Raw genomic sequence first — 70,382 nt, forward strand, 5'->3', positions numbered from 1 at the left:
GGTCCAGCCACCACAGGCTTTACCTTTAAACCAGTGAGCATGCATGGCATGGTGAATATCCTTGGTCTCAGCCTTAAGGTCAGTTTTCTGAAGGGTAAGCATGTTAGTCATTTCAACCATACTGACTGTGAATCGAGGTCATACTTGCACCAAACCTGTTGAGTCCCCTTAGAATAAAGATGTTCCCTATGTTTGTAAATGTTGTAAGTGCTACATTCTGTATTGGCCAAGATTGAGGTCTTTCTGGATGCAGATAACCATATCCAAACCAAGAAGAACGCCACGATGCCCTTTGTTTTTGACATAGCTATCTGAATGTGTGCTGCTGGACATGTTTCCATTTGTTTTTTTTTTTTTTTAGGGTACTTTAAACTTAAAGCGGTTTAGGATGCTGGGTGCCTCACGAAGAGCATTTGAGCTGCCAAAGTGCTTCTGAGCTCCTAAAGCATTTTAAAGCTCAGTACTAAAGCGATTTAGTGCTGAACTAAACTTTACAACAGCTCAAAAAATAGGTGGCAACTGCAGAGATGGTATTTACCATACTGTATCAATCCATGAGTCACTGAGATGCTTTCTGCTCACCCATGAGAGCTCTGTGCTGAATGCTCAGGAAAACAAAGCTGCAGTTACAAACGTCATCCTAATCCCTATTCAGCTGGCTGCAGAGCAGGAAGGCGCAAAGCAACCACTAAAGGTCCGAGTGGTTGCCATGAAAGAAACAGGAGGTTTTTATCTTACTGTTCTATGAAATCAAGATAAAAAAAGAAAGTCAGTGTTAGCACTAATAAGGTTTCACCTGTCAGATGACTGATAAGCTGTACCGCTTGTTCTATTTAGGACCTGCTAGCATGATTCGGTCCTTTGTTCTGTTAACAGCTGGGGACACACTTTGCTCTAGGGAAGCTGTCCCAGTTTGGGGAAAAACGTACAAGTGTTATCAGACAATCCTTATCAGGCCTTCCTGGAGCTTCTACATATCTGCTGTTGTAGTGAAAACCCCTTCATTCTCCCCTGGTGCAACTTTGAAAGTGTGGAATTATGGAAAACCTGCTGGGAAAAGATCCATCTATTTTGATCCCAAACTGCAGCTCCATGTGGGATCAAATACAGCCCTCCTGTTTTGACATCAGTGGTGGTAACTGGTGTGAAACCATTAGCATCAGTATCCTGGAGGTGTTTTCTGTATAGCCCATGCAGCTCCTCATACAAATATGGATTTTGTGTGGTATGCTGCCTGTTGACACTCTGTCTCATAGTCTCTTTTCAGAGCTGAAGTGGGACTACCTGAGACTTTTCTCAAAATCTTTCTTTTAAAAATCGAGGTTTTTTCTTTCAAATGTTATAATACCCACTAAAAGTGGGATTCCCTACGCAGCGTATACAGCAGCACCATAGTGCACTTGATCCATATGTTTTGGTAGCTTGTTAGCCATTACTGATAATTATCTCATGAAGATACACCCAGACTTATAGAGCATCACTTTCAGGCAGCGTTCATGACAGCAGCAACTTATACTGAAAAAGCCTTGGAACAGTATGACTCAAAAGTTCATCTGCATCTTCTCCCACTGAAGCAGTCACTTACTGCTTCCACTGCCCCAGTGCTGGAGCCCTCGTGTGCCAAGAGGAGAGTTTTCACCTGAGTTGCTCCATGAAGTCATTCTATCTTGTCTTGTTTTCTGTTGTGCCAGTCAGCCCTATGTAAATTCTCTTGGATTTCTTCTCAAATGTATAAAAAACCTCTGGTATTTCTGGTAAAAGTCCTCAGATGCTGTTTCCACTGAAACGGTGCTGCTTTCCTAAGCTCTGTCAGGACGTCTGTGTGATGCACATCTTACGTAAATGACACACTTTGTATGTGTGTGTTAGCTGTATTAAATTACTTACCTCCCTGATTTTCCTGTTCAAGGAAGCACTGAGCTGATCAGGTAGGATACTTACCTGGCTTAACATCCTAATGGTAAAACTCCTGTTTGACCTTGTGTCAGGAGGAGATGCTGAACTATACTGGTTTATGTTACGCTGTTTGGATTGATGCCTTTTTGAGCTACCTAGCTGGGGCTGTGATTGACAGGTCAAAATCAAGGTATTTAATGGAGGTTCTTACTATTATCACAGTGATTAGCATATTAGAAACCAACTTCAGAAAAAAAAAAAAAAAAAAAGCTGTCTCTGGGAGAAGAGGGAACAAAAAGATCAGATGCAGGGAAAGTACGCTCCTGATACATATATTAGCTGGGATTTGAGAGCAGCTCAGAATCCTACAGCCAAGTTCATATAAATTCATACACACCAGCTGTCTGGCGTTGCATTCATATATGGCTCTTCTCTGATCCTATTGCACAAATCCTGGCTGTACAGCACATTACAGGGATGAAGACAAGTTAATCTCTACCTTTAGAGTCTTACCCTTAGCAAACCCTTCTTGACAGCAGGCAGAAGCACTCACCCAGTACTAATTCTGTCTCAGTTTATTAGACAAGACATGGCAAGACACGAACTTCATGAACCACAAGTGTTTGGAAATCTCATTATTTGGTGTGCAGATTCAAAATGTCTGTAGCAGGGCTGTGTGTCCATATCATAACAGCATCTTACGTCTAGTGTGGGTTTGTTGGAAGACTTATTTTGTAGTTAAATGCTTTAAGGTTTCATTAGCTAATAGTGGTTTTATCTACATCAAACACACGTAATTAGCATTTCTAAAGAACAGTTTTTGGTGTACCTTTGCAATGAATGGATCTGCAGACTTTTTGGGAGAAGCTGAGTATTTCTTCAAATTCAAGTAAATTTATGCCAGAGAAATCAGTTGAACATATAATATAAACATGTATGCAAGCTTTTGGGTGAAATATATGGAGCAACTCATGCGTAGTCTCATTTCTGTTCCCATTGAGTCCCTTCTTAGAGAAAGGTCCTGATTGCTTGAGAAATCAGATTTTGTTTGAAAAAAACAAGCCAAACAATATTGCTAATATTCTAGTGTTATTAACTATTGTATCAAGGGTTTTATTCTTAAACTATGCTAGGAGTCCTAAAGTTAGAGACTAGTTGTTCAGGAAACCACAATCAGTAAAATAAATGACTTCTGGAAATGAAGATGATGATACCAACATTATGGACTCGAGGACCATGAAACATGTCTTCTTAACTGGGTAAGGTACTCCTGGAGAGGCTGTAGGGCTAAATTCTAATCCTGGGTACGTGGGCACAGACTGTCCAGGGACTGAGATTAGAGTGTAATCCTAAAACTGGATTGAGAACCACACATTCCTTAAAGAAAGGAAAATAACTATATTTATACCTGGTGTTATCTGGTGAGTTTACTTGCGTGCCCTTACTGAAAACGAAGGTGTGGATTGTTCACCATTTTTGATCTAGCTAATAGTTAAGATTGCAGCAAGTCAGAGTTCTTTTAAACATGCTGCTTTGGGGTATGGATCAAGGCCTAGTATTAGTAAATTCAGTCCTTCAGGAGCTAAGTTGGGTTGGCACCTCGTTCTAGGAGTGGGGTGAAGGTAGACCCGTTCCTGTCTGCTACCAGGGCAGCTATCAGCTTCATGCTCTGATTGCACCCAAAAGTGGGGTTGCATCACAAAGGCACAACGGGAGCCCCTGTGGGTGATGCAGGTGAGTGGTGGTGGGAAAAGCAGCCCTCCTCCCCTTTGGGGCAGCAGTGGGGCTGTGTGGGTACAGGACAGGGAGCGCTGAGGTGGGGCTCTGTGCAGCTGGAACCCAGGGCCACGTCCTGCAGCACAGCCCTAATGGTGTGCGTCTGTGGTTGTGGCAGCACTCAAAGGCTCCATCTGAGGTTACACTGAGCAGAGGCTTTAACATCCCATCACTGTGTTTGTTAAAAACTGGAGCAACAATTAATGAAAATAGTGGTCGTGGCTGAGCAAACGTGGGTATGCATGTGTGTATGTGTGCAGTGTTGTTCACCTGCTCTTGTCTCCTAACCAGCCGTTCATGAGGAATGGTCTCTATTACAGGGCTTACGTACAAAGGGTTAAAAGCACGGTGCATTTCGTTTTCCTTGTGGATTTATTTCATAATTGACAATGAAAATAGCTTCTCATTGAAACAGTATGATTATTTTAGAGGATGGAAGATTGCAAAGTGTCGTTGAGTGGGATCAGTTAAAAGGAAGCCAGACTATGTTGTTTACTTCGTAATGGTTTGCTTTTAAAACATAAAGAAGGGATTTTTTTTTCCCATTATGTTTTATTCCTAGATATTTTTGAAGTAGAAGTCTTGGGAATGGAGAATTCTCATGATCAGAGAGCAAGGTGAGTATTTTCAAATGAGATCTGAATTTTTAGTGGGATTTTTGTCTTGCTTTGAACTAAGCTGAAATAGTAGTACAAACAACAACATTGCCAGTGCTGAGAGAAACCAGGCAGTAGAAGAGTGAGTTTTAGGATGGCTCTTTAAAACTGTTTATACTTAACAACTCTGATTTCCACTAAGAGTTTGACTCTCAAAAACATGTACTGAATCCTCTGTACCTTTTCTGTTCGGTTAGAATATGATATTGCACCTGTGTCCTTCAGACATCCCAACATCTCTGAGTAAATGGAGAAAACTGTGTATGAGAGCACTAAAGTAAAACAAGATGGTGCTTTTAAAATTAGTATGATTAATCTTTTCAGGCTAATTTTCTTCACTACAAAACAAAAGATGGTAAACTGGTGTTAAAAATGTTTGCAGATTACACAAGTCAGATGTAGGACACTAAAATCACATTTTCCACATTCATATGGAAAGTCAGAAGCTTTAGCAAACTTATTCCCCTTACAAGAGCAGTCTGACATTGCAGAGCTGATCATGTAAACAAACTCAGAAGTCAGCATCTTCAACAGACAGAATGTTCAGTTCCACAGCTTGCAGGATCAGACCAAGGCAAAGTTACCTGAGTCAGGATTGTCCCTACTGATCTTTTTCTATCACTGGAGCACGGGAGAGATGGGAAATCCACATATTCTGTAACTGAGGAGCTTGAAATTTTAGCTGAAAGGCAATATAATAGCGCCCAAGCTTTCCTCAGCCTGCAGTTAATTCCACCCACACTTCTGATAAGAAAAAGATATAAGGAACTCTTATCATATGATGATGCTATTTTTACAAAATACATCACTCAATATATTGGTGTTCCACAAAACTTACCACAGGTTTGCTACAACGACTGTGCACATGAGCAAAATTTAGATTAGACAAATGTAATGTAGGTGTATCAGACTAAACCACCCAACTGCATCCTCGTCATTATGACACTGATCAATGCAAATTGCACACTAATTTAGGCAATTCACTGCTCTAGGAAGTACCTGTGAAATACTGAGGTTTTTCTATTGCACTTTAAGAAGTATACGCTAGCACAACGAATCAGTTGTACTGAGTAACAGCCAGTTAGCTTCGAAGAGTATTTTAAGACAGTTAGAAAAGACAGCAAAGCATTGGTTTATGCAACAACTCATGTCCAGTTTTCTTAAAAACTACTGAGCATGCAGTGAGAAGCCCTCACAAAGTAAAAGCTTCCTTTTCTGAAATTGGTCTTTAAATGTTGCAGAATTATCAACCGTATGCTATAAGGCAAATACAGTTTCCACCTGGATATGCGTCTGACAGATGGCTGAGAAATTGGTACATAGCTCATCACAGACTTTACTTTTTGTATATCTCTCGTGACTACTCCATACTTTGCTCTTTGCAGTGCAGTGCTGCTCTTCAAATAAACAGCCTGCTTTGATCTGTGCAGTTTCCCTCCTGAGATGAGCCTTTGCTACCAAAACATGAAAATCATACACTTCTTGGTGCTGCTTAGCAAGATGTTGCATAGCTATTGGTATTATAAACTAGTGCTGTTTATTTCTATTTCATGTATACTTACATCTATTGGGAAGGCCTTCGTTTTGAGGAAAATGAAGTCACCGTGAACGTCCAAAAGTTTGTGCCTTCACCATACGTCTTCCTTTCAAGCTGCCTCAGTAATGTGATTGGCAGCTTTTAAACCACATCAAGATTAACATGTCAAAAACTGCCTTAACTAACGCTGAGTTTACTTTAAATACAAATTGAATTTATCTCGATTAGCCCTCATCCCTGCTTCTAAGCCCTACCCACTCTGACATCACAAGCCCTTCTCCAATACCATCCTCTAAACAGGCTGCAAAAACGTAATTACAAGAAGAGCAGCACGCTGATCTGATAAACCTATTTCACATTTAACCTGCTAAGCTGTTGTTAGCTTGTAAGATGCTTGTTGCATTCACTTAAAATCTTCCTGTTCCAGAAAGAAATATGCGAGAAGGTTAAGAAGTGCCTGGCTCTCTGCATTGTTGCCTGTTTGCACAGATTTCTAGGAACAGCATATTTCTGTCAGTTGGAGAGCAGTCAGCCCACAGCTGTGTTATCCCAGGGCTGTGTATCCGCTTGGACTGGGGAAAACTAGAAGATGGAAATCCTGTTAAGCATATTGTGAGGCTAACACAAGGATCAGATGGTTATACTGCTCAAGCCAGCAGTTTACTCTTTAATTCTCACCATCAGCGGGTTAACTCTCAGAATGAATGCCCAGTGTATCACAAAGTTTAAAACTGCAGGGAGAGGTAAATTTTTTCAGGTATCCATGTCAGCCCGTGGGACGTCAGAGTTGATGTTTGTTTTCCCCTTGCTCACGTTCCTGAAGCTCATCAAATGCTCACTGCAACAACAAATGCCCCATGTCCTTTCCCAGGTACCATCACAGCACCTAATCCTGGAGAAAGGTCTAACAGAAATTCCACTTGCAAGCAGACAAGGTATCTCAGTAGCATGCCAGCTACAAGATGATTCTCAGCTTGTGTTCAATCCACTCAGTCTGTGACTGCCTACAGAAGCTTGTCATTCCAAATGTGATGAGCCAAAGCAGCCTTGAAGAAAGCTCCTCTGCTGGGATGTTTTGGGATTGTCTGAGCGAGGCTGAAGCAAATGTAAGATATGGGTAAGATATGTAAGATAGTAAGATATGGGGTTGCCCAAGTACACTAAGAGCAAAGTATTGCATCAGCATGCGTTCTTCATCAGATGTTTCAGCCTGTGTGTATCGCATTTCAGGAAAACTATGAGAAGTTTAACACTAGGAGAGAGTACTTCGTGAGGTAGAAACAAAACCAGCAATATAACAGGTATACATATGTGTATTTGCTTCTATTTTATCCAATGAGGGAAGATTGGAAAGGGAGAATGATACTTCACGGGATTCCTGGCATCCGGTCTTTGATTTCTGGCACAGAAGCAGGGTTGCTGCTTGCTGTAGTGATGTGTGACAACCACAGTGCTTTGACAGTCCCTCTCTGGAAAGATCTAATTGTTCTTGGCTGGATTTCACAGGTGTTGGGGATGTGTTTCTGAATCAGACACGTATCCATATGTATCTCAGCAGTCTTGTTTTTGCTGGTCATCTTCTCCAATGGGAAAAATGGTGAAGCAGCAATGGAGAGTGAGAGAGAGGGACGCAGGAGGTGAGTGGACTGTATCAGCTTGTCCTAGACCGTGGTTTGTCAGTCAGCATCACTGTTAGCTCAGATGATTTAGCACAGTGTATTCCCACGTTATTTATTCCCTTTGCACCGCAGAATCTGAAGATGAGTGATTCAGTAGTTGAACAGTTCCCATGCAATATTTGGTGTTGGTCACCTGAGCTACACTAAGTATATACTAATGTGAAAGGTAGGGCTGGAGCTACACCTTCCCCTGTGCACTCTTGCCCAGATTTACTGCCAGGGTTATCTCTGTAGTCAACACAGCATCACTTTGCTGTAGAACATAAGGATTTGGAAGAGCACAACCAAAACCCAGCAGCGTGTATTCAGGTTCGATCTCCACAGAATGCAATGGGGTTTTCCTGAACTATCCAGACCCATTGTACCAGATGGTACCGTATGGAAGTAACACTGATCCTTTGACTCTGTTGATTTCTAATTAGGTTTCTAGTAATTAATATAGTTTGCAGGCCTTGCATGAACTCTGCAGATTACCCATTCATGTGAATGATTAACTGAAAGGGGATTAATCCTGGCATAAGTTCAACTAAAAATTATTTTCTAGCCCTGAAAATCTTCTCTGACAGGCTAGTAGATTTTAATAGGGAGTGAGACGTTGATATTTGTGTAGTTCCATTTCACAAAGAGAAATTCCATTTCACTCCTATGTGGAGCTGAGTGTTGGACTTTGTGATCCTTGTGGGTCCCTTCTGGGATGTTCTGTGATTCTGTGGTAGCATAAAAATACAGAGAAATGTCGCCCATGAAAAGTCTCACTGAGTTTAGGGAAACTGTTGTAAGGTTTCTCAGAGGAATGTGCTTTTCTGAACCCAAGGTTTTTGCTGGTTTAGCATGTTATCTGTGCCTTTTCAAACTTCTCCTGTGACCAGTCTATGGTTGGACCTAAATACCAAGAAGATCAGCTATAGTTTTCATAGCACATTGAAATCTGTTTTAAACAGCTGCTGTGTGTCTGGTATGTTAGACTGTCAAACACTCGTTTTACAGGAAATAATGTGGATTCTCACAGGTCCTTTGGACCAAACTTAGTCCTCAGGCATGCACACTGTGGGGAAGTCTGGAAGGCGTTTGGTCCAGAGAATTGTCAGTGCTGCAGTGTTTCTGAGTCTGTGAGCCCATAAGCAATGCCAATAAGCATTTTTCCATTCCCAGCAATTTCTTAGCCCATGCAAATGCCTGCTGCACCTAGGCAGCCTGCAGCAGATTGAGCCAAGCAATCTGAAAAGCTACTGCAGGCATTGACATTCATGCAGGAGGTGGGAATGGAAGCAGAGATGCATGCTAGGGAAAGGGGGAAGGAATAACATCATGTTGACTCAGTCTCCTCATACAGAAAGGAGAATGCTGGCTGCACCTAGGGATGAGCAAAGCTGAGAAAGGGAACATGGGTAGAAGTAAACAAGGGTGTCTACTGTGTGTTATAGAGCTCAGAATGTTGAACATCCTTAGCAGATAAATATCCAAAATTGTTATATTCTATATAAATGCTGGGCCAAGGGCCTCTTTGATACAACTGCAGTCATTGACTATAGCAAGTGTGCTTTATTATTTCATCCAGGTGCTTGGGGTGCTAATTTTACTTGATGGATAATAAGGGCCATCAAATACAGAGTTGCTACTTTGCTTGGGTTTCATTGAAAGATGCACTCCTAAAAGGAGAGGGAATCCCCAAAATGATACTCAGTGATTAAGTACATAGAATATAGGATTTCAGTGTTTGCAAATCCTTTTTTTCAAATGAACTTGTGGCACTAATCCTCTAATGGCATTATTTCTTTGGAATATATGCCGGATTAAGGAGTCACAATGAGGCAAAGTACAAAAATCCACATTAATCTCTCACCAGTGGATGCTGTGTGGGATGCAACTTTAACTGTGTTTTTCCAGACCTGGTCTGTTCCTATCCTTGCCCCAGGTCTACACAGAGGGAGGAACAGATATAAACAAATGTGACACTGAGCGCTCAGCAGATGGTCACAAGCCATTTAACTCGATGGAAAGGCGTGGGCATTTATTATCTTTAAATTGCAGAAGCTAAGCCTACCCTATGCTGTCTGTGGTGAACTGCAGGAAGTAGATGTACGGCTCTGTGAGGCAGGAGCAGGGCAATGTTCACCAGTGTGCAGGGAGAGAACAGCACCGCCCTGCCTACCAGCTAATGATTCGCACCATTCTGTATTGCACATGCAGGGCACAGCCTGGGCTACTGCAGAATGACATCCATGCATTCAGCCCTTGCTCTGGTCGTCCTGCTTTGCTTTAGGATAACCTTGCTGTCCCCTCATCCTGCATAGCTTGCTTTCTAGGAAGAAGAAATTAGGTCGCTGTGAAAATACAATTCCCTTCTCACCGGATTACAGGGATGCTGTCATGGTGCCATGAGGTATTTTTACTCTCATTCAATGGCCTAAAGTGGTGATAGAATTTCTGAATGGTCAATGCATCACTTAATGCACTGATGTCAGAGCACTGAAGCTAGCCAAGCCTAACCACTGTAATCAGTGCTTAACGTGCTTAAGGATTTCCCCAGTTCCAGGGATCGGAGATTATCAGATATTCCCGTTCCACCTTCCCATTGAAGCACGGTGGGCACGGAGCCCTGAGCCCAGCAGAGCCTGGCACATGGGCACAGATGCGGGTTGCCTTGTGGCTGTTTCATGCCTGGGCACTCTTATTAAGCATGACGTTGAAAGTGGATGAAAGCTGTCGAGTTCAATGCGTTCCTTACTGACAGGATTGCTTTGGGTTCTCAGATGTGTAACTGAGACACCCAGGTAGGGGTGTAGGACTCACATAAGTGCCCTTTCCCTGTGGATACAGAGCAAGGTGCTCTTTTCAGAGGTTGGGTCAGGACAGCCACCCCTGGGCTCAGGAGGCATTACAACCGGCTTGGAGATCCCTGCTGTTTGGGAACAGTTACGTGGTATTCATTCTTGCAGGTAAACACTGCCCATGACAGCAGTTTTTGTGCATTTTTTCCTTCTGAACATCTTTCTGTGTAGTATTTCTCATGGGTGGGAGGATTTCCCTGCTGTTCATTTGAAGTTTTCTTCTCCTGATCTTATGCTATTGACTCCCAGCAGCACACTGTGCCCCTCTCAGCCCTGTCTTAATCATCTGTACGTTGACACACTGAGTCAGGGCTGTCCTCAGCCAGTGTCTGCCCTGCTTGCACAGCAGTCGTTAGTTTTATTGACCATCTTTATAACTCCCCACCAAAAGCACTCCAGCTTGCATATGTCTGTAGTGTATACATAGCAGTGAGAGGTCCATGTATAAACGGTGTTGGAACAGGTACAGGTGAAAGTGAGCAGGAAACGATGAGGAAAACTGATCTGGCACATGAGGGGAGACAAGAAGTATTGGGTTGATGTAGGCTATGGGGGTGACAGCATCACAGATATGGGCCAGGAGCATCGAAGCTAGAAAATGTAACTCTCACTGTCATGGAAATCAGATTTACAAACACACAAATATGGGGTAGCTTGGTTTATGCACCTGATGTGCTCTGTGATGTCGTACTGTGCTATCATGCTGTTGCCTACAAGCAGACTGTGGTGGGTGGCACAGCAGGACCTCTCCTCTCCTGCATGCTGTGCCATCAAGTGCCCAGCAGTGAGCTACCCCTCTGTGTTCCCTTCCATCACCAAACTGCGACGCCCATTGACACCTGCCTTTGCTCAGCCTCCACCAACACTCCTCACAAGTATGGACAAAAGGGGTGGGAAAACAAAGAGCTTTTCTTCAGGTGCTGCTGTAACCCGACCTGCGAGGTGACTCAGCTGGCAGCAGCTGTGCGGGACGTGGGGCGGTCAGGGTGCAGCTCTCAGCCTGCACTGCCACTTCCTCCTTTCTGCATTGCCAGGTTGCTCAGCTGCGGCACCAGCAGAGAGCACGCAAGTGGATACTCAGCTCTCCCCCTGGAATAGCGAGGCTGGGGCAGCAGAGCAGCAGGAAGGACCCGCAGAGCTGTTGTGCAGAGCTGTCGCTGTCAGGCTGGCGAAGACGGGAACACTCAAAAGAAAAGCATCGGGAGTGTCCTGATAGGTACAAGTGAGGTTTTGTTCACGTGCCATGGCTCACTTCTGCCAGCCCTGAAAGTGCTGTAAAAGGTGAAACAAACCCACAGGTGTACCAATGGAAAAGACAGGTATGGCTTTTTGTCTGTTTCAAATAATGCAGTTTTACAGCAAGGAAAGCAACCAGGGTAACTAGCATTGCTTTACAGCTCAATAAATGTGCACTCACATCTCTGTGCACTGCTTTGTACAATTTTTGTACTTTACACATGAGCAATACAGCTGCAACAGGCTAACAGGAGCAAGATTTAAAAGAATGCATCAGCTTTTTTCAAGTGCTCTGCCCTTGAGCACTTGTATCATAGCAGGAGAAAAAGCCTACATGCGTATTGTCGATACTGGTGACGTTGTGTGTAACAGTTATTGAAGTGATCAAGGTTGTGTGCTCTGTTGGGGACGCTGGGTTGTGCAAAGAGTTCTGTGAGCAGATCTCTGCTGGAGAAAGGGGTCACAGCAGCTTCAAAGTCAGCAAATGATGATACAGCAAGTGTGGTATAAAGAAAGAAGGAAAGAATGCATATGAATTGTTACAAAGCCAAACTTCAATTTACCTGTCAATTAGTCATTGAGACTAAGGTCATCATAGCACTGAACTCTCCAAACAAGTTGACTGGGATCCTTATTTTTTCCAGCATTGGTGCACTCCCAGGAGTCCTTGTAGTCCCTATTGCACACCTCACCTTCCTGACAGCCAGACTAGCCTTTGGCATGGGTCACTTGGGTGCCAAACTTACCTGACATAGGAATCTTTAATTTGGCCATAGGGAATGCAGCAGCTTCAGCCCTGGGTCTCCCAGTAGCCAGGTGGGGTAGCCTTGAGAGCAGTCTGTGTTAACAAAGCAGCAGAAAGTGAATCTTGGACCATGTCACAGTGGGACCAGTGAGTCTGCTGTGTGGATACTGAGCATTACCAGGTCCTTCCAAAGGAGGAGATAAGAGCTCAGAGACTAGTTCACTAAACAGTGACACTGATATTGGCGTGGAGGGAATGGTAGGAAATGGTCAGTGCATCTGCTGTTATGAAAGAGGGTGTGCAAGAGTGTTGCTAAAGATAATTCCTTCTATGTCTGCTGATCTGCTGAAAGGAGACACACAGAGTTGCCAGAACAAGAGTGAGGAAGACATCCCAAAGAGTTCCCCATTTGACTTTGTTATAAAACAGTTCCAAGGGAAGAGATCCTCTTCTGGAAAAAGAAAAGAGCAGCCTTCAGCCATCCAGAAGTTCTTCAGTGGCTTTGACTTTGGGAAATCAGAAGGCAAGGAAAGACAAGAAGTTGAAGAAACAGAAATAAACAACTGTAGAGCTGATGATCAGAGTGAGAAGGAAAATCTCTCAGTAGAAGGTAATGCTGATACAATGAACAAATCCATGTGGATGCATTTTAATTTCATTTACTTTTCTTGCTGGACAGAAAGTTATATTTTACTGCCTGCAATATATCCTTTAGCCAGAATTTGCTTCTGACTGAAACACTATTGAGGATGTGCCCTCTAGCATGATAGGTGCTGAGCAAGGAGTGGGGTCTGTGCTGCCGAGGAGGCATAAAGCTTTTGTGTGACCTCCCTCTTGATCTCCAGTGTGAGAGGTCAGTGCTGGAGGCAGCTTATTAGTTGCAGAGCTTATTTGGTTTCAAAGCCAAGCTTTGAGCAGTAGCTTGGCTTCTTGTATTTAAGATTGGTCTCTGCCCACCCTGCTGCTAAAGCAATCTGAAGGCAGCCAGAGCAGATGTTTCCTACCCCTTGACACCTGTGAGGGGGAGGGCATGGAAATTGATTGTGAATGTTATTTTGTTCATACAAGAGCATTCTCTACACACCAGAGAAAATGAGGCTATTCTTACAAAGGTGTTGGAAGGTGAGGTTTAAAACCCCATTCTCTGATCTAAGAGTTCTGGGAAAACAAGGAGAGGACAGCTACTGTGAGTGGGATTACTGTTCTGTGTACCTTTTGGTGTTGGGTTTTTTTTTTTCCTTTTCATTTATGGACATTAGATGAAACTGCTGATTTATTAAAGGGTTTAGTGAATAATACAAATGAAACTTTCCTTGCTGTACAAACTACATGGAGGAAGAAGGTAAGAAAAGCAGGAAGCGCATTGCACAGACAATGTATGAAGTGAACACAGGCTGTCATAAAGCAGGAGACGATCACCACACAATTGCAGGGCCGCTCTGTTCTGACTGATTCAGTACAGGCTGTACTCCAGCCGTGTGGCACACGGGCACACAGAGGTGGTTAAATGACTTGTGTATCCAGAGCAGCTGCAGTCTGGAGTTTTGCAAGAATTTCACGTGCTTGAATGAGTAGGGCAAACATCCTGAGCCACTGGCATAAGGCAGCATGGAGGCATGAAAAAAAGATTCTTTTCACATTGAGCATCAGGAGCTTTGTACTGATCTGACCTATCTTATCATTCAGGTTGTTGGTCCATGCTGATCGAAATTAGAGGCTGGTTTACTGGCAGCTTTAGTTTATTTCCTAAAGTCTCCACCTGGCGCTCTGGGTTGGTTGCATTGGTAACCAGGGCTGTGTTTCTTTGTTACTCAGATGAATCTTCACAGCTGATTTCTGAAGCAGAGTCACCATCTGGTGAGCAGAGATTGAACCAGTTCATGCAGAAACTGGGAAAGAAACCCAACAGCAAGAACCTGGATCTCAATAATTGTGCATTAAGTGCAGCAGATGTAACAGAGCTGGGTAAATATGTATTTTATTCAGCTAGACACTTCGTGTATTTCTTTGATTCTGATTTGCCTATTCAGTTGTTCACTCCTTTCCTTTCCCTTTCTTTTATCTCAGGCTGTATTTAAGATTTCATTTGGTGGTCCCAGGTCCCTGAGGAACATTAATAAATAAATTGCATTAATTATGTAATATATAGAAATATTAAAACCATGCAAGACTGTGCAGCAGGAGAATACCTTCGTTCTCAGGCTGCAGATAAGAAAGCTGAGATACAGATTGCCATGATTTTCTAATGTTTTAGAAAGCATATCTGTATCAAGATGTATGGACATCCAGGGTTTGCACATGATGTACAAACAGTACTTTTTTTTTTTTCTTTTTTCCTCAGCTTCTTTACTGCCATTTCTCCCAGAGCTGGAAGAGATCTGCCTGTCCTGGAATGGTTGTGTTGGAGGGACTTTGAAAACCCTCACTGCTCAGTTCCATCATGTGAACCTGCTAAAAGTCCTTCGACTTAACAACTGCAGGCTGTCAGCTGAGGATGTCACCTGCTTAGGTACAAGCATTTATGTTTGCTTTCAGACAGCTTGGGTGTAATGTAATCCATCTTGTCTCTTCCTGCATCCTATCCCTGCTGCTTCCACCCTGGGCAATATCAAGTCCCACTGCAAAACACTGGGAAGACCTTGGGGTTGTGAGTGACCTTGTACATTTGAATAGCTGTACTGAGTTCATAGCTCAGGGCACAGAGCTTTTGTATTCAGAAGGCAACAGAATTCAGTCCCATTGGCAGAAGAACATGTTTTCCATCTGGATTAGGATTTTTTTTGCTGTCTTTAATATCTAATGGTAGACAGCAAAAGTGAAAAAAGTTTTCAGTGATCATAGGGTCAGTTTAGGACTTTGTGCTGCAGGACAGATGCAGTGCTTGTCACAGAATATTTGTTAGTCTTTGGAGGAGTCTTAAAACCAGCAGTGCTGTCTTAGAGCTTCATAACTTGTTTTTGTAAGTTTGGAATAAGCTTATTCCTCTGCTTACTTCTTTGCTTGGAGTGCTTGCAGCCCTGCTTTGTGCAGAGCATGGATTTAAAGGTTTTAAAGTTGGTGCTGTGCACACAGCTCCTAATGCTGAGTCACTTACCTCTGGGCCTGGAATTTACTGGTAGGGTGGGCCTGTGATACGTGTCTGAAAGAAGGGCAAACTCAACCAACTGCGCTGTTCTGTAAGGTCATTGCTCATTTTGCAAGTTCTAAAAACCGGTCTGAGTTAAAAGCTTTCTTTTTCCCTATCATTCGAATCCTTTTTTTCTTTTTTCAGGAAATGATCAGACGTAACACGTATGCTAGTAGCTCAAAAGTAGGTGATGCTATCTGTTGGGGAAAAAAAACATTTTTGTATTATAAATCTTTTGTGAAGTATTAGTTAAGAAAACATAGAGACATGAAAAATTATTATTTAAATACAATTAACGGTTTCCGGGTTAATTATGAGACTTTGGATCAAGTACTGTAAACTGCATTTGCATATTGGCTGATTAGATTATTTATTTCAAAATACACATCTGCCTCATCTCTCTGCAGAGGAGTTTAGGAAGTTGGAGTTTGCAGTGGGACATTAATGTTAAAAGCAGCACTAACACAGTTCCGATTGGCTGCTGTGTCAGGCCTGGAAAAGGCCAGTTTTTGAGAATACAATAAGAATCAGTGCTGTCTGCCTTGAAATCTTGGGAAGCTGGTTTGTTTCAAAGCGATGCTTCCCTTGATTCCTTATGAAGTGAGCTGAAAAATCCTGCTGGAAACAAACCCCTGAGAAATAGCTGTGAGAAAACTTCTTTCATCCCATCCCAGATGTCCTGTGGACACGGTATAGAAGACACTGGAAGTATGCCAAGTAAAAAAAGGCAGAACTGTACAGGACAGTAAATTCAGGCTTGTAACTTGCATTGATTTCCCTGTAGATGAGACTTTCTGGGCCATGGCACAGGTCTGCAGTGTTGGTCATGCAGTCTGATGAGTGTTTGGGAACCTGGATAAATACCAGGTCTGTGTGCACTGTGATGGTAACTTGTGTTCTGTTTTGCTCCTTGGACAAAGTGAGGATTTATACAGCGTGGCTGCACTGGAATGCCATACACCAATTTACCTATCAAATAACCCAAATTACAGTTTGAGAATCAAGTGGGTAACTTTTCTCTGTGTATTCAAGGCTGTATTTTTGTTTTCCACTGAAATAGATATCTAGAATGAATCATCTTGGACTTCTGTTACAGGAGAGGCATTTGAAATTGTTCCTCAGCTTGAAGAACTGGATTTATCATGGAACAGCAATATAGGTGGCAAACTATCACTGCTGACAAAAAAACTTCAGAAGGGATGCAAGATTAAACTCCTGAAAATTACAGATTGTAACCTGACGGCCAGAGATGGAGAATCCCTCGGTGTGTGCATCCACATAGCTGGACTGAAAGACTGGCTTCACAGAGATGCAACTCCGTTGAGTTAGATGATGGCTGGTTGGAGGTCCATCTTAGTAGAAAGCTATTCATTTCAAGCTTTGTGTTATAGCAGTATTTACCAGACAGTAAAAAAAGGCCTGAGGGATAGGAATTTGAATTGGCATCCAGTTGCCACCTCTCCCCTCTTTCTTCTTATCATATCTTAATCTTATGTGGTCTTTTGATCTGATGGAGTTTCTTAAGAGATTCTCTCCCTCAAGAGAAGTGCCTGTGCTCTGTTCTGATCTTTACTGTGGGAGATGGCTCCCATGCCACATGCAGTCCTATATCTTCTCATTAGAAATGTTTCTTTCTCTTTGTATTCCTGCTTTTTATTCTCCTGCATTTTTCTTACTGTCTTCTATTTTTTTTTTTTTTTTTTTTTTGCAGATTTCTTTTTCTATATGGGTTTTGACTGATTTTCTTGATTTCTATCTAATCAATGTTTTGCTGTATTTTTGGTAGAATAGGAACCTGGAAAGTTTAAATCACATGTATAGGCAGATCCAGCCTGCCTTTTCCTGTTTGTCATCATGCTGTTCTTTTCTAGGGCTCATCTGTATGTTCCAGACAATTACCAATTCTAGTTTTCTTTTTTTTCTTGCCAGCTGAAATACTAAATGTGCTCCCAAACCTTGAAGTATTAGATCTCTCTATCAACAAACACATTGGCTGCAGCATGAAGGTCATTGCTCAGGATCTGAGAAATGTACCAGGCCTCAAGGAGTTGAACTTGCACATGTGTGGATTAAAGCAGGACAGCCTCCAGGGCTTAGGTTAGACTTCAGACTCAGAAAGTCTTTCATTCTGCATAAACTGTACATCTGAAACCCATTTCAGAAAGGCAGCGCGGTAGACTTTTGCTGATGGTCTGTCAGTATCAATGGACAATGGTTATTTGCTGCTTGAGGATTGATAAAAGACTACAGAGACTTTATGCAGGAGTAGCATTTATCTTCCCCGAGTTCAAGCATGTGAAAGTCAGTGGGGAGAGTCACCTTCCACACCATTTATCTGAGACACATCTTAGGGTAGATTAATGGCTCTCTGGACGCGCTTCCTCCCTCTGCAGACAGAACATAGACAAGGGCACAGACAGTCTAGCTAACTTCTGAAGGCTTAATCCTACTTTCAGAGGGGAATCCGAACCTGCCATTATCACTTAATGACTGTCCGGTGAAGCCATACGAAATGGGCTTATTATCTGTGCCTCTCCCTCCTGGAGGTCTTATCCGTAAGACAAAACAACTGGCACTAATTAGCACTTCCAATAGCCTTTTCAGCAAAAAGCTGAGGATTGAATGGATCTGGGGATGAATTAACCTCACCTTCACCTGCTCTTTTAGAGAAGAATGGAGTAGCATGGGTGCAGAAGCTTTGCAGTGTTACTGTGTCTGCTGTGATTATATGCTGAAGCTTAGTCTAAAAGCTTTGCCTTCGATACTTTGTGCAGAATCTGACATTAAAGTAAATGAATGTTGAAGCTGTGACCCGTGCTATTGTAGTAGTCAGTGACCAGCCTGCTGTCGTTTCCTTTTCAGACACTGCTTTACAGCACCTTACAGCACTGAGAAAATTAGACATATCGTGTAACAAAGAGATTGGTGGTGGCTTTAAAGACTCAGCAGCTCATTTGGCCAGCTTGAAAAATCTCGAAGTCCTTGACCTCCACCAGTGCTGTGTAACAGAAGAAGACGTGACCGTTTTGTGTAAGGATGTCTTGAGGAAATGATTTAAGAATGTATGGTTTTCACTTCTGAAAATACTTCAAAGGCGTAAGAGATTCTGTGTAACACAGTCTAGCAGATCTCAGTTCATTTTTTGTGAGGCAGCTCTGCAAGTGCAGCTCAGGGGATAGCTTCCTTGATCGATGTGGAGTGGGGGTTTTTTTCTATATCAAAAGAAGTCCCACAGTGGCCGATCCCATGCGGAACTAAGGGCTTCAAACTGCCATGATTCAGACCCATGATGTGAAGGTAGGAACCACCCCCAAATCCTGTTGCTGAGGATTGGTAATTTGGGAAATGTCCAAGCAATCTCACTGCTGGTATTGGCATGGATCCGAGGCTTTTATGTGCATGCTAATACAACTGCCTAAAATTACCTCAGTGAGCTCAGAAGTGGAGAATGATGTTGGTCTCTAACTCCTAAGTACTATTACGAAGGAAAACACTTCTCCCATTCAATCAGTGGGACAGCTTATTTATTGTGTGCATTATCATAACTTTTTGATATTATTGATGAAAAGCTTTTACTTTTTAGAACAGCAGAAAATCACGGCTCAGAATCCATATTGTCTAAATCTTATTTGCCACTGTGAAGAAGGCGATTTGAAAAGCTGCTGATGAAGTACTGGGAATCATTATTATTAAAATCAATTGTTATTTTTAATATTTATTCTGCACATACTAAAATCAATAGAGAACAATCACATTAATACAGAGTGGTTGAGGTTAGCAGTGAAGACTTTTAGAATTAATCCTCCCTCTCGTTTAATATTCAATTCCCAACTTCACCTGGAAAATGCTGGCAGGAAATTGTGTCCTGACAACCTTCAACACAGTGTCTAATGATACCTAATTTCTTAAGCATTCCTGCAGAAAATGACAAGCAAGAATTACTCAAAGTATGTTTGAGTATCAAAACTTGGCCTTGACTTCTGGGTTGGTTTCTAAAGACAAGTAGTGATGTCAGTCAAATATACTGACATATACGACATTAGTTCTGTATCAGTGACTCAAACACTTCATGTCTTCAAAGCCCAGGTGATACCTTTACTCTCCAGTCTTCAAGAGCTGAATTTATCCTGGAATAAAAACATAGGAGTCTCATCTGATCCTCTTCTCGGCAGACTCAGATTTTTACCGAAGTTGAGATCTGTGGCCATCAGCAATTGTGGATTAGGCAAGGAGTCCTTTTCATCACTGGGTAGGAATGCTTTTTTAAAGTGTGTCTATTCTCAGGGTCTCCCTGTGGGATCAAACACTTCATTCTCTGTTGGCTGAACTCCAAAAACAATGGTTACATTACAGTGCAGGTCCTGAGCGGAAAAGTAATTGTCGCTTTCTCCTCTGGTTTTGCCTTACGATGAAGCCAGTGTTTCATGGGACCTGGTTGCAAGGGAAGGTCGTTGTATGTCTTCCCATTTCACCTGACTGAATGAAGTGCTTTTAGTCCTTTATCTGTTAGTGAGCTTTCGTGTACTTCTTATTATTGGAAGAGAAGGCAGCAGAACAAAACTCATATTATGCTGGAATTGCAGTTTTACTGTAAATCTGCATTTGCAGTTTATTAAGGTCAAGATTTAAGGGTTTGTTTTGCTCTCACTACAGATAAAGTAGAAACTTTCTGACTTACAGTGAAGTGTGGGGCAATGGAGGAGCTGTGAAAATGACTGCAGTAGTGGAAAAGATACTGCACAGCCAATGAAGAAAAGCCCAACTAACACAGGATATGTAAATGCAACCTCTTTTGCTTACTTATTGCAAATCTCAGTGGATTAGTGGCTGCACTGTTCGTTTGATAGGAGTTCCATATGGCACACAAAACCTACTACAGAGGGATCTGTTAGAATGCATTGTGCATTTGCTGTGTGTTTGATACCCTTTATTAGTGACACTAAACCCTGAGTGAAACTTGGCTGCCTTTAGCAGAAGCAGCATCAAGCTGAACTGATCTGCAGAAAGAGTGCCATGTTTATGTCATTCCAGTTATGGAAGAATGGCACATGGAAATCAGTGCTGTCAAAGATACACTGCGTTTCACCTTGAATGGTGAATTCACTGCCAAAAATTTCTGGGTTTAGGTGAATTCAAAATGTTTTTAAAGTGTGCCGTTGTATTAAATTGACTTCAGTGGAACAAGGTTAAGTCAATAATGCAAACAGAAAGGAAAGAAAGCTCTTCTGAGATTCCTTGAAGAGTCTGTAGACAGGCCCTTGTTGCACTGTTTAATGAACGCAGGAGAGACTTTTTTTTTTTTTTTGTCTGACTTTTATTAGGACAAAATAAGTCATTTTAAGCATAGATAGGCAGCCTGTCAGGAGCCTATTGGCAGGTGACTTGCTGGTGAGGTGTCTGTTGAGGCCACGCTGTTTTCTCTTAGTAAGCAGAAGTTGCTGGTCTTAATCTTTTCAGCTGAGGCTGCCCTTCACCTTCCTGAACTGGAGATATTAGACCTTTCTTGGAATAAGTGCGTTGGTGGAAACCTAAAGCTGCTTTTGGGAGCACTAAAGCTTGCAACGGAGATTCAAGTGTTAAGACTGAGCAGCTGTAACTTGGTGGCTGAAGATTTGGCGCTTCTAAGTACGTATAACATGGCATTTACAAGCAGTCAAGGAGCCAGTGCACACAGACCACAGTTCAGAAGGGACTTGTTCCATGTGCTGAGCACGTTTTTGGACAAATCAAGTGAAAAGATGGAAAATACAGCACTGTTTTTCCCGGAAAGTATTTTCATTTTGCTGAAAGCTCTGTGTCCCAAACATGCACAATGCAAAGACTGAAATGGATAAAAATGCAAAGAATCATCTTAGCAGTCTTATGTGTTTATACAAAAATGCAGCATATGGAAAAAATGTATGGTTCAACCCTGTTTTTTATATCACGTTTTTCAACCTGCCTCTGAGGAGTTCTGTTTTGCTCAGTTACTCTTTTCGGGTCAGTGATTGATGAGAAATGTACATGCTGACAGCCAGTAAGGCAGGCACTACCAGCTCTCAGTCCATTAGGTGTGTTTCTGGAGTCCAGCTGTGGTGGGAGAATTAAAATGGAAATATTTTAGCCCACTTCTCAGCAGCTGCTAAAAACGCTGGAAGATGGGAACCCAATGAAGGAATGAATTTCAGAACTGTTTCGAAAACCTGTTCATTTTAAAGGCATCCTTATGATTCTGTGGGCCTGACTCGTGGGTTTTGAGCGTCTGAGATTGGCAATAGCTGTGTGATTGCTATCAGGGCCCTGTAACCTGGAGGCTGGTGAGAAAAAGCCTGAATATTTTTGACTTTACAAACATCACCCTTGACAGGTGGCTCTTTTGTTGAATATCCATTAAGGATCTCAGCTACCTTTAGGGTATATTAGGCCCATTACCTTCCCACAGTGAGAGGTGGCCGTTGTAATCATGCAAACTCACCGAGTTTTGCTGTTCTCCTAAATCTCCCTATAAAGCCTTCCTGTCTATTTTAATTGGCACCTGTCATATCCTCCAACTGACTTCAAGGTCTTCGGGTTGCCGTACAGTTTTATGTTTGAGTTCCGCTGTTTGACTGCCTAAAGACTCTAAATAACATGGTATTAAAATACTCATCTTACTTACAAGCTTTTAAAGCAATTGCCAGGGTGTATTGATTATGTTTGTTATTTCTTGCAGCATTACTGTCACACGATGGCCACCTAGCCAGGTTACAGAAGCTGGATTTGAGTTACAATAACACCATCTCTGATGAAGGGTGGATGGCTTTCTGTCAAGGCTTAACAGTATTCAAAGAACTCTCAGAGCTGGATGTCAGTCTTCGTCCATCATCCTGCCGTGCCTGTGGGACGTGGTTCAGTGAGTTGTTAGCAGCACTGACAAAGCTGCCTGCATTGGCAGAGCTGGGGATGCAAAGATGGGTCCTTTCAGAATCGCAGCGTAAACAGCTGGAAGGCTTTAATCGAGACAACAAAAGAAACATTCGTTTTGACTGTTGATGGAGGTTGGAGGTTTCTGGAAAGCCTTTCACAAGCAACATATGAACTAAGTATTGTGTGTCTCTCACTTAGAAAACTGCTTGAAATAGTTCCAAATTTATATAAAAAACAGTTATTTAACTTCCTACACACGTAGATTATTCCCCTCGATAACATATTCTTTCAGATTCTCTGGACCATGCTTACTCTGCTATTGTGACACTACTGAATGTGCTTAAGCTTCCAGTTGTGAATACTGCAATGACTGATACCAAAGGAGCAATGACAATTTCAGATAGACACATGGCAGGTTTGCCAGTGCAAGGAAATGAGTGGAGTATGCACTAATGCAGATGGATGGGCAGTGTAATTACACATACAAGGAAGATGTTTCTGATGCAAAAATATCTGAAACTCTGTGTTTTAAAATTTTGTTCCCCCTTCCCCATACATTTTAATTTTTGTGAATGCATTAAAGCTACATAATTGTGAAAATTGGAAAGCATCCCAGCAGCTCAGGAGTATATGTCAGTCCAGTAAGAAGCAGCAGGAGTTGTTCTGCCTCTGCTATGGCTCTCAGTGCCATCTGATAGCATAGATGAATCCTGCATACAGAATCAGCATAAAATCAAGGTAAGAAACATTTGGTTGGTGTCTTTGCAAGCCTCAGACAAGGGAAATACTGCAGTGGGTTAGATCAGAAGGTCCTGCTATCTTAGCAACAATCTGAATCTTTCTGCATTCAAGACTAATCCGTTAGTTTTTAAAACACTTTGTGGCATAAGCTGTTCTTATTCTTATCCTAAATGTGGAGGAAATCTATCCAGGGGAGCAAAAGCTGTTATTAAAAGCTGCAGGGCAGCTTCTAGCTAGAAGCAGACCACCCTGCTTTGCACCCAAAATGTTAGAAAATGTACCTGCTTGGGCCACATAAGTGGCTCTTCTTTTTACACTTGATGATTTCTTATTTGGTGTTTTATTGGATTTGCTTGCACAGAACCATATTCTGGCATACTCGTTTATGTCATGGAACATCTTAACCCACATGTGAGCTCAAAGACTGCACTGGGATTATTCATCCGTAAGGTATTTTAGGAAGTAAAGATATTAGATCTGCCCACTGAGTGAGGAGTCTTAGAGAAATCCTGAGGGATAAAGTACTGCTCAATTAGCCCTGAGTTTGTCTTCACTCTGCAGCAATCTCCTGGATGTGAGGCACAAGAGAATCATCAGCTGGCACTTTCCTTGCTTGCCCAGATCCCTTCAGCACAGAACGATACTCAGCCTTCAATCTGGGTGACACCTCTAACACAACTTCTGACTGGCTCTGAGTTTATCAGTAGCAGCTAACCACGTTGTGCTGATGCCTCTCCATTGTTTAATCCATGATTTCACGAGGGTCTCCCCGGGCTTCCTGGTTTCAGTTTCAGTTCCACTGAAAAGTGCACTTGGATCCCACAAGCTCTGAGGAAAGCGAGATCAACCAGAGTGTCGTGGTCAGAGGTAGCAGTGAACTGCTGCAAAGTGGGATTGGTTATTTTGTGCAGATTTCCTCAACCCCTGAAGAGAAGCAAAGAGCCCCTGTTTCGTACAGAGCTAACAAAGGAGCCTTTCAAACTGTTATTCAAGGCAGGAGAGTTATTTTAATGTGGAAACACTATCACCTCTGTTTCACAGCAGCTCACCAACCTTCTCTTTCAATCACTTGTCTTAATGGGACTTTCCTTCTCCAATTTGCCTTTGCTCCATCTGGAGAAACGATCCTTTGTCTGTTCTATGGGAACCTCTGTGAATCACTCCTCTCTCACTTGAACCTCTCTAATTCAGACTGAGGTGCACTTCACTCTCTTGGGCTCCTCTTTCTCATTTCCAGGGCACAGTAAGGATGTACTGTTTGCAATTTCTTCACTTGCTTTTTTATATTCCCTTCCCAGTCCTTTGCCCACTCATGAATCTGTCATGCCTGTTCTGCCACAAAAGTCTTTTACTAAATCATTTTGATTATCCTGTCTGTCAGTCTTCCCAGAAGTGCCCCTTCCAACGTTTTCCTCCTCAGTAGCCTCTGCCGTCAAAGCAGCACCAGTTTCCTAGTGAGATGGAAAACCAAAAATGAGCAATCCCACCTTTCTGCACTTAATAGTCCGCAGTTCTCTCCTACCAAGAAGCTTATTAGTGACACTTCTGTGACAACAGACTCAAGAGCCAAACAGAGATAAGACCCTCACCCTGGATGCAGATGTGGCTCAGAAGAACATGACCTGGAGGTGGAGCTCTTGGGAGAGCCGAATCTCAGTGAGCCTGCCTTCACCTCCTTCCTCGGGGTGCCACCAGCTCCTCGTTCTCTGGTAGAGCTCAGGCATGGGCAGGGAGAGCAGGTCTGAAGTTCTGCCAGTTTAAGTAGAGAGACCTGCTCCCTTGTGCATTTTGACTCTGCACAGCAGCTTGCCTAGTTTAGCTCTGTGCTTTGGGAGCATTGTGACCGTGTTCTTACATGGCAGGATCCAGAGCCATTGTGAAATGCTGCATTTTGCACACTCGCAGTTTTCAAGTAAACCTGTTGTACACAGACATCTTACAAACTGTAAGCAAGCCGTCTCAGAGCTGGGCTGTAGCACTAGGATTTGACAGCTTGCAGTCATTCACAACACTGCAACTAGATTGTCAAAACATTAGGGAACATTTTTGCAGAAGATGGAGATACTTGGAGGTACTTTGAAGCAGCTCTTCACACTCCTGTAAGGCAGAAGTGTTGTGCAGATCGTGGCAGGTGTGGGTATGTTCTGACTGCTGGGAATCCTCCTCCATGTTTCCAAACAAGGTTTTGTTTATAAATGTAAAAGACAGTAAATAAGTGCCAGTATGTATAAGGCTACAGGTATGGTTTATAGTCTAGATATGGACAAACCTCACCAACTGGAAAACAACTTTCTAAGGATTACATGTAAAATACTTGGAATTCATAACAACAAACAGTTCATTGCACTAGATTCCTACAGATTAATTTCCAGTTAATCATGTGCCGCTGTGCTTCAAGATAACATCCATTCAGGATGAGAAATCCCAGACTGTTTCAGAATCTGCCTTATTCAGCTGAAGTACTGAAAGTTCAGAGACAACCCTAAAGAAATCACCAGTTTTCACTAGAATATCCACTGATGCGAATGCTTTAATGCTGTCTGTTTTGTACTCACTTCTCTCTTGCAGCTGACAGGGTTCTGTTCAGCTTACTGCACAAGAATCACTTTTTGGCTTTTGCTTCCTTTCCAGACTTCTGTTTTCCTTTTTCTTTTCCTTTCTTTTCCTTTTTTTTGTCTGCCATGCTTTTAAATGCCAAGAAAGGTCTGATCCCCTTCTTTGTAATCAGCCCATGCCAAATATTTCGGATCTGAGAGAGAACACAGTCTGGTTACCTTGAGGAAATGGATAAAAGCCAGGCATGTTATGGCCTCCAGAACAACTCTGCATTAGAGCATTGTTTGCAGCTTGTCCACTTGCCGCCTGACTTTTCTTTTATCGTGTGTTACTTCTTCAAGAGGAATTCCTTATCTGGGAGGAGACCAACGCTGTCATCCTCCAGATCCTCTGAGGAGTAAATGGCAGTGGCCTCACATTTTTAAATGCCACCACTAAGTTTGGAATAGTTTGTGAGAAACACATTAATTCATGAAGAAATAGCAGACACTACAGGAGAGGGAGATTTTTAGTTTCAGAAGAATCGAGGACTGTTTGCCTTTCCTTCCTTGCCTCGTTTTTTTCTGAGCTAATTCAGTTCATGTTCTATTAGTGATGCAGACTGATCTTTTGGGAAAACAAAACAAAACAACGACAGCAGAATGTGATAACAAAATATGTTTTGTTCTGTGTGTCTGCACGCTAGAACTTCAATTCTCTACAGTCAGAACACAGCAAGGTGCCAGTTAGATTCATCTTCAAGCAGTGCCCAGACTTGTTGGACCTACTTTGAGTTTAGCCACAGTGACTATGCCCCTGTCACTGGACAAAGCTGGTGGCTGATGTGTTGCAGAGTGCCCTGTAGGTTGTTCTAAAGTATCTCTGATCACTAAAAGCACTGCTTTGTGCATACATACGTACATCGTGGTTGCTTCAAAACACCTACCTTAGAAGCCTTGGCTTTTTTATGTCTTTTTTGCCATAAGTACTGCAGAATGGCAGATGTCCCCTGACTGCACACTTCAATGGGAGGGTCTGTCATAGGGTTCCCATCCACAAGGATCTCCTGCAGCTGCTTCAGGCTGTTCAAATCCTCAGGCAGCCTGGACAGCTGATTGTTCTGAAGGAGCAGTTTCTGCAAACCTGAGCACACAAAAGCAGACAGCTGCAATACGAAGGACAGGAATGATGCAAAGCACCCCTGCATTCTCCCTGTAGAACAGCATATGGAGGAGGCATAAACAATTCAGTCTGTACTTATTAGGAGTTTGAGTACTAAACATCCCATCAAGGGCGCTGGATAAAATTCAGAGTACCTCTCCCAAGTGTGGAGGGATGGGACTCGGTCTCTCCTAGCAAGGCACATCTTTATAGTTCAAGACTTCCAGTCTGGTGGCCAAATCTGCTATACTGTGCATGACAGCACTGTTGAGCTTGCCATACATAGAGATGTATTGGAGAACAGGGGAAGATAGAAAGACTGAACTGGAGGACAGAAAGCATGTTCCTCATCACTGCCCACCAGGTCTTCTCCGGCCGGTGGTGTGCTAGGAGCTGAGCCCCAGGAATCTCCCCAGTCCTCTGAGCTTGGGCACAGCATCTCCTTCACCCTCTCACCTCATGACTTCTCTCCTATTTGTCCCTTACTGATTGCTGGGCCAGCACCAAACAGTGTTCTGCCTTCTTTCTCTCCCTCCTTCCGGAAGAATTGGGTCCTTAGGGCTAACACCAAGATGATTTCTCACCTTGCATTTGGCCTAGAGACTCTGGGAGCTTCTTAAGGAGATTGTTGTGACAGTCGAGTATTCTCAAGTGGGTCAGTGAGCCAACAGCTGGGGGCAGGTGCTCCAGACAATTATTCTCTATATGCAGTTCTTTCAGATTCTGGAAAATATGTGTGCGTAATAACTTTTCATAATTAAAGGATTTTTCTTTATCTGGTTATATTATCAATGTACAGATAATATCAGCAAGTGGAGAAATTAGCTTTAAAAGCTGAGGCATCGTTGGGATAACCGCCTGATAGAAAGAGACAACCTAAGTTTTAAACACTGACTATTGATGTTCTTCCTGTTCTGTCAGACCTGGCCTGATGCTGCACCAGCCCTAAAAAAAATAAGGAGGACCTTCATTTCTGCATTTGGGAGCAGCTGAAGGGCCAAGCCACAGTATACACTCAGCCCCCACCTCCTCCTGTTGTCCCTACCTGCAGTTTGATGATATCTTCTGGCAGACTTGTCAGTTTAACTCCTTTGTTTTGTCCCAGATATAATTTCTCTAATGACTCCACGAGAAAGATTTCCATTGGAAAGTTGTTGAATTGATTTTTGGACAGGCTGAGGCATTTTAAATTTGTCAGTTCTTGTATTTCTGCTGGTATCTGGACACAATCATTAAAGATACATTATGTCAATTAAACAGTAATCGTAGGGATTTGTCTTTAGGGAAAAATCTCTAGGAAAAGCTATGGAGCTTCACTGTTATTGATGGATGAGCAGAGAATGTTCTACTCATTAATATAACATTATATCTCATAGTGTGGTGGAAAGGTGGGGGGAAAAATCATATTGTTTCCTCTGCTGGAAAGATTTCTTATGTGGTTTATTCTTAGCAGAAATGTTTGTCTGCTTCTTTGCTTCTGTTGTAAGCTCAGTGCAGGGGAGAGTCATTGAAATGAATCAAACCTGAAAGAGATTCTTCTGTGTGAATTACTGCTTATCTAAAGGGGACCTTCACAAAGAAAATCGCACAAGTGAAAATCTCCTGGGGGGGGGAGTAGAGTTGCATTACTTAATAAGGGAGGTATAAGCCCTCAAATGAGTATGTCATACTTTAAAGTACTTAACTGTTCATTATCAAGTAATTAGCAGATAGTAATGATTTTAAAGGCATTCACAGTATGTCATCTATTTTAATGTTGCCCTCTGCTCTGTTTCAGTTTTTGATGCATTGGTTCTACAGAAACGCAGCTCTTATTTTCCAGCTTACACAGAAAGATGATGAAATAAAGCAGCCAACTCTGACAGCAGTTCCTCCAGTCAGTATTCATCTGTATGATTCAGCGCAAAAGTAAGTGTCTCCATGCTCTTGCTTTTCCCTCTCTGTCTCAGCTGTCAGTGTCAGTGTTACCCAGGCTCAGTGCATGCCAGGAGTGCATCTTCACACTTGAGCAGAAGGCAGCTCTTGCTTGTAATGTAAGACTTTGCAAAAGGAAGGTCTCAGTGAAGTAAGAATGAAAAGATAGAAACAAATACCTCCTGTATTTGATTGTCATCCAGGTTCAATATCTCCAGGTTTTTCATGGAGCATATTCCTTTGGGAATTTCATCAAAGCAGTTTTCACTCAGGTCGAGTACCCTGACGCTGGTTAGGCTGGTGCAGGACAGGTGAACTCTGTGCAGCCCAGTGTTCCTCAGATAAACATGGGTAAGTGATGTCCAAGAGCCTGTCTGGGCTGGCAGCTCCTCCAGGCTGTTATCAGACAGGCTGAGTTCACTCTTTTCAGTGAGATTGTTCCAAACTGGGGGAAGCTTGTGCAGGGGATTATGAGACAGATCCAGCACCGCCAGCTTCTGGCAGTGTTGCAGCGTGGGAGGAATGGAAGACAAGTTATTAAAAGCTAAAAATAGCTTAACTAAGTTTGTCAGAGAGCCTATCTCTTCTGGGATGTGACTGATGAGATTTTGTTCCAGATCTATTATTTCTAAACTAACAATTTTACAAAGCTCGATGGGAAATTTTTCAAATCTATTGTTTTTGAGGTAAATTTCCTTGAGTTTTTTCAGGTTCACTGTTTCTTTTGGCAGACACTGTAGATGATTGTCAGAAAGCCCAAGAAGTTCAATGAGATAGAGGTATTTGCAGATCTGCACTGGGATTTCATGCAAGTTTATTTGGTAGAGCCTGAGCTGGTGAAGGGACTGCAAGTTGCTGATTACCTGCAGAGAACTGTAAGAGAGGGGGTTGTTACTTAAATCTAAGCTCAGAATACTTTTCAACATCCCCAGCTCTTCACATATTTCCCTTATGTGATTGTGGTCCAAGTAGAGAACCTTCATGTTCTTCAGGAGTTTTATTTCTTTCGGGATGTTTACTATCAGGTTCTTCTCCATGTGCAGCTCTTCCAGATGCTCTAGACTGAAGACCTCAGGTGGGATGATTTGCAGCTGCTTATTGGCTAAATCAATAAAAAAAATCCTATCTGTGGCGTGCCTGGGAATCAGACCTTCATTCTCTGGTACTTCATTCATTGGTTTTTCTTGTGCAGTGGTAACGTGATTATCCTCAAAGCCAATGGGGTCACCTTTAGGATGATGAGTGTCCTTTGCACTGAGCTCCATGCTCTGCTGAGACTCAGCCATCTGTAATTCTTACTTTTAAATTTCAGAAGAGAAAAAAAAAAATTAATAAAAATCAGCAGTACTCAAACACTAAATAAATAGTGAAAGAAGTTAAGACTGAGGGACAGGTCCTACCTACTGTCAGTTGTACCCCTGCAAAAGCTGCTTACATTCCTTGATGTCAACATCTGCAATACGTACAAGTGTGACTGTGACTTTGAATCCAGAACCCCAAAATGCCAAATCAGAGGGTGGCCTTTGTGAAGTCAGTGGGGCTGAACGAAACAACCTCCGTGGGTCTTCATTTACAAAGATTCTTAGGAAAGGGATCTTCTATAACAGGGAGATACCAGAACCTGATATTCAGTAGCCCTTTAATTGCAGAATGTGGACTGTAAAAGAGTGAGAGATGGAAAGGCCTGGCTGACCTCTGCTGTCTCTGGGAGTGAATGGTGGTAGCTTTGGGCTGACAATGAAGGGAGTGGGGGCTGCAGTCAGGAGGAAGCTGCCAACCCCTGGTACATCAGGGGTGACCAGAATGAGGGGAAAGAACCAAAGGTCAGTGAGGTGTGGGGAGAGCCATGCTAAGCTTTGTGGTCTCATTGAAGCTTTGTACAGCAGCGTTTCTTTTTTGTTCTTTCAGCGGTAAGGAGTGAGCATCCTGTGGGGCGATGGGAGCGTGCGATCCCAGCTCAGCCTTGGGTCATGTGGGAGTTAGGGGGAGGATCTGAGTGGAAAGTGCACTTCTGAAGCACACAACCCTGTAAACATACTGATTTGTGCCAAACCTCCTCGGAGGGTGTGGGCAGAGCACTCAGTAAACAGTGCAAGGATAAGTGAGGCTGGTGTTAGCATGGAAGTGTGATGCCCTGCCCAGCACCAGGCCTCCCCTCTGAGGTGGGCAGCAGAGTGGCTCCTGCTCCGTTGGGCACCCAGACCCTGCGTTGGACATCAGCTGTGTGGTAATGGGCTCAGCTCAGCGGTGTGGATGTATGTGGGGAGGGTGTGGAGGAGTAGGGCTCTCTGGCAGTCTCATGTTGGCTGGTAAGCTCAGACACGGCTGCCTCAGGCAGAGCAGGGCAGGAGGGCAGTTTGCTGGGGGTCTTGCAGCACTCTGTGAGGCTGGGATTCGTCCCGAAGCTTCTTGTTGGGGCTTTCTCAAATAGCAGCATCACACACAGAACCGACTTTCATCACAGACTGCAGGACGCTGCCCTTTTTACAAAAGGGAAAGAGACCTGTCTTTATGAACATTACTTCTAGTTGTTCATATTCTCTGTGATGCCACATCAGGGCCACGTTTTTTCCTTCTTTTTTCCATCTGTATGTCCATAATTCAGTTATTCTGATAACTGCAGGGACCCATTTTTACTGTTGCACACCCCCTGGCACAACAGAACTGGGTCCATGGCAACGTTGTTAGGCTGCCATGGTGATGCAGTAACTGTTTGCTTTGTTTTCAGGCACGTCATGTCTGTTCCTCCAGATCTTCATCAGCAGTATTTGCAGACTTGCCAAAACCTGAGCCAACCTGAAAATCACTTTGTTGCTCGTGTGCTTCAAGAAGCTGATAAAAGTGATAATATGTAAGAAAATAACGATCAGCATGTTTCAGATACTTCTGAACTCCTTAAACAAGATGGTAGGACAAGAATTGGAGCAGTGGGAAAGTTTGTGGAGTTTCAGGCTTGAACACAAATTGCACTTAACATTTACTGCAGAAGTTCTGGTTTGACTCATCCTGACATCATCTTGGCAAGTCTGTAACTGTATATCCCTCCTGGGCAGCTTTACAAGCAATAAAATCAAAAAAGTGAAAAATGGGAAGAATGGTAACTTTACATCCCTTAGAGAAGCCCAACTCACTATTCAGCCATCCTAACTCCCTTCCTGATTTCTCGCTCCCGTTTAAAAAGGCTCAGCTGCATCCAGTTAGCTTCCAGCTGATAGTGCTTTCCTGAACTGTCTGTGAGTCCTGGCAAGGTGCTGACCACAAAAATTGCTTCTCCTTTTGTGATCAGATAGACCTTTCTCTCAGGGATGCACCTGGGGTTGGAGTTGATTGCCTTTTGGAGAGAGAACACAGGAGAAGACAAGGTTGGGCAGTAGTTTGGGTTAGCTGTTCTGCCTTTGGGGCAGGATAGAACAGATAAAGGAAAGAAGGAATAGATGAGGTTACCCTGGGAAAGTCTTCTTTATTTTCATCTCTGCTTCTCTTGTCTTTCTGCTTCCTGCTCTCTGTGCGCTTGTGGTCGTGTAGCTGTGCAGTATCTTCAGAGTAACAAGATGGAGAGCTGACCACGTGCAGGCACACTGGGGAGGGTGAATAGGGATGCATCTCTTAACCTGAAGAAAGAATTCTTTTTACTAATATTTTCCTTCTTATGTGGTTTTGTGTTACAGCAGACGGACAAAAGGGATCACGTTAAAAATAGCTGGAAATAATCGCTTAGTGCCTGTGCAGAGAGTGACAGATGAAGATGTTCAGGTTCTTGCCTCTGTCTTACGCCGTGCTGTATTTGTCACCGGTAAGTATCTTTACATGTCTGATGTCAGTGCTCATATTGTGCTGGTTTATCACCGGGCAGCAAATATCACACACAAAAAAATAGAAGAAATATAAAAGAAAACACAAGCAATCTCCATTTCAGTGTAATTCATCTTTATTTCTTTTTGTTTACAGGTAAGTTAATTGTAGGTATGCACCTCTTGCATTATTCTCAATCTTTTTCAGGTTTGGATCTGAGATATAATGATTTGACTGATGTTGGAGTAAGGCACGTGGCAACGTTCCTCCAGGTGCCAAAATGTTTCTATTTCAGAAATGTGGTTTATTGGGCTATGGTAATGTTTCTGTGGTGTACTGGAGACCAAGACTGCATTGATTTGGCAGAATTCCATTAATTTGACTTTTGCATCCAAATCTCTCCTGTTAGGATCTCAGATTGTGGTCTTTGGGATGAATTTGAATTTCTGATGGTATAAGATATATTAGGATGTCTGAAGAAAGAGCAAGACAGTAAGCCAGGGGTTTTTAAGCTAACATTCAATTCAACGAAGGATGTAATGGTAGCATGGATTGTGCCAGGGCCTTTGTTTTATGTATTTTATCCCTTCTCAGCCCTTCTGTGAGTCTAAACTTACTAACTTTAATGCTGCCTTTTTACAATTGTAAGCACTGGCACGCAGATCAAAAACAGTGACTGTAAATTCAGTGTCTGTGCATTCACAAAATACCTGCAGGTCTGTATCTGAGCTTCACCTGCCTTGTTTGATCCCCTGGGCTCCTAAGTGGCTCTCATAGGACTGTGAGGATTTACTCATCTGATGTACTTTAGCATTCTTTATTTTCCATATCAGGGGCTGCCTATAATGTGGTGCAGGACAGACGTTGTAAGTGCATGTATAGCACGTCTCCTTTTTGAAAAGTGCAGGGTGCAATAGAAGCAATTCTCATTGCTTTCTGCTTTATTTCTTCTGAAGGAAAACTCAACTCTGCAATACCTTAACCTGATGTTTAACGATATTGGCACGAGTGGAGCTGAGCTGATAGCAAATGCTCTCCATGTGAGTATTCGTCTAGGAGATTTAGACAGTGGCATCTTGCTTGATGTTTTCTGCTTCTGATGAGCAGCACGAGCTGTCCTGCCAACATAAAGCTGGCTGAAAGAGCCCTCTGTCCTCTGCTGCTCAGCTCTTTGCTGTAACACAGCGACTGCTTGTTTTCCCAAGGCAGACTTCAGAAATCAGATTTCACACAAGAGAAAGTAGCCCTGTGCTGCCATTAGTACTTAATTATCACAACTGTGTGATAATTTCTGTGTGAAAAGCGTTGTTGTGCTGTAGGGTGTAGAACGTCATCAAGGTTTTCCTTAGGTTATGAGTTTTTAGAATTGGGTGTGAAATTTGCCTGTACCTTAATGTCAACAAATGTCTTGATTCTAGATGCCTGAGACGGGTTTTCAAAGCTTTGCCTCACAGCAGCATGAAAATGTCTGTTATTTTTAACATGGTTTCCCAAGGAAACGAGGCTAGCATGTAAGGTTTGTTTTGTCTGTGAAGTGAGACTCACGTGGGCTCTTCCTTCCTTCTTCGTGGTCTTTGAACTAATCTTCTAATCTCAACTAAATTTGAGAGGCCTGAAATGCTGAGACTGTATGATAGGACTGTGCATTGCCAGTTAATGCAGAAATACCTGCCTGGGTTGTTTTCAGCTGCTTAGTGCTATCTCTTGGGCACAGTTTTTCTGGAGGGACCTTTTGTCTTTGTGTGACAATGAGCAGGATCCACAGGAAAAAGGGCAGTGATATTTTTATTAAGAGAACTGAAAGAAAATGATTTTACCTTTTTTTTTTTTTTTTTTTTTCTTCTGATTTTGTTCCAGAGCAATGAAACTCTTCTGCATTTGAGATTGACTGGAAACAAAATAGGCAATAAGGGTGGAATGTACTTTGCTTCAATGCTACAAGTTAATTGCACCTTAGAGAAGTTAGATCTTGGAGACTGTGATGTGGTGAGTGAATCAGTAGAATCATCAGCAATGAAATAATTATTTCAGGAGTATCACAAAGGTGCTGCAGTGCTTGATTATGAGAAAATGTCATCTGTTGCCATTGGTTTTGCATTTTATGATGGCTGGAGGTAACACATTACATAATATTGTAGTGTGTGCTTGGAAAGGCATGTTGTACTTATACACGGAGGTCATAACCAGTGATACATTGCAGCCACTGCCCTTGGGAATTCAGGTGCTTGGCTTTCATGTGCTCCAGCATTGTTTCTTCTGTTCCCATTATTTATGTGTGTGTATATATATATATATATACACATATATTTTTAAGGGAATATATAAAATATATAGTAAATATATGTATATTTGTGTGTGCATGCAAATCCTGTCTGAGTGATGCTGCAGAAAGGTGGTGTTCTCCTTCTGAAGTGTGCAGTACTATGAAACTTGAAAGTTATCCTCCTCATAGTTCTGTTGCTCATGTTGGAGCTCAGCTCGTTGATGCCATAGGTGTGGCAGTGCTGAGTTGAGCAGAAAGGCCCCCAGCTCGGTTTTAGATAACTTGCTGCCTCCTGGAGTTGAGTGCTGGGAGTCCCCTGAACCTCAAGGGGAAACAGAGAATAGAAACTGGCACAAGGAATAAGTTTGAGTGTAACATAACAGCTGTGACTGTCACCTGGAGGCAGGGAGAGATTTGGGGGTCAGGTGAAGATGTTATTATATAATATTTGTTTTGTGGAATTACAGAACTTTCTCCCAAACTGGAAGGGGGAAAATACCTTCCAGAAACTGGGGAGGATGTTACCAGTACATAAACAAAGGAAGTGTTGCCTGAGTATAACTTATCTGGATGCTTCATCTCTGTATGATTGGTAGAGAGTTAACAGTTCTGTTTTAAAATGAAATGTCTTTGAATGTAGACAAGGCTAATCAGAAAAAAAACATAAACAGAAGTTAGTGAGCAAAATGAGGAAATAGAGAAATCCCAAACTGGCCTGTATTCTAGACTGACTGTTCTGTACCATGTTAATTCACATGTAGGATGCATTTACCTAGTGGAGAAGTGTTAGATGAGACTTGTACTGAAGATGCAGGGAACACTCTCAAGTTGATTTTTCTTCTCAAATCAGGAAAACCAACACAAGGATCAATGAAATGGACAAGTATCTCTTGGAGATCCATCATATTTGCTTTTCTTTTTTTTTTTTTTTTTTTCTGAGTTGCTGGGTTTTCTAGCTGTTTATAGTTCTTAGTCTCATTGCACTGCTGTTCTACAAGAAATTTGCATTGGTGCCAGCAGGCACTTGCTGGCTGCACTTGTATTTCTCCAAGGTACAGGAGGCAGAAGTAATACTGTTTCCAACCAGAGCCTGCCTAGTGGTTCTGATCTTCTGACAATCCATTCCAAGAAGTCATGGTAATACGAGAGCTTGACCTGTTCACCGGCCAGGTTTATCTACAAGACTTGTCTGTTTTCATTTGCAGGGTACACAGTGTCTAATAGCAATAGCATCAGTCCTGACTCAGAACAAAGCAGTCAAAGCAATAAACCTCAATCGTCCATTGCTGTACAGCCAGGAGGTAAGGTAATAGACTGCAGTGCCAGCTCAGGCAAAGAGAGGAGCGCAAGCAAAGTCACTACTGATAAGTTTATGGACGTCTGGGCTACTCTGGGTTTTCTTGAAGTGATAATTGGTTGTGGGAATACTTTATTTTCTTCCTGATCCCAAGTTTTATGCAGCCTCGGGCTGCCCTTGTTTAACTGGAAGGTTAATTTTGTTTTGTTTTATTTTTCTTGGTAGGTATGCATTTATGAAGCAGTGGGCAAAGGGAGATGGCTGGGTATTACTGGACCAAATATTCATTTTGCTGCCAGCGCTTGGAGAGTTTTGTGCATCATTCAGCAAAGTGAGGGACAAAAGCTGTTTAGCAGGAACTGAGGGAAGGACAAAAGACTGCTTTTTATCTGAGCAGAGCATGGGCGATTGCCAGAGGCTGCAGCCTAAAGAAAGGCACACTTAACAATATCCCTTATTCACAGTGCCATGGTTTTGTTTCACTGTGTGGACTTGTAGCTTGAATTTAACAAGTGAATGAACCTCATCAATGTAAAGCCTATGATGTGTTTTCTATCCAAAACAAAGACACAAGAGCTTCCAAAACAGTCGAGCACTGAAGAGAGATCAGTGAGGCAGTGTTTGCTGTAGGCAGCACCCTGGCACTGGTATGTACATGCACCAGAGCTTCTGCCTTGCAGGCATGCAGCTCCTGTGCCTCATTGCTCCTGCTGTTTCACCAGCGTCAGCAGTTTTCAGGTGCATGAGGTGCATTTTCCCAATTGCATGATAATACAATAAATTGTTGTGAAAGCCAGTAGATCTTCCCATATCCCAGAGATGTTTTCAACAGTTCAAACAGCTGATAGCTTCTTCTCTACTGAGACAGGGGTCTGATCTACCTATCTGCAGTTTTACAAGGCCATTTACATCACTGGTATTGAAAATAAGGGCCTAGGCTGTATCTGGGGGAAACTTTCTCTTTGCCATTGCTGTCATTTGCTGAGGCCAGTGGCTTATTCCCTTATTATTGACTCAAAGATCTCATGCAGTTATTTTGTAATAAACAAAACCTCAAAGTAGATGTACAGTTTCTTACAGTGACGGCACATTTCTCTTCTTAGCAATGTCTCTTTTCATAAAATAAGTGGCATGACAAAATACTTCTAATGTTGGTGAAAGCTGATCCAACCACAGTTTTGTTAAAGCAATGACTGGGAAGGAAATAAGATAAGTCATTCAAGCATTGATGCTCCTGATATTTACAGGGATGTACAGTACTGCAAATCTGCAAATACTTCTGTTATTTTTCACTTTTTTTGGTTGTAATAATGCATCACTGCCTGGCTATTTCCAATACAAAGCTGTAACATACAAATAGACCACCACTGACAACCAGGGTTAGCTGTTGTACATGTCTTTTACTGAAGCAAGACTTCATCTTATCCTAAAGTATAGTTTAATAAAAATGAGTGTTTACTTCTAGGAAGAGACCACAGTCCACATAGCTTTGATGCTGAAAAATAATTCTTCTCTTGTGGAGCTACATCTGTGCAAGCACGAAATTAAAAGCTTTGGTGTAGAGCGACTGTGTGAGGCGTTGTATGAAAACTGCAGCCTGAGATACCTTGATCTTAGCTGGTAAGAGTTAGTACAGGACCTAACCCTGACTGACATTAGATGCTCATTTTCTTAGTATCTCTTTTATAAATATATATATGCATATCTCTTTCAGTAATAAAGTAACTCGTGAGGATGTGAAATTTTTGGGAGAAGTACTGAAACAGAACCAAACTCTGGAAATCCTAGATCTTAATTCAAACCGAATAGAAGATGATGGAGCTATCTACTTGAGTGAAGCTTTGGCTTTGTACAACAGGACTCTTAAGGCGTTAGTATTTCAGTAACTTCCTCAGGGATTGCAGACAAAAAACACTCCAAATATAAGAAACTCAGACTCTGCCGTGGCTGAACTGATGTGAAAATTGTGCTTTGACATTAGCAGTCAAAGCAGAAAACGCACAAAGTTCCAAACTTCTTGGTTCAGCTGAGGAAAGAAAAAATGAGTGACAGTATGGAATTCATTTGCCTAGCCATAGGTGTGGGAGGGTGAGAGGGAAAGGGTGAGGATGAAAGTTAAATTGGTTCTGCAATGGTTCTAAGCGTCTTACCTGGGACTCAGTCATTTTTACATTCATTTCGAGGAGCGGGAGAGAGGCTATTAGATCTTCATTGTTCTTTATCCACCTTTAAAGCACAGGTCCCTGTGTTGCACAAGCATAAACAAACTAGGATCTGTACATCTTCAGAATTTTAAGCCAAGCAGATTCCATAGAAGGCTAAGGCTCTATATTTGTTGATTCTGATCTTCAACACTTAAGAAAATCCTCTGTTTAAGTTAGCTTCCGGGTGAACCCGAAAGAGCTGTAATCTGCCCATCAGTGTGCATTCTGTAGCACGCATTAAGCCGTGCGCCAGCAGGAGGTATAAAGCTGATCAAAGGTGTTACCTGAAGCCATGAGTGTTAAGTAGCAGACTGAGGAGGTGGTGGCTGCTCGGTGCCTCTGAAAGCCTTCCAGGCTCACCAATATAAAAATAACTGCCGCACAATAAAGATCAAAGCTTAACCTGGCCAGGCGCCAAGGCCTGGGCTTCAGAGCAGACAGAAGATGAGATGTGGCCACCACACAGTAAGCCACTGACACTGAACAACTGAATGGGGAGCAACCTTGGCTGTGTGAGTCATGGCAGTGCCTTGGGACACAGTACAGTTCCAGAGTCCAACCTGCCTGTAGCAACCTGACAAATATTTTTAATAGGAATTTTAATAGGCTTGATACAAATATCTTATTACATTATGACAAATAGAAGATTTCATTATACATACAGTTATATAAAGTCTAACTGAGTAAAACTCCGAGTTTTAGCTAAGATATGGGAATGCAGTGGCTTAGCATGCTTGCGTAACTATTTTCTGTTTATTAGGTTGTCAGTAGTGAGCAACAATATAAGTGGCAAAGGGCTGGCAGCTCTCTCACAAGCAATGAAAATAAATGTGGAACTCTCCTACATTTATATTTGGGGGAACAACTTTGATGAAGCCGCCTGTACGGTGAGTACTGGACTGAAGTGACCAAGTGCGTGCCCACCGTGTTTTATCTTCTAGGCCTTTCCTTACAATCAAAGTGAAATATTGTATGTCAGCTTCTTGTTTCGTTTATTTCAGGCATTTTCAGAATTAATTCAGGCAGGCCGCTTGAAACCTGGTTGCACAGATGTGGAACCGTACGAAGTGGACGGGCACGTTCACCTTGCAGAGCTCTCCCATGGCCTTAAAAAGCATTACTACTGGACACCAAGCTATGGGGAGGTGAAGAACGCTGCTGCTAATGCCAGTCTGGCAATTGCAGCTGTTTCAGAATATTTCTAAGGTAGGATCTTGGTGTGCTCACATAGTTTATCTGTCTTCTAGTACAACAGATATCAAACACGCTGCTGGTTGTTTCTTCAGTGTCTTTACCCTACGAGTCTAGAAATACTTTAAAATAGCATTAGAGATGAAATATCAAACCAATAAGTGTAAAATTTGTTTTTAAATAGTGGCCAATCTATTAAAAGCCTATTAATATGAAAGCATGTTTGTTTTGCTAGAGTCATTACTATTGTGCACGCGTGTGCTTTGCTGTGCCATGGTTGGGTAGAGCTCCCTGGTTGCCAGGTGACAGATGAATGCATGTAAGTGATGTGCTGAGATGAGAACAACTTCCACTATGGCGTGACACACTACAAGTGACAGCAGGTATTCTTAGCAGCAATGCAGAATATAGCAGTCACTGACAAGAGGTGGTGTGAAGACTCTGAACATCAGCAGTGCATGAACTGAGCTTCCAGCAGCTGCACTGCTCAGCTCTATTTAGGAGCCCTTCTCAGGTCAGCAGTTACCAAGTGCTTATTTAAAGAGGATGCAGGGAGTGCATCAGAGCAGCAGCAGAGCCCATGGATCAGGTACTGTGACCATGGTGTCCTCTTCCTCTGGGCTGCTGCAGTGAAACAGCTGCTGCTGCCCTTCCTGCAGCCAGGTTTCCCCACAGCAATTTCTACTGTCTCTCTGTGGGCTGAAGTGCAGCTAGGCAGACCGTGTTGATTAAAACAAACAGAAAGCTCAAACTTCCATTTAGGACTGCTGCTGAGCAGCAGATTTGCTTGAGAGCAAATCAGATATGTGGTAGAACAAGATTCCTGTTAGAGTTAGGAGTCTGAGTAAGTCCATGTGTCACTACTAGGCTCTATATGCCATTACTGAGGAAAAAGAGAAAGCAAGCTTTTGTTGTTTATCCAAAAATATTTTATATTTTGTTAAACAAGTTTGATGAATTTAAGCAGTTAGCTGCAGTAATGCAGGAACTTGAAGAGCAAACTCTTTACTTTTATCAGAACAGTATTTTGATTCACTTGCAGTATGTGGTTGTTATAAGGATAAATGGAATCTACTTTTGAAAATGCTATCATAAATCTTCAGCTGCCAGAACTCAAAGCACCTTTCAGAAAGGCAGCGTTTAGACCCCAGTGTAAAGGGAAGGAAAATGGCTGATCCAGCAGGCCAGAGGTACAGTGCAGGTCCACGAAGCCCTGCTGAGTGCTCTGGCCTTTATACCACCTTCTGTCAGTTGAACTATTCAGTAAAAATAAGGTAGGTAAAATACAAATTTGGAGTTGAGTGACTATCATCTTTAGCAGAAACAGTGAACTTTCAAAGCAGTCTAAGTAAACAAACAAAAAACCAAACCTCCAATCCTCAAACCTTACCAGCAGGAAAATAAAAGTACTAACATAAGAGTGTTTATATTAAACTGCATCTAGAAACAAAGTGTTTAATTTGGGTTGAACTGATCCAAAATATCTTTTATCAGACAAATCAGGTGTTTCTTACTGCCAAGGAAGTGTGGTAGACCTTGTTGTATGCAGTGTCCTGCAGTGTGTGCTGTGCTGTGCAAAGGGCAACCTTCCTGACAGGGTGCTGTGGTGGTTATGTTAGACTGCTTCCCTCCTCCTTTTGTTGTTACCCCTTGCAGTTCTAAACAGCAGACACGAGGTGAGGGAAAAGTACAAAACAAGTTTATTAAAGTCTAACATAAAACACTTCAGGCTAAATATGTACAACTCCCTGCCCAGGAGATTATAAAATCGAGAGTTGAGCTATATACAAATAACAGAGGAAAGGCTGTATATACATGAAAGATACTTCAAAAATAATTTAAACCAAAAATCAGTCATTAACCTTAACTCTGCTGCAAGGCTTATCGACATCCTCTCTGAAATCACAGCCCTGAAATCCTAGATGAGGGATTTGTCTGTAGTTGACAACTTTTCTTAAGCCATATGTTTCAAGAAAACTTTCATGCTCTGTGCCTACAGATAGGCACCAATTCAGATAAATGCCACACAAGGAGTTATTCTAACATAAGTATTTGAAACGGCCGATTCAGACATTTATAGTTGCAAATAATCTGTTCAGGTAGAACTGAAATGCTACTGAGACAATGATGTTTCTCGGATAAATTAAGTCATTTTCTGTAAATTACCAATGATGGACTGAAATTCTCTTTCATTTTGCAGGTAGGTCTCAAGAATGAGAAGAATCCCTACAAAAATTCCATGTTTCCCCCATTCATCTCTGAAGGAAGTTACCAATATCGTTAAACACCACGTACCTCCAAAATGAACTCCTTAAGCCTAAGAATGAATGTGCAGCTGACTTCCATGCATCTATTGGCACAAGGTACCGTACAGAGCTGCTTCTTCAGGCCCTGGAGCACCCAGCCTGAACACTCCTACAAATCCAATATATATATCTCTTTCTATATATATTTAAAATCTATATTCTATTAAATGAATACCGTTGATAGAGATCATACCTCAGCAGCTGAGATATCTGCACAAAAGATGAGGGTAAGAATCGAGGTTCTCAGATGAGGACTGAAGAGTGCAGTTCACTAAATTATTGCTCTAAGTCAAAATTACAGCCTGTGTATTCTACTAAGAAAGGCTAAAAGTGTTGTTTTGTAAAAAATAATGATTATCTTCTTGTCTATAAAGAAAACTAAATGACTACGAAAGAAAGTGGTACTGTTATAAGCATCTAAACAAATCCTGTATAAATCTAAGTACTGTTTTAAAAAGTCTGAAAATCTAAGAATACAGCAATAAGCTATTATTGTAGAAATATAAAAACAGTCCAAACAAACACTGTTATGGAATGCATTTTCTAAGTAGGAATGTAGTTACTTCTTCCTAGAGCAAAACAGCTCTTGTCCTTTATTCTGAATTTTACATTAATCCTCAGATAACAATAGTGTATCATTAGTTTATCTTCCAGAGTTGGTTAAACATGAAATTTATCGAGCATACGGTGCTGCACTTTGTCAGTACTCATGGCTAAATCCATGTCTATGCCAAGACTCTTCCTCTGTTTTCAGAAAGTGAAAGTAAAGAGGAATCTTAGAGCAAGGTACAGCGTTCACTTTGTTAAATGGAATCAGGATTCTGCTCTTTGTGGTTCTTGAATGCTAGTTGGCTACAGAATCATTCAGCTCCTAATCAACAACAGCAACTTGGAAGAAGAAAAAGCCATGGGAGAAGCAGTAGTAGGGAACTGCCAAACAAAATCTGAGAACTTCATCTATTGCCCTGTGCCAGCCTTATGAAGGGCATCAGCTGTACGTAAATGGTGCAGGATGGATAAGCAAAGAAATTAAATGTCAAGAAGTATGGCAGTAATGAGCAAACAAAGTGAAAAATGCCTGCATTCAACTGTTCCTGGGCCACTCCATGCTGCCTGTGGTAGATTTTATCATTAAATTGGCCATATCTTATGACTTAAAACATGATCAAGCAGCAGAGTTCTAACCATGCCCCATACCAAGATGACCAACACAAAGAAATGAAAGATCTGTTACTTCACAAGTACAAATGTGGAGGAAAAAAATCTGTAGTCATGCTCAGGAGTCAAGGGACCATCTGCAGAACATTTAAATGAAATCCTCCAAGAACTTTTTCACAAGGCTGTTTAATTAAGGGGCAGATTAATTTTTACTCCATGTAGAACACAGTTAGTTAAGAGGTATCTCCTATGCCCTTCTATTTATCAATGTCTGGACACAAGGCATCAGTGGGAATAAAATGCTAGCACCAAAGAAATAACCAACAAGTGATATCTTTAAATGTATTTGTGGCACAGTCATAAGACTGCTTCCTTACTGTTTGATGATTACTTAGGTAACACTTCTATCATGTTAATGGCACAAACTGGCAAAATGGAGCATAAAAAAAGGTACTCCTACTCTTAACCAGTGTCTTTAATGATCCTACAGAGAACCTAAAAATGCTTTGTTAAAAAAAAATATAAATTGCTAATAGTAAAATATACCTTTGCAAGAGTCTTGCTAGATACCAATTACAGTTACTGTGGATATGCAACACGAAAGGTAAATGAATACATAAATACTTCAGTTGAAACAAATCCCTGCTTGGGAGAATGTTAATCTGCCCTGTTGTATTCTTCCTCAATGCCCCCTCAATAGCAGTCATGCAGTACTTTCACAGTGAAGGGCTGCATTTGTTTCTTCTTTTGTACCTACTGACCAGCACCACAAGAAGCACAGAAATGATCATTATGAAGCTATGGATCACACATCACAGTTCAGTCAATGCATCTTTTCACCTCATCTACAACACCCATGTTCTAGCTCTTCTGGTGAGCAAATGCTGCTTGTGCCAAATTCGGGACATTTCAGACATATGAAAAAAAAGTCTTGGACAAGTTACAACACTAGATTCACTTCAAAAACGAGTGACTTCTTGGAAAGAATACACAGTAGTACCTATGCCATTAGAACTCTCTGGGTTATCATGCTAAAGAAACTCTCCTTTACTTGCCCCATCAGGGACATGAACACAAAGCTTTCTTTCCCTCTGGTCAGACTTCAGCTGAAGATGGACTGCTTCTCACAGACAGCAGTAATTCTTTGAGAGGACCTTGACTGAGCACTGGCCTACCTGCCATCACATACCATTACAGGACCTCAGGATGCTCTTTAGCACATTCAGATTATGACTTTCCCCTTAAAAACAAACAAACAGCATGTTGCCTAGGACCACATCCTAGCAGCTTTTGAAGATCCCCAAGCAAGGGGACTCCAGCAACCTCTCCTGGCTACCTGCTCCAGTGCTCAGGTGATGCTGTCACACACCAGATGGACAGGAACATAACAGGAGATTTCCAAAATGCATTAGAGTATTTAACAGAGAATACTTAAGGCAGGCATTGCTAGAAAACATGTAACTCCTGGAAGTGTTAATTGCAAACAGAAGGTTGATTGTAGATCAGCACAATTCAACAGTGACCAAAAAAAAAAAAAAAGACAGCATAGTACAATGGAAACAGCTTACAACTGCCTTTACAGAAAGAAAAAAAAAACAAGAAAAATTCAAGAAGTGACTGCTTGATTGATTACGTTCATCTTTACCAAAGGTATGTGAGTTCACTGCTGGATTTCTTTGCTGGCTCTACAGTGTCAGTATAATTGCTGCAAGAAAATGAACTGAGGTTCTGAATATCCAGTCACAGCAGATCTCAGTAATGTTTCTGATGATGGGGACTGACTGCCTGCCACAGGAAGAAGCATCTGATGGTCTTCAGTACCAATGGGAAGAGGAAGCGGCAAAGACATCTCAGAGGGTTTCACATCTACAGACTCTGATAAAGGACTCTTCTGACTCTGAAGGGATTCTTGATCATTGAAAGAATTATCGAGTGTATTGCAATCAGGGGGAGTTTCAGATCCTGGCAAAAAAAAAAAAAAAAATTCCCAATCATTTATTTTCCCCAGCAATTAGCATATGGAAAAAGTTAGCAAATGATGCAGGAATTGTTATTAGCAAGAGCTAAGGAGGACTTGTTTCCAGAGAGCATGAGCAACTGCTATTAGAAGTCTTGCTACAGATGGCAAAACTCTACAAGAGAAAGACAGCTGAAGTGTCCTTACGTGGAGGAATAAAAATGGACGAATGCCTGTTGATGACAAGTCAGTAGTTGATGCTGCTTCTGAACCTTTCTTTACACAAGGAACTTACCTGTGTGAACTTTTGTTTTGTGCTTCTTAAGGTTTTTTATATCTGTGTAAGAATTTCCACACAGTTCACAAATGAATGGTCTTTCTCCTGAAAAAAAGTTTGACAGAATAATGTTAAAAGTGAAAGAAGGCACAGTTGCTGACACAGGATAATGGATCTCTAAGTTGTATTTTAAAAATGCATCATCATAACTGCAAGCTGTTTTGTCTGTGCCATTATTCAGAATAAGATTGTTTCCAGAACAGTAGATTAAAACAAAAAAAGCCTCAATGCTTGAGGTAAAGCCCTTACATCAACACTTATGCTGTTACATGCAGACATGTGTCTGAAATAGGCAATTAAAAAAGTCACAGACGTTTTCTTTAAATTATTTTCATGCTGAAATACATACATTAAGAAACTACTACTTTTAAGTGCAGCACAGTATGGTGTATTTTATAGGCAAAAGGGAAGAAGTAGAATCTTATTTATTGTGCAGGAAGCAGCCTGTCTGGAAACTGACCTGTATGGGACCGAAAATGTTTATTGAGTTCTCCAGAGGAAATAAAACTCTTTCCACAGATGCCACAGATATATGGCTTCTCTCCTAAAGTAAACACAAGGAGTTTGTTATTTCAACATATAAACCAGAATATACAGTATAAAGAACAAATTAAAATGAAACAGATAATATCCAAAGGGAGAAAGAGCTCCCTAAACCAGAGTCAAAGAGAAAGAACACGAGAAAAGAACTGGTTGAGAACACCAGAGGTGACCCCCAGCTCCTCCCAATGCTGACTTCCTCCTCGTTACCCATCCCCAACCCCTCTGCAGCAGCCATCTCCTGCCAGGCCTGGTTGGGTATCTCCATGCAAGGTCTCCCCTCACCTGTGTGTTTTCGGGAATGGGTGATGAGAGAACTTGAGACAGCAAAGGCTTTTCCACAGGTGTCACACACGTAAGGCTTCTCCCCGGTGTGGCGACGCACGTGGTAGGTGAGCGTGCTGGCCTGAGCAAAGCGCTGACCGCAGCGATCACACACGTAGGGCTTCTCACCACTGTGCTTCCTGGGAACAAACAGACATCAGTGGTCTGCTGGCACAAAGGGAAGTCACCCTCACTGTTCAGTGATTTTCCTCAAGTTTCTTCTGCTTTCTCCTCACAGTGGTGTTCTGTGAACTAAAACACCTCATCAATTGGGAGCTGATTTTGAGTCCGCAGTTTCTCACTGAGGGGGATTCACTGGGAATGAGGGCATCAATGATTCCTTCTTCATTCCTTCTTCCTCCTTACTTCATAGAATGGCTTGGGTTGAAAAGGACCACAATGCTCATCCAGTTCCAACCCCCTGCTACGTGCAGGTCACTAACCAGCAGCCCAGGCTGCCCAGAGCCACATCCAGCCTGGCCTTGAATGCCTGCAGGGATGGGGCATCCACAGCCTCCTTGGGCAACCTGTTCCAGTGCCTCGCCACCCTCTGGCTGAAAAACTTCCTCCTAAAGACAGAACAATGACCTCCTAACAAGGAAACATAATTTGTACTCCTGCCAAAAATGCAAAAGCTCCATTCAGGCTGCAGTCAGCAGAGAGACCCACTTTGTACCACGTCCTATCAAGATCCTCTTTCCTCTACGAGTACTACAGACAATTAAAAACAAAACAAAACAGCCACCATTGCCATAAGGATACCAGTACATACACTGTAACGTTCACAAATTCATAAAATGTGTAAATCAAAACCCTAATGAGTGACTACACAGATACACAATTTATTACACAGGGTGAAGCAAGACCCAAGATAAAACATGCAGAAATGACCAAGTTATGTGAACACGTGACTCCTGCTAACACCAGAGTTAATCACTCTGTTTAAATAAATGTATGGATAAACACCTTCAGGATCTCACTTCTGCCTACCTGGCATGAATCTTCAGATTGCTTGAAGTTGCAAACTGCAGATTGCACACATCACATTTGTATGGTTTCTCTTCTCCGTGATGCATCCGACTGTGGAACACCAACTGGCACTTCTGAGCAAAGCCTTTGTCACACAGCTCACATTTGTATGGCTTCTCTCCTAGCAAAGAACAAAACCTTTGTACTGTCTGCATTTACGTAAGAAAGCTTTCCAATCCATTACCTGACCAAAGCTCAAGTGTCTGTTCTAACTCTTCTCACAAATAACATCTTGTAACATCCTGTACCCGTCTACGTGCCAGGAAAACAGCAGATAACACACTGTTTATGAACATACTAACATTTAAGAAGAATAGGTAATAGTTAATACTTCTTAATAAAGCCACTTCCTCCACATTATTTTGAGAGAGCTATTGCTACATTTTCAGGCTTTTTTGCTGGTTATATATCTATTCACTATTCTGAGTATTTGAGATGAACAACCTCTAAATCATGTGCTTTTTCTTGCCTGTAAAAGAGCAAGCAGCCTTCAGTGATCTCAGAAATTCTTCAGTGTTCTCTCTAGTGTTCATGAATGTCTCATGAGTGTTTGCTGTAGAATGCCACATGCACTTCTTCAACTGCTTGGGATTTCTGACTGATCAGTACAGTCTCACCAAATGGACTGTGTGACTCAGACTCAGACAACAGCATAAAAGAGGCTGCCCCAGCAGTGCACAATCAAACTAAGAACAATTATTAAGCATATTGTTCACATAAAAACTTCAAAAAAATCGAAGTTCTAGCATCTAACCTGCAATCTAGCAACCAGCACAGTGAGATCCCCTGCTTATACATGCAAAAATTCCAATAGCAGCACCTCAAAAGAGCAGCTAACATTCCTGCCAGAACACTGTCCTGGAATACTGCACCCAAGCTTCATCTTGCATATCAGTCTTTGGTTTGCCAATAGCTGATAATATATGAAATCCTCTCTCTTGGTTACTGAATGAGCACAGTGTTCTTCTGCAGCTGTACCTCAACAACTCCTACTTCACCTCTTCTGCATCTTCTCTGCTTGCTGGAAAGCAGCTCCACTGCTGACCTCTGCTCACCGTTTTCCAAAAAAGAGCAAAAGTAAACAATTGTAATCTCTTTCACTGTTACCTCTGAGTTCTGAATGCCAGCTATAAAAGGAAGAAAACTATGCAAACAGTGTCCCTCTGCTGCTCACTGGGTTAAGTACAGCAGCAAAAGCCAAAGCAGAACAGCTCTGCTGGATCAGACTAAAGAAAGAACTAAACCAGTATTAAGTCTTCCTTCTCTAGGGAATAACTTAGAAAAAAACAAGCAAGGTTCTTTTTCCACCTTTGTAATCAAACATATGTCAGAATTCAAAAACAGCAAGAGAAATTCTGGTATCCGGTACCGTGAGCTTTTCATGCTCTACAGACAATAGTTTCTGGTGCTCAATTCCATGTAATCACTTTACAGAGCTAAGGGCAGCCAGCCCTTCTGCATCTTTCCAGGAATCAAGATGCTCAGACTAAGAGACAAAGTCTCTTTCAGATTTTCAGAGTGGGAACTGTGATTTTGTATTGAAAAACTGAAACGCAAATATCTTTCTAGTGCTGTATCCACATGCTGCTATTGCACAACTCAGGAAGACAAAGCCCACAGCTTACCTGTGTGAGTTCTTACATGTGTTTTCAGCTGATTGCACTGCGTGAACGCCTTCCCACAAAGCTGGCACACATAAGGTTTCACTCCTTTGTGTATCCTCATGTGGCGACGGAGGCTGCTGGCTTCTGAGAAGACTTTTCCACACGTGTTGCACACTGGTTTTGCTTTGGAGTACTTCTGGTCAAGCTCTTCTGAACTTTCCAGCTGGTAAGCGTTCTTTTCACTGGCTATGTTAGACATGCAGTGCTCCTTCAGTGCACAGCTTTGCTGAGGCTTTCCCTGTTTTTGTTTTGCTGCAATAGTCTGAACTAAAATATCCTGTGCTGCCAATGTTTCGTTTTCCACCACGGCTGCCAGCTGCAGTTCAGAGCTATCACTGCCCTGGGCAGCCTGCTCTGTTATCTGTGCTGCCAGCTTATTTGCATCCAAAAACATTTCAATGGATGTGTTCTCAGTCACATCGTTCTGGTATTGTATTGATTTATTCTGCACGCTTTTTGGGGAGCTGAAATTCTTTTTTCGCTTTTTGGTTTGAGCAGACTTCTTTTCTAAAGCCGATTTCTTTGCTTGAGGTTGAACCAACTCTGCAGGAGGAATATCTGGCTTCTCCCGATCATTGTAATCTCGCAGGGTCAGGAGGCAGGCCTGCTGGTTCATTTCAATGTTTCCAGTGATGCTGGATGTCTCTGTAGAAGAGGGATTAGCAATAAACGCAAAGTCTTCCATCTTTATTTTGCATTTGGTGACCACTTCTTCTACTTTGAGATAGTCAGCAGCCTGGTGAATTTCCTTAACATTCCAGCTGCAAGAAAACCAGACTTTGGTGACGATATTCTGGACAAAGCAAAAACTCCTTCTGTACCAATTCTGTTAAATGCAAACAGCAGAGCTAAGAAAAGCTACGCTGCTAGACAAAACAAGACAGCTGGCTTAGCATCTTGCATTATATTAGCACTGAGCTCTAAGTGAACCCTCCTGGTTTCACTCATGCACTCATCACAACAGAACTGCAGAAGCTGTGGCAGCCACCTGAGGGTCACAATACAAAATGATGGGGACACGCTGTCAGACCTTGCTGTCATCGTTTATCAAATAATTCTCCTGGGTGAGAACAGAGCTTTCACATCCTACTTCCTCCACAGACCTCAACTGCTCAGAACGAATCCAGAAACTCTCCTGCTGTAGCCCCACCAAGAATGCTGCACACTTCATAATTTGCAAGCCATAAATTGCCAACCTGAAGACGTAGCTGCGTACATTGCTTTGCTAGTGTTAATAGTTGCAGCTAATCTTAAAAGCAAACACCCCGCACCTGTGCACTCAGTTTTCAGGTATCAATAACAAGGAAGATGTATTAAAGTGCTCTTAGAACCAAGTGTTGCAAAAGGAGTTACACTTCTGGGCTACACACTTGGATGCGGTCACACTTGAGAGATACTTTCCTTCCCTGTGAGAGCAGTACGCTACAAGGAATCCTCACTGCACACAAAGTAACACAACATGCACAAAATCAGCCAACGGAAAAAGCTTTTCCTGCACCTGGCTGCTTTGCCAAAAGGAACTTTACTTTGGAACAACAGACCTTGTAAACTCTACCAAACAAAAACTCCACCAAACACCTCTTTAATCAGCACTGACACTCATCTGCTCCTCAGGCTTCAGTCTCCTCCACTCACTGCAAAATTGGGCTCCTACAACCCGATGTCAGAAGGAACACAGCCGTCCCTCTGTCCTGCCGTACCCACATGACGTTTCATCCTTCTGGAGCCAGACAGACTCAAATTGACTGAAACTATCAGCAAAATATCGGGGAACGTTTCAGTTGTGGCTCTCACGTGCTGTTGTAAAGCATGCAAACAGCCCACCTCCAGTTGTCAGTGTGCATCTCGTCCGCTGTTATTTGTTCCTACTGAACGCATTACAAGAACACGAAGCCCAGCGCTGCCCTAACAGCGCACTTCCCGATCGCCTTCCCCCTTTGGCAGCACGTATTACCTGTCAAGGTTTAAGTTTCCCGTATAAATGAATTCCAGGAGCTTTTGGAATCCATCAGCCTTCACTTGAGTCTGATCCAGAACGACGGTGCTGTCGGTCGCGTCCCTGTAGAAGGCGCCGAAAAACTCGCTGAAGGAGGCGAGCACGTTGCGGTGCGCCTTGAACTGGCACTCTCCGATGACCACAGTGCAATCGCAGAGGAAGCCGGCCTCGCGCTGCTTGTTCAGCCGCTCCAAGAGGTGCTCGCAGTGGTGGGAGTACTGCATGGCGAGAGCGAGCCGCGGCCTGCCCGTCCTGCCAGAGGAAAGCGACGGGTTTACCTGCGGGATTCCGCTTCCACCCCCTAACGGGGCGAATTAACGACTGCAAAGGGCTCGGCGTTCACGATGGCCGCGGCGCAGCGCTGATGCGGCGCCTCCGACGCGCGGCACGGTCCCGCACCCGCGGGAGTGCTGACCGCGGGGTCGATCCGCCGCCAGAGCCCAGGAGCCGCGGCAGCGGAGCCGTGCGAGCCCCCCCACGCCCAGCCCCGCGACGGGCCTCCCGCCCGCGGCGCCGTCCCGGCCCCGGCCGTCCGAGCGCCGTCCGCCCACCCCGATCCCGCGGTTCCGCTGCGGGCGCGGAGCGGCGTCCCACGCACCTGCGGAGAAGCGGCGGAGCGGCGCCCCCGCCTCAGGCCGCCATGTTGCGGTGACGCCACGCGCGCCGCTTCCGCCCAGGGACTTCCGGTGCGCCGCTCAGCCTGGATATCGCCGAGCGGGGGCGGCGGGGAGGAGCGGGGCCGGCGGGGCCGGGCAGCGAGGAACCAAGCGGGAGGTCGGGAGGCGCGGATCGCAGCTTCTGTTGCGCCGAAGGGCGTGCCGCGACGCGCAGTCCCCGCGGCCTCTCGCGGTTGTGGCGGGCGCGCGGCTGTGGGTGCGGTAGCGCTAAGAACCCGCAGCGTTTCTCCTGTCGCCTCTTTTAGTAAAAACGGTGGCGTTAAGAGAACAGCGCGGAGCAGCGGCTGCGGCCCGCAACCGCAGCGGCAGCACGCAATCGCTTTCCAGGAGCAAAATCGCCGCTCACGACCGATGTTTCCGCCCGGTTTCGAACCGGGGACCTTTCGCGTGTTAGGCGAACGTGATAACCACTACACTACGGAAACGCCGCTTGCGTTTTCTTTTCCCAGCTGCTCTCCTGAACGTTCTGCCGCGCCGCCCAAGATCGCTCGCACTGCCGGACGGAGCTCCGCAGCTCCGGGTCCGTACACGGCAGCGGTACCATGGGTGTGCATTTCAATGGGCTGAAGAGATTTGCTGTTCCTTCTGTTTGATACACAAAGTGCGCGGATCGTCACATTCTGGGAGCGGTGGGGGCTGTATGGATGACGTCCGTGACAACGGCCCGTCGGCCCGAGGAGTTATGTCTGCTCCAGCATAAGCCTTTCTGGAGGGCCCGGCTCCTCGCCAGGCTGACGCCGGGAGGTGGCCGTGTGTCCCAGGTGAGCTCGGTGCTGCCCCGAAGGGAAGGTCTCAAGTTTGGCTCCGGAGCGTCTCACATCCCCGAGTCATGGTAGCAAAGGATTGGGACTGGGCCGCACGTGGTGCACAGAACGCATTTCTGTACTAAACGCGCTCTAACGTGTATTTAGCTTTACGCTTCACGGAGAAGCTGAGATTACAGCTACCTGGATGATGGCGTCCGGGGCAAATCCGCAGCTCAAATCATAACTTTTGACAAGGTTATTTCCTCCTCACCCCAAGCACACATCTCTTTGTGCAGGCAGATACGAGACGTGTTTTAACGACGTTCTTCGCGAAATCCGGGGCCGTAAAGCTCAGCCCCGGATCGGACCCCGCAGCCCCCGGCCCACAGGAAGAGGCGGGGCGCGTGCGGGGGCGCGTGCGGGGGGCGCGGCCAGGCCCGGCCCGGCGGCACGCGGTGCGGCGGGAGACGAATGAGCGCGGAGTTCCAAACTCCCGCCGCCGTCCCCTCTCCGCCCACTCCGCTCCTCGCGGCCAATGGCGGGGCGGCAGCGTGCAGCCCCGCCAATGGGCGCCCGGCGGGCGTGGGCGGAGGAGGCTACAAGAGCCCCACGCGGGGTTCCCCCGGCACGCGTGGCGGGTGGAAGGCTCCGCTGTGCCTAACCCTAATCGGGGGAATTGATGGTGGCTGTCGCCGCGCTCCCTCCGCCCGCCCGCTGTTTTACTCGCTGACTTTCAGCGGGCGAGGGGAGCCGCCCCAGGGGGAGGCGGGCGGCGGGAGGGGGCCGGGGCGCCGCGGCGGTGGGGGCGAAGGGGGGGAAGGGAAGAGAATGGGCCGAAAGAGGCTCCGCGACCAAAAAAAAAAACCAAAAAACGTCAGCGAGGGGTCCGCTCGCCCCGATCCGCCCTGGGGTCCCCGCTCGCGTGGCCGCGGTCGGCCGGCACCCGCCATTGCCGCCGCGAAGAGTTCGCCTCTGTCAGCCTCGGCGGCGCGCGGGAGGTGCGGCGCGCGGCCCCGCGCCCCCAGCAGAGCAAACGGGAGCGGCGCCCCCGGGGAAACCCCCGCGCTCCCCCGCGCCGTGGGGCGCGCGGACGGCGTCGCTCCGACACGCGCGGCCCCGCGCGAGCGGCCGTTGGGGCCGTTGGGCGCCGCGAGGAGACTCGCGGGGCCGCCCCGCGCCGAGGTGGGCGGGAGGTCGGGCAGGGTCCGCGCGCAGGTGCGGCCCACCGGGCGTCAGCCGTGCGGCTGCGGGCCCGGGCCGCTCTTTCGTCACCTCGGGAGGCGGGCGGCCCCGCGTCGTCACGGGGAGACGGGCGGTGTCGCGCCTCGGGGCGAGAAGCGCAGAGGTGAACACGAGGGAACGCACGAGGGAGCACGCGGGCGCGCGGCGGGGGACATTCGGTGAAGGCGTGGAACGAGCGGACCGTGAGGGGGCCGCTCGGGGAGGCCGACCCGCTCCGTACGCTGAGCCGTGCCCGGCCGCGTGGGGACGGGACGGCACAAAAGGCGGCACAGACAAAAGGCGGCCCTGCGGATGGCGCTGGGAGCGGCGCGATGCCTCCGCCCGCCACGTGCGTGCGGCCGCTGCCATCTGCTGGGCTCGGCTTCGCTTTTATCCCGTTCCGCACGAAGGATCGGTGAACTTGGGTGCTTAATTATGTTTTAATTGGGCGGCGGAAAGCCACGGCTCACGTGGAGATGGAGAAGCCCGATATGCTCGGAGATGTGCCGGTCCGGCGGGTCGAGGCACTTAAATCCATAGGGCTGGAAGCGTAGCAGCAGCTGAGCGATATCGGGCTGCGCTCCTTCTGCTTGCACAGTAACGGCAGCAGAAACGTTGTTCCCGAGCAGCTCTCAGCACCGGATACTTTGTTTGAGGCTGCTATCCGGCAGCGCGAGGCCGAGTGCCGGCCGCCATTTTCCAAACGTTGCTCCTCTGATCGGCCCGTAAAAACGCTTTACCAGAACGGATCTCCTGCAGCATTTCCAACACTTCGTCCCCGTTGCTTCTGAAAGAGGTGATGAGCTTCCACTACCATCCTATGTGAAAAAGTGAAGGTGTGTTCTGCGTATTTGTGTACCGCAGAATATTCAGAAACTCAAAACTTGGTTTACTTTATTACTGTTTGACTCTGGTAATGAGGAAAACTTCGTGCAACAAACAGTTTTGCTGTGAAGGCCGCCACAAATGTAACTGAATCTGCCCCCTGCTGCTGCTGAGCCAGGAACTGAGCCCAGATTTGAACTCCATGGTCCTTATGGGTCCCTTCAACTCAAGGTAGTCTACGGCTCTGTGAAAGGAAACACATCTGATGGCTCTCCTATGAGCAGAACTCATCCAACAGCAAAAGCAACTCCTGGAGGTGCAGAGCCGTTCCAGTGCTTGGACCACGTGGCGTTCAGCAAATGTTCTTCCCTGCAAAATGTGAGTGATCCTACTAATATATCCCTATTTATATAGATAGATTTTTGTCTGTTTATTTGTTTGCTTTTAAATCTAATGGTTTGCTTGAAGCTTGAGTTGAGTTTACCAGTGCTCTCTGAGAGACAATGCAACGTGGAAAGGTGATGATGTCCAGGAGGAGTGCTTGTGCTCACTGCGAGCGTGCTTTATTGCAGCTCAGGCTCTGTGCTGCCATTTGATGACCTGGGCACTGGGGTTGTCCTGGCTTACCTGTTTTTGGGTGTCACTGTCTGGAACTTAGCACAGAGAAGTCAGGTTGTTCTCTAAGGAAGACACAGATGGGGAACTTTTGAAGGATGTCTTACTCACGTCTACTTAAGGCATTCAGATGACTTTTGTGTTATCAGGTTGGTTACGTGCTAAATGCTTTGGCCAAAGGTGACAAAGCGATTTCTGTCATGCTAGTGTTAAGAAATGGTGTCACCATACTGAAATGTGCATAGAGCTGCATTCCTGCTGCGTGGCTGTGTCTACTGTGTGCTTTTTCAAAATGCCCAAGAGGGCTTTTGTTCTTTGTGGCTTTGGGAAATTGCTCCCTTTCTGTCCAGAACCTAAAAGCAGTAGCTTGGTGTGGGTTAAATCCCTGAGGAAGGGATGAGGTGCCACAGTACAATAGTATAGATTATGATGACAGTGTGTGCAGAGCTGTTAAGAAGAGTACAGTGGAGTTAACACTGAGCTGCAGCACCGAGGCTAACACAACAGTTCAAGCTGACCTTGCTTAAGAGACAACAAAAACTGTCTTAAGGAGAAATAACAATTATCAAAGAGTAAAGAATGGTTTAATTCAAAGGCTGTTTAACTTCTGACAAGTCTGGCAAACATTAATAGAACCTCCCCTAATTCTGTTTGTCGCTTGCCTCAACAAGGAGCACTGTCAGCATGCGGTTGGATGCTGCTTTAGGAATGCTTATCAATGAGGAGCACAGGTCTGCCATCTTAAAGAAACACAATGGCACCGTGAAGTAATGCCATCTAATCTTTTCTGTGCTGAGAACGTGGACCAAAGAAGGGTTAAGCACAGAATCAATTTCTGTGCTTTTCTTTACACTGTTCATAGCATTTTCAGCACAACACGCCAGAACTGGGAAGTTGGTTTTTCCAAAAGAAGCTTCCTAGAATGCAGTGATGTGGGTTTTGGTGTGTGCTGGGTGGCACTGACTGCCTGATGGCTGCAGCTGGGCTGTCTGCCTGCAGGGGCTTTGCAGAGTGTGGCTCTTGCACTGAAAGGTGTAATTCTCAGTTCTCACAGGTGTGATAATAACTTGGCTCTAGCAGGATCTTAACATTAAGCTTTTCTTTACATGATTTAGCTCTAGCCAGAGTGACTGGGGAAGCTGTACAGAGTCAGACTTGTGCGAAACAGAGAGTGAAGTTGGGATGTGTGTATCATTCCCAATATATCAGACCTAAAATGAGAATGGCTTAGGAGTCTCTGTTTAACTTTTTGTCTCTGTTTGATTGAATACCATGTTTGGAAGCTTTCAGTAGAGAAAGCTGCTATCCTGTGGCTTGATGAAGATCGTTTTGCTTTTCGTCAATGCTGTGAAGGTCTGCTAGCTTTGCTCTTGCTGCTGATAATATCTTTTCCCAACAGTAGATGGCAATAGCCATTCATTTGTGAAACGAGCTGAGCAGGGCACTATGGAATTTAACGGGTAAGTTGGATCATTCCTGGTTAAGGATCCTAAGCAGAACTATATAGAAAAACTTCCTTGTTTTCAAGTACAGGTGAACTGCCGTCAAATAGCAACCTGTGCAATCTAATGAGCTTAATGCTGATGAAAATGTTGTGAAATCCACTTCAAAGTGAAACATTTGAAAGACACACAGCGAGGTACCGCAAGGAGTTGTCATCCCTCCATGAGAAGGCATTACAAATGCATTCTTATGTACATTCTAGCAAAGCTCAAGTGAGTAAAGAATGTGACGTGAACGATTTTCATTCCTTCACAAGCTTGCTCAGAACAGCCATAATGTTCACGTTGTGTTTGGTTTAGAAGTTAATTAGAGATTGTCTTGTTGGCTTAAAGAACTTCAGTTCCTCGTCATAAATGTTAGGGTTGAATGAAATCTTTACATCCTCCCCCTCCTCCCCCCCCCCCTCCCCCCCCCAAAAAAAAAGAAAATTGTGTGCATATATATATATATATATATAAGCTCAGCATTTGGAGATCTTACATTTCATTTTTGCTTCTAGAAAAGCACTGCATAATTTGAAACTAGAAGTGCAAATACTGGCCTTGTCAATGTACAATGGTGTGTTGCAAGGCAAACTGCCCTCCTCATTTCTCACTTATTTGCTGCTTGCTTCTGTGGAATGTATATTTTGTTTCCCAAAGGTGAATGTGGGAGGTATGTGCTTGAGGAAGGTGGGCACCTATAACCATGTTATAACCAAGTCAGGGGCCTTTGGGGATTGCACAGCTGCAAACCAAAGTTTTCTGCTTTATCGCAGCATTCTGGTTTGCAATGATAACGAGTTTAAAGGCTGGTGTTTCTCTGGTTCTGCTGAGAAGATAATCAGACTTCTGTACAGTAATGATGGAATATTGGCATCTGTGAGAATTTGGTAGGAAACATTTCAGTGCAGCAATTAGCATCTGAGTGAAGTTGTTTCTTTCCAACGTCTGGGTATCCAACCCTACAGTTGGGTGCCTCTCTGTGCACTGTGGGGGACAAAATACAGCAGGAAGGATGGAAGCTGGCACAAATGACAGAAGGTTTGTCCCAAGGCTGCGGCTGGCTGCAGGTGTGCAGTGCTGGGTGCATTCCCTGCATAGGTTCCCATCCATGGAACGGAGAGCAGAGGCACTGGGGAGGAGGCTGCAGTGCTGCCAGCCCTCTGGCTTTTGCCCCCAGCTCCATGGCTGGCTGCATGGCAAGCTGCTGGTGCATAATGCAGCCCTCTGCAGTGTAAAGCCAGGAAAGTGCAGCCCTGCTCACTTAGACCTTCTCTTCTGCTTCAGCCCCTGAGCCTCCTAAAGAGCGGAATTCCATCACTTCTTTCATCACTCTAATATTCCTTTAAACAACTGTATCATGGGATCTATTGTACTTAGCTACGCTGTGTCTACCGTACAGTCCATGTTTTTCATCACAGGAAGCAGCTTGAACTGCTTATAACACATGGAGTATACATTTGTCGTCTTTTCGAGCAGCTTTATATCATTCAGCTGGCTTTATGGCCTCTTCTGAGCCTAGAGATAAGTATGTTTAAGTATAATCCTGAAGTTTTTATCTTCTGCATCATCGGCCTGCACTTTAGTTACCACCTCATGTTATGCTTCTCCAAGCAGCTTAGAGCAGGCTTAGCTTGAAAATTAGGGGAGTGAACTGGCAAAACTCTGCTCAGTTGTCTCCCTTTCCTTTCACTTTTATCTCCTCTAAGGCACACATTTTTATCTACCCACTTCCAAGAAGGTGTTCAATTAATAACTCAGATGACTCAGAGCCGATAGGATCTTTTCATGTATTAATTTAACTCTTCCTTTTAAGGGGAATGCCAAAAAAATTACTGTTTTCATGTTTTCTCTGTTTATTTTGGCTGGGTTTTTCATGCTGTAGAGGTTGCACTCTGTAGCCCTTTGATTTGGCTCCCAAAAATTATTGGGGATTACAGCAGTGGCTTTCAGGTGGCTGCTCATTGCCGTATGGAATAGCAGCTTTATTCTGTATTAATGTTGCTTCATTTACAGTGGTGAATTTTTCTTCTTAATTTATTTACAGGAAAAATAAAAGGAAAAAGGAGGCTAACTTGCAGACCTGGCTCTTTAGGGTCTAGAAATGCAGTGAGCTTTGTTACTCAGTTTCTTGAGCTTGTGTTTTTCTGGTGACAAAAGTGATGATATAGAGCTGACAACAAAATTAGTTTCAGCAGGGCTAAGCACGAGGCTTTGTGCAGGGACAGTTTGTTGTCTGAACAGGGCAGTCTCATTTAGCAGTTGCACATACTGGTGCTTAAAAGCTCCTTTTCTCTTTCATTAGACGTGAATGAGAATGTTTAATTTCCATCTCTGCTGGTCTTGCAGCAGGTTGGAACTTGCAATAGATGTTCAGAGGGATTAATGCTATAATAAATGCTGCCAACTCTTCCCTGCAATTGAAATGCATCTGGTCCCCAGAAGTACCTCCATCACTGTCACTGTGAGCTGCAAGGTGCAGCAGAACCACAGGTACCCCTGGGCAGGGCTGCAGGTGGGGACAGCCATCTCCATAGAGGAGTGGATCATTCAACAAACATGAAACGAATGAATTACACTGAGAAAACAGGTGAACAACAGGGTAAAAGATGAAGTTCTACACAGACACACACACACACACACACACACACACACACACACACACACTCACAAAAGGGTCAAAAAGAGGAGGAAAAAAACCCCACACTTGATAAAAAGCCATCTCAGAGTGCCTCTTTTTTGTCTTACTGGAGGTGAAGGTGGTTTTGTTGGTGCTTTTAATACCGAGACATTTCTGTTCCTTTGGCTCACCAATCAGTGCTCTGACTGCTTGTGGAGGGAGCAGAACCCACAGAGGGATCCAGCACAGGGAATGGCAAACAGCAGTGCATGGCAAGGGAAGCCTTGCTCCTGGTTTTCCTTTTAAAACATGGGGACCTTTCACTCATCAACTTTCCTGAAAAACGTATAGAAATCTAATAGAATGTCAAACTGATGTAATCCAGTACAGAAATTGCAATGAAATATAGAAAAAAAAAAAAAAATCTACCAATTAATCAGCCTTTCAAAATTATCTCTTCTATCAAGTTGGTTTTTTATTCACCCAGCAGAGTACTTTCCATACTGATTTTTTCCCGTGGGAATGCCTTATTTAATATAGCAAAGTTGTATCACCAGGGCAAAATGTTGGTTTACATCCAGTGAGGATCACAAACAGATGTGCACTAATAGCTAAACTACCAATTCTGTGATTAATATTGACCACCGTTTTAATTGCCAATCTATTTTGTGGAAATCTTCTGAGTGCAAAGTCCAGCCTTAATAACCTTTGGGATATACTGCAGCGCTGGAAGATTTCCAGTGCTTTGCTGCTATTTTCAAGTTCATCTCTGTGCTGTCACTGGAGCAGATGAGATGTGAAGCTGCAGGTGACTTGCTGGCTTGCAAGCCTGCTTTGTTGTAGGACTTGGCTACAGTGCAGTAATGCTAAACTCTTTTATGATACAGTTTAGTCTTGTAATATAAGGCAGTTCAGGTAGTGTTTTAACTGTGCCTCTCAATGCTGAGTTCTGGCCAAGTGCTCCAGACTGTTCAGAAATGCAGTTTAAAGAGAAGTTACTGCAAAAGGGAACAATCCATAAAAAGGTGAAATCCTGCCTTCTCCAAACCAGGTTCTGCAACTTTTTTTTTAATAAGTGCAGCAATGTCTTCTGGTGTCATCCTTCTTAATAAGTGTGTGATGTAAAACATCAGTGATTAAGCACAAGTGCCTTAGCTATTATTCTCCTCATGGTCCTTCTATGCATCTATTCAGTTTGACTGGATTTTTGGGCTGATTGCTGTAGCAAACAGCATCAGAGATAAGACACTGGCCATGGCTTAGGCATTGAGTAACTGTGAGCAACTTACCCAACTGAGAAGGTTGCACACAACCTCTTGGAATCTGATATTTGGATCTGTGATTTAGCAGCTGTTGCTGCTTTTTCATGGGAATTTCCATGTCATAAGTGTGCCTTTAAGCTAGTAAATAAGAGAGAGGTATGTAAGTTCACTGGCTGGAGACTTGGGAACCAAATGTGAAACCCAAAGGAGATGTAACTGAACGCACGTTGGTGGAAAGACGTAGGTGTGGGGCTGTGAGCAGATCCCTCAGTCCCATGTGCTGCTTCCCAAGGAAGAACACGGACTGACAGCACTCCCTGTGGCTTCAAGGACAGACTGAAACGCTTCTGTAGGGAGTAGCCATCAATGTGCAGAGGGATGTTCTTGTGCACAACACAACACAACACTGTGCACAACACAGTGCAGCTTTCCAGCGACCTTAGCGCTCCAGCCAGCGTAGGAGCTTGCTGTAGTAATTACAGATTACATTAAGTATCAAGTAAAAGCCAACAGCCAACTCCTAGGCTGGCCTTTTATGCATTATTAAAATCATTTCCTTCCCAGAAAGTTCAAGCTAATAAAATTGAATTTGATAATTCAATCAGTAAAAAGTAGGTCTAAAAGAAATTTGCCTTTGCTGAATATGTCCCAAGAAATCCTGTGTTTTGTACAGTGCTTAATGTACCTAAGTGTTGAAATAATGCCTCCGCTGTACATTGACAGTTTCAGTTGCACGTTCTCTGAGATTGCCTTGATTTTTTTTTATGACTCTATTTTTTATTAATAGCTGCTATATGCAAGATGCACACTGCAGTGAGATTAGCAATCAAAGCCCGTGGCCAGCTGATATTTCAGCAATTAGAATACAGAACAAGTTCAGAAGTATGAAACCAAAAGGATTGCTCCTAAGTACCAAGAGATGAGTTCTCTTTCCTGGGCAAGTGGCTCGGTTTGTTAGGGGCCCTGCAAAACAAAGACAGCCAGAGATTGGGTGTAACAAGGGAGGAGGGAACCAGGGCTTTGTTTGTAAGGAGGCTCTTTGCTTCTAGTGTTGCCTTGACTTGAGATATTTGGTTGCCTTAGTGGAGCCCTGGCAGGCCTGACTTTCAGGCCAGATGTTTCTGAAAACTTGACGGTTTGAGGAAGCCTCAGGGTGATCAGTTTTCTTCCATCTTGGCCAGAATATTTCATTCTGTTATAGAATAGGACCAGGGTTACTGGCATTTGAGAGCTGATGCTGTACAGCAGTTGCTTTTAGGAGGTTACTGGTCAGCATTTGATTTCATATGACTCCTAACATTTTAAAATAAGGTACGTGCTATTCCCATATATCATATACAAAATTTACAGAAATGCTAATAGTGAACAACATCATACATCTGGGTTAAATTCTTCCCTCAGCCTAGACGGTCCAAGAGCAGGTGGTAAAGCTGTCAGCCAGCGAGCTGAGCCTGCACCAAGCATCCAGAGCGTGGTGCAGAGCAGGATGGCACACAGAGCTGAGTAGGTGGTAAAGCCATTGAAAATAAATATGGCTGGGATGGATTGGTTCCATGATGATGTATTTTACACACAGAACACCATGGCTGCAAAAATCTCCCTTTAATTGCTAGCTGGGACACTGATGTAAGAGCCCTCCCCCGCCACGCATCAAGTTGGACATGTGTGCTTGCTTGTTCTTTCATTTGTCCAAACCGGTAAGGGATGCTGCAGTGCTGTGCACTACATCCCAGCTGCTGACAGGAATTGCTCTCTGGTCAGGTTCTGTTGGAGCACATGGAGATGCTGCCTCCACTAGGAGTCAGCTGAGTTGTCATTCTTGGTTCAGGCACTTTGCCTGAATTCCAGATCTGGACACAGTCTGAATTGGGGTTTTGAATCCAAGTTGCCCTAACTACTGTTTGTACTATTTAAGTTTTCTATGTTTAAAAATCGAAGCTTAGGTTCCTTTTTTTTCTTTTTTACAAACAAAACAAAATCTCTTATGATGAAGGACTCAGCCCTGAGTCTGTGCTGTTTGCTGTCCCAGAAAACTTGCCTGCAGCAGCAGTGGCACAGCAGGCCAGCCCTTGTGCCAGCACAGAGTCTGTTCCTCTGCTCTCACTGTGTGGGTAGGTGTCCCGTCCCAGTGCATTAGAAGCTTCCTCAGAAATTTTGTAATTGATGTTTTCCACTCCTTTTCTTTCTCTGTTGGTTCTGTATGTTGGTTGAGTTGCATTTCCCCAGCATTCAGACATATGCACAAATGCTGGAAAGACTCACTCTCATGCATAATGAAAGAGGAAAAGTTTCAGGGGAGGAATTTATTGGCTACGGTCTCCATTCCTGCTCTATATCTTGCTCTACAAGCTCCCACAGCAAGTGAGTGGTAGAGCCAAGAATAGAACAGCACTTCTCCGACACCCAGTGCTGTGCCTTAACCCCTGCCTCCCGTGAGAAACTGTGCTCTGCTGCTCTGTGCAGTGCGAAGATAAGATCATACTTTATTTCGGTGCACAAATTGATCTCTAGGGTGAGTGAATAAAGTTGGGAAAAAGCCAGAGAACAACACGGTGCAAACAGTGAAACATAAGGAGGATATATGTATGTAATGCTGCAGCTTCTCAGACTGCTGTCTGAGGTATTATTTTGAATTAATTGGATCTTAATTCTTGAGGTGCTTGATTTTTTTTGTTTTGTTTTGAGCACCAACGCCTCTTCAGTGAGAAAGCAGGACTTCTTTTCTCAGCTGGCCTGTCTCCAGGTGCAGCCGAGGGAGGAGTTCTGCCTGTGTGCAGGGGTTGTTCCCTTCCTGGAGGAACTGCTTTGATGGGATCGTGGCAGGTGCTGTGCTGAGTTTGGGGAGAGAAAAAAGCATTTGGAGAAAGCTGGAGATGGCACGGGTTGGTTCCTGCATTCCGGCTGCAAAGCACTGCTAGTTCTGTGGGTCGACTCTAATGAGGAGTGGCGTGCGTCAGCATGGGGATGTCAGTGCGAAATCCTTCACTGCAGCCAGCGTTCCCAGCGGATAGAAGGCAGTGGTGCTCCTGAGCAGGGCTGGCTCAGCACCCTGACTGCTCAAACGGCCACCCCTCTAAATCTGATCAAGAAGAGAATCCCCTTCCCCAAAATATCTACTTGCTCTGGTTTGAAACAAGCTCAGCTGATCTGAGGGCTCACGCTACCCTTTTCTTTCAGATCCACCAGATCTTTCATCAGATCCACGGCTGCAGTTGTGCCAAATTAACCAGCTCCTTTTCAGGAGTCCTCCTCCAGAAAGACCTCGAGTTGCAACATACTGGGGAGTTACCATGAAATGGTTTAAACAGACATTGTTTTTAGTTTTTTTTTTTTATTTTTAAACCAACAAAATAAACCACAATTAAGGGCAGTTGACTGACTAATTTTAATCTTTTACCCCTCGCTTCTGTAAGGAAACTATTTGCAATTAAAGGTAGAAGCATACGTATGTTTGTATAAACTGTTTCTGGAGAAGGGTATCAAGGATCTTCATGCCTCCCCTGGATCCCACCTCTCTTAAAAAGCATGCAGGTTTGAAGTGTAAATATTTATGAGAGATTTAGTTCCAAAATCTCTTCACACATCATAAATGAGTGCATATGCATACATATATGTGTAGGTATGAAAGAAAAAGGGTAGCAATTGATGTAACAGGGCAGTTAGGATGTCACAGTAGTTTTCTGTGCCCTGTAACCACACTCCTTGCTTTGAGCACCTACAATGTGAAATGCACAAATATGTTTGAAGATGAGCATTGGTTATTTAAGGCACCCAGCTGGGTGGGTGCACAAGCAAGTTGCTGGGGGTGAGTTGGGGCATGAGCTTATGGCACCATGGGACAGAGAGACCCTTCTTTGCTGATGGTAAAATAATACATTTGTTCAGGCTAGAAATGATTGAGAGTTTTTTTGGCAGTGCTTTTCACTCGGGAACTCTTTATTTCTCACCACTGAAACATTTGGTGGGAACATGCCAGTTTCAGTGAAACTTCAGTAATAAAAAGATTGTTTTCAGGCTAGAATTGAGAGGGAGTGTGCTCTGACTGCGTGTGTCTGAGAACAGGACTTCACCCCAAAGTCTTCATGCATCCAGAGAGCTCTAAGTCTGGTCACAGCATCCTGTCCTTTTGGAGAGACAAAACAAGCAAAGAAAAAGAGCCCACAAACAGAACCTACGTCTGAGTTCATCTTCATGCAGTTGGGAAAACTTCTGACATGTTGAAATGATTTCTGGGATGGGAAAAATTATTCTTCTTCTTTGTACCTCGGCACTCTGTCATGAACTTTGCATTTGAGATTTGGCTCTTGATGAATGAGCTCTCATCCTTAAAGGCTGCTGTGGAAGAGACTTAAGGACTTCCCTGAAACATAGAAACCGAAAGGCTTGACTGCAGGCACTGTAGGGAGTGTGAGGAGGGAGAAAAGAGGAGATCTTTGCTCTCCTGCCTCTTCTTTTGGGTTTTATCACTCATTCCACAGCCAGATGCTGCAGACTGCCTGCTCTTTCTCAAGCAGAAAATAGAAACGGAGCACACCTGCCCAAGGAAGCCACAGGCTGACTTGGCTCTTCAGCTCCATGGGCTTTTTGGTTGCTGTAAGAAAAGCTGAAGGCTGAAATAGAGGGCACACATCAAAGAGGTGTGAGATGGCTGCACCCTGCCTTCTCACAGGCACTTCTACCGCAAGGCTGCTCCTCCAGAGTCATCAGGGAACTGCTGGTGGTAGCTGAGCTCAGGCTGGATGGAATCCTGCAGATCTCTGTGCAGGTGAAGCATCCCCTGCAGGGAAGGTGCTGGGGAAGGAACGGCTGAACAGTGTGGCCATGGTATGGTGAGGAGTGCGAATGGAAGAAACAGCGTAGAGCAGCAAATGGGAATATTTTAGAAAATTTGCAATGGCATTTTGAAAAAGGCTTGGTAGTGAAACGCTACAGGAGAATTGAACGTGAAAATGTGTCGGGTTTAACTGCGTCTGAAGTGTTGATACCCAGTCTTTTGGGGTTCCTTAGTAGCAGGTCTGAGCAGTGGTACCTGTGCTGACCTCCTAAACTGATGCTGCAGGCTGGGAGGTGGGAGTGCTTCCTATTGGGGGTGGAGGGAGTGGAACCCACTGCAGGTGCAGTCTGTGTGTGCCCTTACTGCTGTCATACATTGCCCAGTGTGCCTCTTGATGCAAACCTCAACAACCTGAAGGAACTGCTCTAACCTTGTCTTCCTGTTTAACACCACTTAGAACTACCTATTAAATCAAGGTTGGATATAATCTCACCACGTTTTCAATGCATTTATGCTCTCATTGTAATGAATGCTATGCCAAAAAAAAAAAAAAAAAAAAAAAAAAAAAAAAAAAAAAAGATTAAAAAACATTTTTCAAAGAGAACAAAGAAAGAATGTGGTTTATGTCAGCCTTAAAAGCAGAGTGAAGGGCTGCAACAGAGCAGAATATTTGCTGGAGAGCAAAGCAAGCCAAGAAATCTGAATTATTTGCGAATCTCAAACTTGCCTCTGACAGAAATCTTAATTTCATGTTTAATTTTAATAGATTGAAAGTTTTACTTGTTTATTTATGTATTCTGGACAATTCTTCCTCAGCCTTCGATAGCCTTAATTCAGCAGGGACTGGAGGACTGGGCACTGGGTTCTGTTGCAATCAGCATGCTGCATCTAAGCGTCGTTTTCCCTTCCCTGTTCTCTTAACTTTTGCTCTGTTGCGCTGTCATTTGCAAGTAAGCGACAGCAGGCATCAAATGCAATGTTTAATTAACAAATGTCGTTGGAGGTCCGATTTAGGATCAAAGATCACCCGCCATCAGAGATTCAGTGCCTCGACACGGCAGCAATGGGTGCCTCAGCAATAGGCAGATGGGTTAGATTAGATACTCATTCATTTGAGCCTGTTTACTTTTTCTTAGCGCTCATTTCAGATATCGTAACCTGTGAGAAGTTTCCAGAAGAAGTAATGATTTTAAAAGTGAAAATAAAAGGCTTCTGGTTTAAACAAACCTGGTGAAGAATTTGGAGGTAGGAAAATGAGACCTTTAGAATAAATCTGACCAAAAGCATAATAAACACTGACTGCTCACATAGATCCGTTTGTTGTAGCAAACATTTAGTCTGATTTAATCTGTGAATGTATTACTGCCAGAAAGAAAAGACTTCACGGGCTTTAATGCTTTAGTTACTCACAAAATTCAACTTCGGCTATTGCTGCTGGTAGTATTTCCCACTGAAAAGACCAATTTAATTATCTTTGTCATCCATCTCAGTGAAGTCCACACATGTGTATTTTTTACAGATCGTTCTTCAAACGCTGTTACCATCGGGGCACGGCAGCAGAGGGAATTGGAGCTCTGGGAGTTCGGAGCCTGTGGTGCTGTACCCAGAGCTGGGAGAGGGCAGTGTGAGCTGCAGGCAGTGCTTGGGCTGCTGCACAGCTCCACGGGGTGCTGGGGGCCTCCAAACAGGGCTCCCGAATGTGCTTTTACCACCTGTTCACCTTTGTTTTACTTCTCATTCACCTGAATTTTAAATCACTCAATCTGAATGTCTGGTAGAGAACAGGTTTTGTTTTGTTTTGTTTTGTTTCTTTAATTCTTCAATGCCGTGCTTAGAAATCATTCCTACAGTTCTTCCGGCTGATAAATAAGTAAGTTTCTTTCTAATGCATTTAACTCTCAGCCTGTATGTGCAGAATGTTATCACTTTTAATACTTTGCAAATAGGGAAGGTGGAAATGTGGCTTCAGAGCTGCTTTGAGCTGCTGCTAATTTCCATTCGTGTCCCAGCCATTGCCTTCTGCCTCCGCACCCAGCTGCACTGCCAGGAGGAGCCCTGCAAAGCTTCCTTCCATCCCTGGGGTCCAAACAAGCTGTTAATGGGATGAAGCACCGGGCAGGACTGAGCAGACCTATGGCTTGTTCTTACTGATCTCTGACATCTTTCCCCCCAGTTTTTTTAACGACTTTCCATTTTTCTTGCTTACCCAAAAGAGGCTTTAGAAACACAGAAGCAATGCAAATAAACACGTGCAAGTCAGTCTAATCAGGAATGCTGCTGTCAGAACTCCATTATTCTTTGTTATCCAAAAAACTTCAAGTCCAGGTGTAAATGACAGCAGCCCAGAGGTGCATTGTCACTTCCTGCCCTTCATATTAAAAGAAATATTTGGGAATGCCAACAGAAAGCACAGGTTCCAAAATCTGGCACTTGGTGCTTGCGTTCTGTCTTGGGAGAGAACGTGGCTTTCAGAAACAGAAACTCGTTTTAAACATCCTTATTTTCAATGGAAACAGACATCTTGTTTAAATTCAGAGGCAAAAATCCTGGGGTTAAGTGCAAGCCCCACAATTCAATTTGCATGTTGAGTAATCCAGACTGTAATAGCAGCTTTGTCATGTTAAGGTTAGGTCTTTCCTGTGGCCCTTCAAGTGGGCTCTGAAGACTTTTTAACATGTTGCAGGATATTGAGGGGGGGGGGAAGTCTGACCTCCATCCATTTGTTCAGCCTCACTTCTGCGGGTTTCATCACACTGCCCGTGTCTCACACGTGGGACCTTGCTGAGGGCAGGATAGGTGCCCAATTGCCTACACACAATTTCATCAGGAAAGGTGTATGATTTATTGCCCTGTAAAGGGTTTTGACACGAAGCCTGTGAAAAGAACTATATAAATGCCAATACGATGTAAAACGTCACACAAATGCTTTACTCATTAATTCCGACCCCGTGCTTTTGTACTGGAAAGAAATGGGAGTGAAATGTGAACGTGTTCTTTATGCTTTAAAGGGAAAAATGGGCTTGTGGATATTACAAGGGCTGATATGTTCACCTGTCTGGGCAGTTCCTTTAAAGAAAAGCAGAAGGAAGCCCTCTTTGCTGGCAGTGCTGCTACGAATGAAAGCAGATAAAGGACCAACGAAGAGAAGTCTCACGTTCTTGCTGACAATCCTTGGTCAGATCCTGCTCTCACTGACACAAAGAGATGATTTTATTTCCGACTTCTGAAATTTCATTTCTTTCAGCATTACCAGCCAGAGGTTTTTCTCCTCTCATTCCATTCCAGTTGTGCCCTTATATTTAGTCACATTATCTCACTCAGTTTGATAACCAAAAGCTTCCCTAGCCTCCCTGGCACTGAGCAGCGTGGCTCCCAATGCAGTTCCAGCAGAAGGAGCCCTCCCAGCACAGCAGTGCTGCCCTGTTGCAGCAACTCGGTGCTCGTTACACCGTTTCCTTGTGGGCACTGCCTGGGGGGCTCCAGTTCCAGCCCAGCCCCCCAGCTCCTTCCTTCTGCAGAGCCCTGGGAAGCTGCTGGCTTGGGGGATCCAGAGAGCCCCCCTCCTTCTGCAGGGTTTTTTTCACCTTGCCCAGGCATTTTGCATAGCGGGAGCCAGCCTGGCCCTCTTGGTATCAATCACAGCTGTGGCATCAAACCTTCACCCAGCACAGTGAGGCTGCTTTTCTTTTAACCTGTATGCATCAGCTTTAACCATTGCCCAGTGCTGGGCTAGTTTACTTCATCCTTTCGTTTTTATTTCAGATTGCTTTTTGAATTCCTTTCTGTGTTGCTCTGCAATTTTGATTAGTTCTATTTCTGCTTTTAATAGGATGTTCACTTTCGGCTGATCTTGGCTGGCATTTTTCCCTTTTGATTTGTCATGCTATTAATTCCCCACTGTTCGATGTTTTGTCTACATTCAGAACGTGTTTGTTTTTCTCTAGTGGCCTGTAATTATTTTCCCCTCCTCCTCTTTAGTTTTTCTTTCTACATCTCCACTGCCGCTACTTAAAGAGCAGGGCAGACTAAGGATAATCCCTAGAGGATGTGAATATAGGACTTTTTTGACCTAAAAAAAAAAAAAAAAAAGAGCTTTAAGTCTTTGATAGGAGCTTGGCTTGAGGGCATTGGTTGTGCCTGGAGTAAACTGAGAAATTAACGTTTAGGCTGTGATGCGGGAGCCCTGCTGCACGTTTGGGGCTGGCCTTGCCCTGCCGCCTTCCTGTAGGACAGTGCTGAGCCAGTTCCCCAGAGAGGGGCTGTCTGTGCCTCTCTGGAGCATCTTGTAGGGCTTTTGGGATTTAAACCTCCTTGCGTGTTCCCTAGAGACAGAGTCCTCGGTTTGGTCGAGCCTGCCTCTGCTTTAGATGAAGCCGTTTCCAGTGTCACTTTCGGCAGGGCAGCATAAATTCTAGCTCTACTGAAAATTCAGCGCAAGCCCCAGAGCTGCGTTCACGGGCACAGCGCTGGGCTCCGGCCCCCCAGCGCCCCTCCGGCTCCGGTCCCCGCGCCCTGCAGTTCCTCGGCACGGCCGCAGGGGGGCGCCGCAGACCGCGGGGTGCCGCGCAGCGCGGAGGCGGGCGGGAGGCCTCGCGCAGCGGGCAGCGCAGCGCAGCGCCGGCCGCCGCTTTGCCCAGCGCTCCCCGCAGACGCGTCGGGGCTCCGCGCAACGCCGCCGTTCGGTGCGGGGAGCGCGGAGGAGGTTTTGTGTGCGCGGCGCGGGATAGGAGGCGAGGGGTTGGGGGGGGAGGAAAGCGGTCGTAAGTAGGTTTGTTAAGGAATCCGGTAAGTTATAGGAAGCAAAATTAAACGTCTGGTGCTTACACGACGGCGTATTTTACAAGGGAGAAGGAAACTGCGCAGAAAATGCATGTGCTTTTATTGTTGGTTTTCATTGCCTGTACTGCGGTGGATGCTTTATGCTATGGAGAGCGAGTTTAATTGAACCAGATCGCTGATTTCATATAACAGAGGGCATGGGGGTTCTGTTTGGTTTTGTTTGCTTTTCGGAGTTAACCGTTTCGGGGACGAGAGGCGGCCAGGACCGCGCTCTGCAGCCGCCGCGTTTGGAGCCAGCAAATAAAAACACATTACATGAAAACAAACACCGAGCGCTGCTATCAAAGCTTCCATCTCTGGCTATTATTTTCCCTTGTATTTGGACCTTTTTTCTTTCTTTCTTTCTTTCTTTTTTTTTTTCTTTTTTTTTTTTTTTCAATCGCATCTGTCGCTCCCAGCCGTTCCCAGGACCACAGAGCAGAGCGGACAGCTTCCATGTGACCACCTCAGGACGGCAGGCATTTTCCACTGGGAAACTTCAGAGCGGTTTTCTCCCTTCCTTTCCATTCTGAAAAGAAAGCGTGCAGTCTTCCCAGCGATTA

The 70,382-nt window shown here is 44.1% G+C and overlaps 5 protein-coding genes across 5 annotated transcripts in view; 3 read left to right on the plus strand and 2 right to left on the minus strand.

Moving 5' to 3' along the window:
- Positions 1 to 12,686: 12,686 nt before the first annotated feature.
- Positions 12,687 to 22,494, plus strand: LRRC31 (leucine rich repeat containing 31; the record flags this gene model as incomplete). The annotated part of the gene is made up of 9 exons (XM_079539639.1): positions 12,687 to 12,966; positions 14,172 to 14,321; positions 14,698 to 14,865; positions 16,580 to 16,747; positions 17,413 to 17,580; positions 18,346 to 18,513; positions 19,565 to 19,732; positions 20,941 to 21,108; positions 22,175 to 22,494. The coding sequence occupies 9 exons, from the start codon at positions 12,687 to 12,689 to the stop codon at positions 22,492 to 22,494; spliced, it is 1,758 nt and encodes a 585-aa protein (XP_079395765.1).
- Positions 22,495 to 23,071: 577 nt separating this feature from the next.
- LRRC34 (leucine rich repeat containing 34) lies at positions 23,072 to 39,480 on the plus strand (the record flags this gene model as incomplete). The annotated part of the gene is made up of 11 exons (XM_079539621.1): positions 23,072 to 23,106; positions 31,448 to 31,570; positions 32,388 to 32,512; positions 32,719 to 32,783; positions 33,468 to 33,551; positions 34,369 to 34,497; positions 35,980 to 36,075; positions 37,537 to 37,691; positions 37,786 to 37,941; positions 39,036 to 39,162; positions 39,277 to 39,480. The coding sequence occupies 11 exons, from the start codon at positions 23,072 to 23,074 to the stop codon at positions 39,478 to 39,480; spliced, it is 1,299 nt and encodes a 432-aa protein (XP_079395747.1).
- Positions 25,712 to 29,984, minus strand: LRRIQ4 (leucine rich repeats and IQ motif containing 4; the record flags this gene model as incomplete). Its single annotated transcript, XM_079539591.1, has 5 exons — positions 25,712 to 25,858; positions 26,591 to 26,856; positions 27,390 to 27,528; positions 27,851 to 28,024; positions 28,899 to 29,984. 5 exons carry the CDS (start codon positions 29,982 to 29,984, stop codon positions 25,712 to 25,714), a joined length of 1,812 nt encoding a protein of 603 aa, XP_079395717.1.
- A 5,143-nt stretch (positions 39,481 to 44,623) lies between the features above and the next one.
- Positions 44,624 to 51,001, minus strand: MYNN (myoneurin; the record flags this gene model as incomplete). Its single annotated transcript, XM_079540001.1, has 6 exons — positions 44,624 to 44,892; positions 45,685 to 45,768; positions 46,050 to 46,228; positions 47,079 to 47,238; positions 48,743 to 49,542; positions 50,736 to 51,001. The coding sequence occupies 6 exons, from the start codon at positions 50,999 to 51,001 to the stop codon at positions 44,624 to 44,626; spliced, it is 1,758 nt and encodes a 585-aa protein (XP_079396127.1).
- Positions 51,002 to 54,584: 3,583 nt separating this feature from the next.
- MECOM (MDS1 and EVI1 complex locus) overlaps positions 54,585 to 70,382 on the plus strand; it is a gene marked incomplete at both ends in the record, with an annotated part of 312,789 nt that continues 296,991 nt past the window's right edge. The window contains one exon of the mRNA XM_079539967.1: positions 54,585 to 54,624. Coding sequence (XP_079396093.1) covers positions 54,606 to 54,624 — 19 coding nt within the window. The remainder of the gene's footprint in view (positions 54,625 to 70,382) is intronic.

This window comes from Tetrao urogallus (assembly GCF_951394365.1).
Source record: "Tetrao urogallus genome assembly, chromosome: 9".
Lineage (NCBI taxonomy): Eukaryota > Metazoa > Chordata > Aves > Galliformes > Phasianidae > Tetrao > Tetrao urogallus.